Source organism: Oryzias latipes, chromosome 11, assembly GCF_053564925.1.
Source record: "Oryzias latipes strain Hd-rR chromosome 11, Olatipes_Hd-rR_3.1".
NCBI classification, from domain to species: Eukaryota; Metazoa; Chordata; class Actinopteri; order Beloniformes; family Adrianichthyidae; genus Oryzias; species Oryzias latipes.
Window position 1 is genome coordinate 6506170 of NC_136247.1, and position 72089 is coordinate 6578258.

Below are 72089 nucleotides of genomic sequence, written 5' to 3' on the forward strand. Positions count from 1 at the left end.
CAGCAAAGTTATCTTCTGCTGTTCCAGGCTGCATTATGCTGTTGTGGTTCGCACTGTTGTCTTGCAGGAAAAGGTTGGACCCCCAGGTGGGTCTTTTCTGTGTGAAGTTTGCCTGCTCCCCCTGTGCATGGCTTGGTTGTCTCTGACTTCCTCCCTCAGTCTAAATACATGTTCATAGGTTGATTGGTGACTCTAATGCTATGTTCACCTCGGCAATGTGGGTTCAAGTGTCCACTTCCAATGAAAAGTCTCAGTGAATGAACCAATCAGGGACTCCGATTTGGTAGTGATGCATAGATGGTGTCCCTTTTAATTACAGAAGTGATGTAGATTGTTTCAGTTGGTAAATTGTATTTTTGAACCAAGAAATGAATGACTTTAGCAGAAAGAATTGGTAGAATTTAAACATCCTTGTATTTTGTTTTTTCTTACTATTTAAGCATCTAATTTGAGTTTCATATTGAATAAAAATACATTGTTATTGCTTTTCTACTGCATCAAATCAATGATCATTTCAGGGATTCTTACAGCAGGAGAACCGCTCTCCTGTCTCAGAGGTCAATGTGCTGTCAGACTCAGCAGGAAGCAGATTATGAACAGATCACTGCAGGAAAAAAAGTCACTATGAAGGGATTAAATTTCTAGTAATATATATATATATATATATATATATATATATATATATATATATATATATATATATATATATATGTGTATTCCCTCACCTTCCAAGGAAATATAATGAACTAGATGAGATTCGACTTGATATGGTTTTTGTCCACACTACCCATCATCCTCTCTTTTCAGCAGAAGGCGTGTGTGTCAGCGGTGAGCAGATTCCTTCTGAGGTCAAAGTCAAGTGTCAAATCGACCCAACACTTGGCTGCCTTCACCCGGATAATTGGTAGCTTTGCTTCCTTCTCGTTGTAGCCTCAGAAGATTTGACATGTGTTCGGGAAGGGGTTGACTTTCATCCTATAGCGGTGCGAAGAAGCAAACACAAGAGGTGAGTGTGACTGTTTGAAAAAGCACACAGCCGTGATCCTGCGTTGCTACGTTTAAAGGCAGACGACCCCTTTTAACCTCAGAGGAAAATGAAATGGTGCTGCAACAGAGGACGTGTTGTTTCAGTGACAGATCCGACGTTGCATCAGCTCACAACGATTTCTTCAATTTCCACTTCAAATGTTGGGACTTCTGCCGTGTACAGTAAAAAGCGTTTGGATGAATTGTTTTAAGATTTACTTTTCAGATTGAGTTCCTACACAGGTTTTTCTGTTATATTCAAATATTACCAGCATGAAAGATCTATGTTTTTCTATTTGTTGAAACAAGAATTATAGAAATTAATGAATTCCATATAATATTCATTTAAAAATATTTTGAACGATATGAAAAATCATTTTCTGCTGTTGAATCTTAGATTCAAGAGGTTTGACAGTAATTGACCGTGTGATAGGGAGGCTAAATAGATCCGTTTTGGGCATCAGTCACATAATGTCTTTCTGTCGAATGTCGGGAAAAGTGGGAAAAAAAATGTTTTTAAAAAACTGAAATTCACCCCAAAACTGGAATCTCTTATCTTATATAAAAGGTAAAGTTTATTTAATATATTGTTTGTTTTTTATATTTATATGTTCATTAGATTTCTGTGAAGTTGATGATTATGGTATAGGGAATGTTTAAAAACCCAGAAATGTATGTAAACTAAATATAGGAAAAAATTAACCCATTTACTTGACTTCAAATCACTAATTTTGACTGCTTTTTAAAATTCAGAAAAAATTCCAATCAAAACCACAAGGCAAATATAAGAACCCATTTTTCTTTAAAATAAAATAGTTTATTATGTGTATTGTATTTTTCTGTTACACTGATGTCACCATGGGTTCTTATGTGTGTTAAATAAATTTTTGCAATTTAGCAATATTTTTACTTTTTTTGTATTTTAGGAGGGAGGCCATTGCTTTGCATTGATTTGCAGTCTTTAATTGACTGCTGCATAATCTGCATTTCAGTGCTGTGATTTCTTTAGTGGATTTTTTCTTTTAGTTTCTTTTAATTTTTCAAAAGCCATTTCAAAAGCCATTATTAATAGTTGAAATATGTTTGCATTCAACCATCAAGACATCTAATCTGAAAGTTGATAAAAGACGATTGCATAAGTGAATAAAGCTCTACTAATTAAATGTTTGACTGTTATGATAAGATTATAAAACTTGGTTTGATAAGAAATTGTGTTTATTTCTTTAGTGGATAAATTTCCTACTTTGTTAAACATATTCACAAATTCCTAGGATACAGAGCCATTATAAGAATTTTAAATTGATTTTCTTTGTTGCTGCTACAAATCTTCAATATATTTCAACATTTTTATCATTTCTTTTCTTCTTTGCAACATAATTCACATTTCACTAGACTTTTTTGTTCAAAACATTAACGAGTGATGGGGGCATTTTGATGAAGATGAGGCAACAATTGTTTTATTTCTTTGAGCCCTGGAAACATTTGACAGCTTAATATCATTGCTTAGAAAAAGATAAAAAAAGATCAGAAGTCAGACATGCCAATGCCCTTTGTTTTCAGACAAAAACAACCCCTTCATGAAGACATTCAAAATGCTTATAGGGGTGAAATTTAGCTCAGAAGGATTTGTCAAAATTTTTTTTTTTTAAAATGGGAGAAAAATTGATGGAGAAACCTGGAGGGAGAAACGTGAGCTCGGATTTCTCTGATAAAGCTTTGAGCTGAGTAGTTTTGAAAGCAGAGCTGCAGAATGAAATCAAAGATGCAAGTGAGGTAAGAACACATTCACAACATAGAAGTTAGTGTTTAAATGTGCTGAGTTGAGAGACTCCATGGACAATAAAGTATAGTTTTGGTTGCAGTTTATTCTGACTCTTGGTCAGGTTTTGTTTTGTGGTTTCCTTGTTTCCCGCATCTTTCAGATGAACACCAGGTTTGAGTTTCCAACCATGGCAGCTGCTTTCACAGAATTATTATGTGTTTAAAAGCTTGTTTTTTTTCATTTTCAAGAGCGGATTATCTCATTTTCACTGTTTTTCTTGTTTTATCTAAGACAATAAAAAAAGAGTATATGATGTTTTCCAAAACCCAAAGTAACAAACAAAATCTTTACCTCCGGCTCACTCGAGCATGTTATCAGATTGTGGCATAAAAACTCAAACACGCAGATATTTTCATTCTGACGCAAGTGGATTGTGTAAAGCAGGTTTTCTTTAAAGAGGAACTAAATAAAGATTTTTTCACTGATGTTTTATCTCTTTATGGCTCTGGGTTGTTTGTTCTTTACATCATAAATCTTGCAGGGAGTTCTTGTTTTTGCCTGGTCCTCAGCAGATCAGACGTGAGAGCTTAGTTTCTTTATCCGGACTATTTTAGATTGAGGCAGGTAAGAACAGTAAAAAAACCACATTCACTATTTCAATGCTTCACAAATGCAAGGATTCAGTGGTTTGGTTTGGTTCTTAGTCATGTTTTTGGTTTCCTATTTGTCAGTCACTCCACCTTCAGGTTCATGATCCACAGCTGTCTTCAGTTCAGTTAATTCCCCTCAGCCTATTTAAGTGTCTTAGTTTCTGTTCATCCTTGTCAGGTTATCTGCTCTGTGTCACCAGTTTGGTTCTCCCCATAGTTTTGTCATGTTTCAGTTTGTTTATTAAATGTATTTTATTTCCTGTCACCAAGCCTGGTCTCTTGCATTTTGGATCCTCCACCATCAGTTCCTGACAACAAAAAGGCAGTTTGAGTGAGTAAACATGGAGAATTGAAGCTTTCTTCCATGCAGAGATGCTTTGCAGCATCAACATAATTAGTTTGACAGCAGGTACAGGCCCTCACAAAGGCTTGATAATCAAAGACTGCTGATCCCAGCATGTAGATTGTAACTAAAAGAAACAGTTTCTCTGAAAATTCAAGTGTGGTCACAAAAAGTACGCTTCCAGTGTACACTTAGGAGTTCTTGCTGTTCTGCTTTTGCTGTTTTTGCTTTATTCTCTCATTTCCCCCTGTGTAAATGGATTTTTCTGTGTTAGCCTTCACCCAGATTTTTTGTTTTAATTTTCTGGCTTTTCTGGAAATTATTGCCCTGTGAATAACCCTTTTGATTCCCTAAAGCAGCAGGTACAAAACATATAAGTGTAAAAGTACAAAAGTTCACTAAACGTCTGACACATAGATTCATGTTTTAAGTCGTGACCTACCTTATTGTTTCTTTTTGACATTCTTTTGACACTTTTTTGAAGTTTTCCTTCTCATGGTAGATTTGTTTACTACACATGCTGTGATATGAGCTTTTAAGCCTGTGTGGAGATTAATGGTACAAGTGTATTCCAGATTGACCAAAACAGAAGCCAAACCTAGTAGGGATTTCGCTCTGACTTAATAGGATCAAGAATGCTTTGATGTAAACTACAAGCATAACTGTATGCTATGCAGATATGTTTATATATGTTTAGATATAGTTACGGTAATTATTTTTCCCTCTTTTTTTTCTTCTTTTTCTTTCTTGTAAGTTGTATGTCTTATATGTAAAAGGGTCAGAAAAACAAGTTTTCTTGTTTCTGTTTGCCTTCATTTCCCAGGTATAAGAACTTATGTAAGATCTTTTTCTTTTTCTTTAATGGAAATAAAAAGAAATAAAAAAAAAAAGAAAAAGAAAAAAGTGGAAATCTGTAGTTTGGAAAGATGGAGCAAGTTGGTCATTTTTAGAGAATAAAAAGAGTCTTTTATGAGGAGAAAGGCTTACATCAAGGCTTAGTGGCGTGAGACCATTTCCCCTGTATACTTACTTGGTCAACAAAGGACTTTGTCAATCCGCCTCACACTGTGCTCTTTGTTTGAGCTAAAGAGCACAAACTCGGCCTGCACAAAACCAGTTTTATTATTCATGTTTCAGAGTAGCTTTTTGTTCAATGCAATTAACCCCATGCCACAATCTTGATTTAAATTCATGATATTTAAAATGAAATTGCAGTTATTGTAGCAGAAAGGCGGAGTTTGATTAGACTCAGGCTTTCAAGTCTGCAGAAAAAGGGCAGGATTTGAGGTGGGCTGACACTGTGCCTTTTGAGCGAGACAGCCCTGAAAACACAAGATACCATGAGCCCGCTGGAGCATGAGTGACATGCATGAGAGTGCATGTGTGAGTGAGAATGCGGTGCAGGATGACAGCAGTGAACTGCTCCATTTCTCTCTCTACATGAAGAAGAATCGTGGACACCTGAGAGCGAACATTTTAATTTATTGTCCGCTGCATCTTTTCTGACTGACTTTAAAATTTGGCCCCCACAGTTCTAACACAACCAAGCTGAACATTTTCACAAATGGGAGCACAGAACGCATCCTTTGGTGTAGATTTTCAAGTTTGGCTGTTTTTTTATTGCATTATTACATTTGTGTCAAAGTGATCTGTTCTTGACTAAATGCTGTGGTGATCAGAAAAAAATAATTGATATTATCAGTGCAACACACCTAAACAGAATAAAATGCTTTTTGGGGAATTGTTCCTTTTGCATAGACAGTGTTACCTACCTAGTTTTCTTAGAACGCGCCATGAGTCAGTGATGTGTGAAACCTCTGCAGCATGAGTCTTTTTCGGAGCTGCTGGTGCGAGAATCCGCAATAAAGCAAACCAGAGAAAACATGAATGACGTATAGAAGCTCTTTCTGCAACTGCTTTTAGAGATAAATGGATCTAATGGGGAAAATGTGTTTGATGTGGAACATGTTGTTTATGTTCCCTTTTATTTCTATCCACAGAAGGGACATTTATTTGAGGAGGGAATTGCAAAATGTCACAAAAAACATGCACACACATTTTATTAGTTGCAAAAATCACAGGCTTAATTATAAAGAAAAACGCAATATTCCAAAAATAAAAACATATTAAAAGTCATGCATGTGATGCATGAAAGTGATGAAATAAATGTATACCCGATTTCACTAACATTTGGTTGAAAAACATGAAACTAAAAATATTTTTCTGACTTTTCCTGCAGAATGTCCTTCTTATAAAACCTTTCCAATAAAATGCCTTCAAACTGGACCACAAACAAAACGTTATATCAGAATAACCGCAGAAAATGGATAACAGGTTAAGAACAATCAAGAAATAATGTTTGGGAAGTGAAGCTTTGAGAATGACCAATGGTAGGACATTAATAGTTATATTATCGGGTTTGCTTTCTGTTTATTTAAAAGAAGTTAGCAATCTTTGTATGTTCTGAACTGACCGATAAGTTTGCCAATCATCACATTGTCTGGTGTTTCCATTGGAGTAGGAATGACATGAATCTCCAATTGGTATAGTTTTCATTCAAGATTTAACATGAAGCTCTCAAAAACTGTTTAGTTTGGAAATGTTTGGTTTAAAATAAATATTAAAAGAGTTATGACACATAATTGTGACAATCCTTAGAATAAATCCTTTGAACTTTTTAAAAGGCTTAGTGGAGCTTTATCTGTTTTTCATTCTTCTCTTTGTTGTATACATTTCTTTGCTTTGTTTGTGGATAAATAGAATTTTACTCTGTTTACTCAGAATTTTGTATTTTGGACAGTTTCAGGTTCATTGTGGATTTATTGTGTGACAAAATGAAAAATGTATTTTAAAAGAAACCTGGATTTGTAAAAGAGATGAATATCAAGCGTCGCCACAAACAATGTTTTAAAGAAATATAATAATACAGCAACTTGCAAAGTAGAAAAGAAGCTCCAAAAGGCCCCAGACGTCTGAGGGTTAAATTACCTGTTGTGTTTTAGAACACAGTGATTTTTTTGCTCCTCACAAACGTGGACATCATCTGATGTGTTGAAACAGCGCCCTCTACAGTACAGTAAGTGGATGGTTCATCCACTTTCTGTGTGCCAATCATAAAACTAATGTTGTACAAAACTTTTATTGTTGACAAAAATAAGGCTTGTTTGTTTTTTAAATTAAATCTAGCAACATATGAAACCAGCAGTCTGCAGGAAGATATGTCACAGGTTAGATACCCAGGTGTAAGGCCCTTGCAATACACTGACCCAGCTGCAGCCTCAGATGCAAAATTGTGTCTGCCTCATGGACAATGGACACTTCAATGTGTTATTTATTGTATTTTAGTATATTTACTATCTGTTTTTTTCATTAATATCTTTCATAGTTTTTTTGACCCACAATGTCCCCATCATGAGATCAATTAAAATCTAATTAGAGAAAAAAAGTACAAAGCTGAAAAGGTAAAACATAGATAATATTAGACATCTTCAAACATAAAATGATTTCTCCTCATCAGACATATCGACCAAATAACCTGACAGAAGCATCTGCATATGTGCCAACGTGCAACTGTTTGACACATATTTAATGACTTAAAAACAAGAGGGGGTTGTGTTCATTTTAAGACCAAAGGTTCCTTTTTAAAATAAAATAAAAATATACATTTCTGTCTTTGAATACAAGTTCAGTTATTAAAGATTGTGCAGAAATATAAAATTTAACTCCATAGGTTTGTTTTCAACCTCATTATTATCCACAAGAACAGCATCTCAAACTCCTTTTCACCTCCCTATACAGCATTTCTGAAAACCCTGATGGCCAATGTCTGGATTATAAAAGTAAGAATTGTGCCAAAGTTAACAGTTTTGGTCAGAAGCAGGAGTTTTCTGTTAAAAGCTTCACTTGCATTTTCTTTCATTTCTTTTCTACAAACAAGCAAAAAAGTCATCAAACACAAACTGTGTAAAATGGGCCACCCACAGAATGTCATCACCATTTTATCGCGTTGCTCTCTTTTCTGTGCTATCTGTCTAAAAAGGCAGCAATCATTATAGCCGCAGGGGCCACTTAACATGAAATAACATAATCAACACTCATCATGTGATCCCCCTCCTCTGATGCTTCAGAGGCCGCCAACCCAGACAAGACTCTCATTTACCTCAAGTGGAGAGAAAAAGATCATTACGCCTCTCAGTGTTTCTTTTTTGAAAAGACTGCCTTCTACCAGAACAGGAACTAAAATGGCTGCAATCATTACTGATTAATTTAGTTACTAACGAAAAGTAAAAAAAGTGTTAATAAATATGTAGGGAATTTAAAGAAGGGGGTTAATATAATACACTCAAGAAAAAAAAGTAAAACAGAAACATCAATTCGGCAGATATTGTTGACTTTTTTTACATTTTTATTTATTTTATCAGATATTGCACAGTTGTTAAATAGTCTGTTAAGCTGCAACAATTTTAATTTGCAAGTTCTATTTGAAAAAAGTGTCTGTCTGTCTGTCTGTCTGTCTGTCTGTCTGTCTGTCTGTCTGTCTGTCTGTCTGTCTGTCTAAAGTTGCAGTTCAGATGAATCTCCACTGGATGGCAGCAGAGGTATTCAATTGCTTTAAATTCTTTAGATTCCAGGTACAGTTTATGCTCTTCAGTGTAAAAGGTGAACATGCCAGACCTGTTCCACGCATCTGCTTCTCCCTGTGACTCGGGCTCAGCGCGACATTCCTGGATTTGCATGATGAAATCTGTCAGGTCGGAGAGATGTGCAAACAGAGGGGTATGTTTCCATTGCATCAGGGCAGTGGTCACCTGAGCCAACAAGTTCCAGGAAGGGGCACAAAGCTTTTACTCTCAACACGGAGCAGAGAGCCTGGCAGGTGCTCTCCATTCACATCTGTTTCTTCCCATCACTTTTAGCTCCAAACTCAAAGAAAAGTCAGACATTTTAAAAAGTCTTCCACTCAACATGGAAAACTTGCAACTAAATGCTATAAAACTATAAAAGCTTTGGTTTAATTTGCCTTGAAAAAAACACCAGTAAACACAGAGTTACGCAATTAAGTTAAATTAGATCAAGGAGGTCTGGGGAAGTGACGTATGTGACATTAAACCAAGTGCCTCAGTCACAAGGAAGTTTGAGAAGGGCTTTCTTTAAAAGATTAAATGGTTGGGAAACTTTAATGATTCCCCTGCCTGAAGGTAGAAGATAAAGTTTACGCTTGTGGCCAAGGGGAGTAAATGACCTCACACGGTGTACCTTTGTAAATTTCACAACACCTATAACCTCAGTTAACCACAAAACACTTGTGTTTGGGACTGATTTAAGGAAATACTCCCTCTGAGGAGAAGATTAGACGTTTGTTGAGTGTCTGTACGTTTTTAAGTGCTGATCAGAAAACCTGAAGGGATTCATCTCAACTCCTTCATCTTTAGAAGCACAAAGACTCAACTTCCTGTCTTTTCCACAGGCGTCTCTCCGGGTATTCATTACCTGACCTGGCCCTGTAACCCTGTTTTTAGGGGCTCAGTGTCCTCCCTCGAGAAGAGCCCTAGCTCTGATGTGTTGGGCAATAGTTGGCTTGGCAGCTTCCCAGGAGCTGAGACACTCCATCTACACTGCTGATACCTAATCTGACTCTTACACACATACACGCAAACACTGAGAGACAGGTACGCACAGGAACACATACACGCAACATAACGCTTACGCAAGCCCCGGCCAGCCTTGCCTTGGGTAGTCATAACACGCAGAGGGTGGAGACGTGCCAAGCTCTTATAGGTCAAACAAATAATTCAAAAGGAAAAGTGGATGAGATTTGGAAAAACAGACGTATACGGGGGAAATGGTTCTGTTGTTTGGGGCTTAAATTCGTAACCTCAGGCTTTCCTGGTCCTTGTTGAAGCTACAGACAGGAGGAGGGTGAGAGAACCCTGCTTGAGTTCCCTCCAGGAAAAGCTGTCCAATCACCAATGACCTCTCAGGGTCTGGAGAGTTAAATACTGAAGAATGCAAAGGTCAGAGCAAAAAGGCTAAAAGAGGGGCAGGTTCCTCCTTTGTCTTGGAAAAATGAAACTGAAAGTATTTAGATAGTAATTGAGTGTGCGGACTGGGTTGTTTCAGGTAATGTTCCGGGTGCACCCAGTGCAGCAACTCCGGTGTGTTTCAGGCAAATGAAGCAGTCTTAATATCAAAACCTGGGATCTTTATTCAGCATCTCCACATGGATTTCAAGTATACATATTTACACGTTTTGTGCACTAAGTGTAACCTGTGCGGCCTCATTTGAGCCTCGAGGCTGTGTCACAAAAACACAATTCACAGTGCAATGTGAAAATCGTGCACCCATGTCAGTTTGGTTTACAGATCACATGACTTGTGTGACTCTTTCTTCTGGCATGAATCCTCCAATAACTTTCTATTATTGAAATTGGCCACAAGGTCTCTACAAAATAGGAGGAATTAATTACATAAAAGAGGATCCAAGCTGGATTTCATACACACAGATTCTTAGACATACTAGATTTAGTACCACAATCATGATAATTTATGAGATAAAAACCTACAGTTGCTCTGTAACTCATTGTCCTCTTGTCACAAACAGAACAGGATTTGTTATAAAGCTTAGAACTTCCTGTCACCAACTGTTCCTAGTCTCAATGGACCCAAATATTTTAAGACGAAAGAAAAGAGAAAGGGAAAAACAAGCATCATTTAAGAAGTGAAAAAGTTAGACAGGACTGATGACAATCTCTACAGACACGCTCAGGCGCTGAGTCATAAACAGACAGCTAACATCAAAAAAGGAAAAAAAAAATAAACGCCTGACTACGCCCCACTCATTCTTTATGAAACGGAGAGATGCAGGCCCGATGGCCAGCAGACGTCCTGATGCTCCAGAAGAAATGAACACAACAGGATGAACTTTTCCATTTCATTTTTTTAACAGTAATTATAAATTTGCACCCGTTTCAGTGACGCCGATGTAAGGGCTGGCAAAGACTAGGTTAGAGAGGTTGACTGGTGATGCTTTTGGATTTACATCTAATGCTAAGTTCACACCGGACTTGACGCATGTTCTGGAACAGGCCTATTCCGATATATGAAAGACTTGGTGTCACATGATTCTGGCTGGACACTAATTCCTCCTCCACGATCAATTTTCAAACGGTTCCTTTCCTTCCATGAATTTAAAGGGACGCCATCCATCCGTACTGAGTCCCTGATTGGTCAAAGTTCCACCTGGTTTAACTTTTACCGTGTTTAATGGACCCTTGTTTTGTACATAGAGCCTGAAAAAGGTCGTAAAAACTTGTGCAGCGAGGCTTGAAGGCGAGAGCTTTGGACGTAGAAGCACAAAACGCACGTAGACTTTTCATTGAGAGGGGTCGCTTGAGAGGGTATTGCAGAGAGTTGCAGAGGGCGGAGTGAGCGTAGCTTAACACCTGAAGCCAAAGAATTAGCGGTCAGTTTATGTGTTGCTAACAGGTTTTTCTACTCAAATTCCTTGAGGGAAACATTTCCCAAGTGAGAAATGTAGCTTGCAGCGTGGTTTATGGATTAGCTTTGTCAAATTAAAAATACTAATTTCCCTTTTAAAAGGGCCCCTAATGTCACTATTCTTTTGGCTTATGACTTTTTTCCTTTTTTTTTTCTTTGCAAGTCTTACACCAGCGACAGCCTGCCTCTCTCAACCTTCTGCACTCGGTGCAAGATTTGTGAATGCTCTCCGTTTCCTGAGATGGTTCCAGATTGGCGGTGAGTAGCATCCATAGTGGCACACTGAGTGTGACACATCAGTCTTCTGCTAACAGTCGTTCTCACGGTGTCACTGTCTGCTTCAAGACACCAAGCTCGTGCTTGGCCTGTCCTCAAGTCAAAGTGGTGAGTCAGCCGGCGGAGCTTGGTCACAAAGTGAGAGGAACAACAAACTGGTTTGCTAGCCTGCATCCTGCTGGAGATTCAGCAAACGGTTTGGAAGTTTTTTAGTTATAGGGCCTTCTGAGCATCTTCGAAAGACTGCCATGTTTTCAAATCATGGTCGCAGCAGCCTGCAGGCAATAATCTTTCAACATATTCTAATGATACTGAGTCACTGCAGTTCCTCTTAGCACCATTTTTTTTTTTTAAAGAAAACACAATGACTGATCATTGTGAGCAATGCCCAAGTAACATGTTTGCAGCCACAAAATACAGTACAGTCATTTTTTTTTTTTTTTAGAAAGCATGAGGATGTATGTACACACACAACAGTCCACGAGAAAAGTTTCTAAAAAGTGCCAATGTACAAAAACAACTAAGTCCTTCAAAGCAAGCTTTGTTTTGGTCCTCCAGTCAGACCCTCAATCGGGTTCCTCAGCAGAACAGACCGTCATCCTCTTCTGCATCGAAAGACGGCACAGTTTGTTCTGCCGAGCTCGCTTCGTGTTCCCCCAGCGGCATGTCTGGGGACTGCAGGTGGAACCACGGGTGAGCCTGCAGCTCGGTGGCGGTGAGTCTCTCTGTGGGGTCTTTCCTCAGCAGGTTTTGGAGCAGACACTTGGCCTTGGGCGACAGGCCTTCTGGAAAACAGCACTGGCCTCTGCGGATTTTGGAAAACAGCATGGCGGGGTCCGGGTCGTGGAAGGGGTAGCGGCCCACCAGCATGGTGTACAGCATGACCCCAAGACTCCACATGTCGGCCATTTTGCCAGAATAGGGCGTGGAGCCGCTGAGGATCTCCGGGCTGACGTAGGCGGGGCAGCCGTGGGTGTCCGACATGGAGTCATTATCGGGGTCCTCCAGGACGCGACAATCCTCCAGGCTTTCTAGCTTCACATGAGTCCTACCAGGAGAAAAAATACATTTATGTAAATAACGGGAGTCTAAAACGACTTTAAAGAGAGCAAAACATTTTGATCCCAACAATGTGGCCACAACAAACAACTTTATTTCTAATGTAAACCATAACAAGGACACGAAATATATTTATACACAGCAGTAAACCTGCAGGTTATCAGCAGCAGAAACACATTTACTAACTTTCTGGCAATGTCATTTCAACAGCCCCTTCTCTCCTCCCTCCTTTCTCACACACTCGGCTATATTTACCCTTGTTTATGACGGGACTATCATTTAATACTCTATCGGAGCAACATGCTGTGAGAGCATGTTTCTAGTATGAGATAAATAGCCTCACAAAAAGGGGAACCATTGATCTGATAGAATTTCTAATTTGATTTGAAGAACGTAAGCAGACACAAGAGGTGTGACTTTGTGACATGCTTCAGGCAACAAGAAAAACCAGATGCAGACAAACTGAAAAGCCAAAAAGACGGCAGAACATTTGAACACGGAGACAGATAAGTCAGCAGAGCAGAAAAAGAAAGGAAGGCATAGAAGGAAAGAAAGCACGGAGAGTTTGAGGGCTGGAGAGAGTGACTCATCCTTCTGTGGAAAGAGAACATATCTTCTCTCCTCTCTCTGACTCCCTGTCACGAGCCGAAGCTATCTGCACCTGGGTCCTACACCAGTGGCGCCAGCCATCCCATAATTACCCTCAAAGGGCTGTTGCCACATCAGTGACGCACGGGAAGGCTGGCCCCGCAGTGAAGCTCTGCATGCTTCACAGTGCTCTTCATCTTTCCCCTAAACGGGCTTCTCCATCTGCACCGTGTTTGTGAGGGGGACGCCGTTTGTCGAGCTGCTGCGGCTTCCTGTCTCTCTTGGCTCCAGCACACCATTGCGGTCCAAGAGATTGCATCACAAACCAGGGTTTGAGAGATGTCTGATTTGCAATTTGAAGGACGGCAATGCAGAAAGGAGTGAGGTCATTATAGCAGACTCCTGTTTATTCCTGCATGAAAGCTTGAATGTTTGAGACTCGCACAATGAAAGCCTATTCAGTCATTCAGAGTTCTCAGCCAAACCTGCGGGCCCTGTTTTCAAAGTCACAGCGAGATCTGAACTATGTCAGCCGCTGAATTCTAAAGGACCGGACTGTCCTCAAACTTAGTGGGTCACTTTGCAGATATTACAAAGTGCAGACTCAAAGCCATTTGAGCGTGAAGGGATCAGAGGTTTATCGCTCTAAAAGTGTAATCAGCATGAATACAAACAGGCTTGTAAGGACAAACACACACAAAAGAATGAAAATGAGCTTGGCAGCCCCCCCCCTCCTCCTTTTTGCACGTATACACTGTGACTCATCGCTCTGCAGCCATATAGCTAACAGGGGGACACAAGCAACCTCAACTTCCATCACAGTCAGTTTGCTCGCTTTCATCCACCCTGACCCAGCAAACCCGTGGGTCACGGCCCGAGAATGCTAACGTTGAAAAATCTCCATGAAAAGAGCCCTTTGGAAATCTGAACAAGAGGAGGGGTTGTGCTGGATCAGCTGGTGCTTACAGGAAACAGGGTGACGCAAGGGCAAAAAGGCGACAAAAAGTTTAGTAAACAGGATTTTTGTCTGTCTTCCTGCACGGAATGCAACACTGGCGATAAAAGCATTTTGATTGTGGGTGAGGGAGCGTGGGAGTCAGTTCAGAGGATTACAAGCGTGCACAGCTTCTTCAATGAACGTGTCCATGAATGAAACATCGACAAACACATCAGCCATTCTGCAGCTCAGTTGGCATGGAATTTATTCATAAAAAAAGAGCCGAGAAAGAGATGTTGACTGGAAGGAGAGTGTGACTGTCTCCATCAGCAACCTTGTCTCGCAGCTCTGCCAAACTACCACCCACCACACTCATTTACACACTCACACAACAAACAGAAATATGCATCAAAAGGGACACATTGAGAAGGAAAAAGGGAGACAGAGACAATCTGGGAAGCCAAACAGTCCACAAGTACAGAACCTCCTACTCTATCTGTGCCCACACTCTTTTCTTGCACACATGGACTGTGTATCAGCTGCTTGCTCTGTGTCCTCACGGACACGTGCAACTAAGCATTACATTTGAAACAGCTTTACAGGTTGGCCCAATGACCTGGATAAGTCCCAGATTAGGGGCAAAAAACAGAAAGATGGGGGGTAAATTACAGCAGGATTAAACAAAGCTTTCAAACTGCAGATCACTTTTCCTAAAAATGCAAACATTAGTGACATCTAGAGGTGAAGCTGCAGGCTGCACCCAAATCAGTGGGATTTTGTTTTTTGCAACATGACTTCCTTTGTCTGTTTTTTTTTCACCATTTGGGCACAATTTGAATTTTAATAACAAAGACTATTGCCTCACCTTTTCTCATTTGCGAAGACAAACTTGCGCAGCTTTAGGTCACCCAGCACAACGCCTGCCTGGTGGCAATGTGCCACCGCCTGGGCCACCTGGCGAAAAACCCTGCACGCCTGCTCCTCGTCCAACCGGCGACTGCTCTTCACCAGAGTATGCATGTCCCCAAAGTCTTTTTCTAGGAAGACGTATGCCTTCCTTTCCCCGAGGATGATGTCCTTGATGCCAGCCACGTTCCTGTGAGCAGGCAAAATGCCATAAGCCCTGATCTTCTCCTGGTACAATCCCATGTCATACACCTGGAAGGAGGATAAGAGAACCAGATGAAGGAACATGACAGAATATGCAAACTTTCTTGACACAAAAAAAAGTTATCTTGCAAATGAAGCAATAAAAAAATGATTTTTGCTCTTTTTTTTTTTGGAAGATCATGACAAAAGATTCTCTTAAGTAGGGAGGTATCACGTAAATCCTGAGCTCCATTTTATCTAAGTAGATTCCTATCATGACAACCCTTTTGCCAAGCATTGCATTTTTGTGTGTCAGCGTGGCGTATGCTGTGATGCGTACATGCAGTCCAGATGACAGACTGTGGAGTCACAGCACATTTTTCTGGGCTTATTGTGTTTCCACAACAGCAGCCAGGTGACCAGACAGGTCTTTTGGTGTTTATATTTTACCAAATCGTCACAAAAGAAACAAGACGCGACGCCACTATTGCGCAAATGTGACACTTTTCGTTGAAAAAGGCAGCTATAAGTATGACAGGTCAGACGTGCTGTTGAGCAATGCAATGTCTTGAAACATCATTCATTCAGAGAAATTGCACAATGACTGGATTGCGCATACCTTACACAGCAGCTCATCACCAGTATCGGTGTTCATCGCGCTGTACATGCTGTCCCGGTCCGCCAGAGGTAGAAGCAGAAAATGTCCTATTCTTGAGGGCCCTTGGTGGGTCGACGGGACAGTTTTTGTCACAGGGCTGACCGGAGACCCGGGTGACGAGCTGAGGAGTCCCTGCGCGTCCCCCGCCTCGACGCACAGCCGTGCGCATTTGGCTGGCGGTTGATCGTCTGAGTCCAGCCGCTTGTGCGCGACTCTCCGGATGCAGGGTGCCGGGCTGCTCCACTGCAAGTTCATCTTCTGCAAGTTCATCTTGATAGCACGATTTACCATAAAAGTACAAATAAAATTTGAGGAAAAAAAGATAGAAGCAAAGTCTTGTACAGTACGCGTCCTTCTGTGGTCAACCTGTGCGCTCCATTTGTTAGAGTTAGCTCCACTTGGCACACAAATAAAACTTCAGCGGTTTTTATTTTCTTGGCAAGCTAATAATATAATCCAGCCCACGTCCTCCTCGAAAGAGTGGGTCGCGTTTGTCTGAGTCCTTCTGGTGAGAAATCCCCCCCGATCCCTCTGCGCTCAGAGAGAAACAGACAGACAGAAAGAGGGAGAGGGACTGCCTCACTCTCTCAGGGAGGTTGAGGGTGAGTGAGCTCCTGTGATGTGGAGCGCTGAGCTCAAACACTCCGCCCGACCAGTCCTGCCTCCTGGTGACACACTCGTTGAGCAATCCAGTAACGGCACCGGCTCAGATGGCGCAGCCTACCGGGCTGCCTCACAGGACTGCGTGCGCAAACTGCGTCTCCGGCGCGCTATAGACAGGATCTCGAGACTCTCCACTTGCTCCGAGTTCAGAGATCCTGCTGATAGAGCAAGAAACTTGTGCAACTGACGGGAATGAAGAAATCATGTGTTACTTATCACGCCTGCATCATCAGGCTTGCACATATTTTAGAAAATAATTAACAAAAACTCACTGTCTGACTCAGATGTTCATATTCAGCCCACGCTGCTGTTCTTATAAATGCAGCCATTATCTATAGAAAATTGCAACATAATAAAAATGTGTTTTGGACAGCAAAGTTTTTATTATTAGGCTTTTGGGAGGGGGGGGGGGGGGGGGGGGCAACCCAATATTTATTTACAGCTGATGCACAAGCAGCACAAAATGCTTTACAGATTAATGACCATTTTTGAAAAATATGTAACAAAAACCAAAAAAGTAAAATAAAATAAAAAAGTTCAAACGCATGAAAACAAACACAAGTTCTTCATCATTAGCGTTTGTCTGCTCCTCATTCTGTCACTTCAAGCTGACTCTGTCTGTCATAAAATCTGAACAGAGTGTTTCTTTCAGGGGGGCGAACAGTCTGTGAACAGTCAGAGCTTTCAGACATACTGTTCCACAAAATTGCAACACTCACTGGACAGTATTCGTAAAACCAGTTCACAGTATTTTGCATTTTTGTCGTTGGAAATTGACTAAACTTCCCTTATTTGGCTTTAAAACATTTGTGTTTTATGATATATAAAGACTTTTAATAATATGAAAAAACCAAGCAATTATCATTGACACCCTTGATGACAGAATTTATAACTAGGTATGAAAAAAATGTTTTTGCTTTCAAATAGAATCTAAATTGAGGTAATTTTGGAGCCAAAGATACATATTTGGATCATTGGATTTAGAGGGTTTAATATTATCTTTCCTGCATAAAACAGCAGGACAAATCGCAGCAGGATGAAAAGGGCTACACATTTTTATAATGTAATGCAAAATCATAAATATCTACATGGCATGAAATAAAAAAATCCAAAACTAATTCTAATGCATCAAAAAAAAAAGACTGCTGCATATTCAAGAGTCTGCAAAACTTTAACATTTACAGCAAAAAAAAGAAAAAAAAGAAACTTGGATTCAATCAAAACCTACAGACTTTTTGTCATGTTTTAGAAAACAAAAAAGATAAAAACAAAAGGACGATTTGATAAGGTATATTTGACAACTGAAAACCACCGAAGATATAAGATCTAAGTTTCCGTATTAAAATGTCATTGCTCACAATCATGCATATGCTGGATGAAATGCTTGTTTGTTAGAAGCAGATAAAGAGTGTTTAAGAAAATTAATGATAAAATAAGAATTAAGAGTTTTACCTTAAACCAAACATGATTTACCAAAATGCAGTTGTAAGTTACTCATCTTTTTTGTACTTGGTTAAGCATCAGAAAAAAATCGTTTTGCTCTCCAAAATGTTCCGTTTCAAGTGAGAGTTAAAGCCAAACACAGATGCAGAGTGCTTCCACTCGGGATTAAAAAAAAAATCACCACAAAAGTGTGTTATCCCATGCTGGGCTTGTTTGTTATTTGCACATGACTCATACCCATAAAACCTTGGTGTTGCCGGGCTAAAAGCATTAACATAACACATGTGAGTGTGACTCTGTAAACAGCATTCAACAGAGACTGACCCAGAGGTAAAAACCTTAAAAATAAGCTTTTGACTAGCAAGTAAGCTCTGTGCCATCTGCTTAAGGGTTATGCAATATTCTTAAACAAAAAAACCAGTTGACCTATGGACTGTCACTTCAGAGGTTAGCTAAAAGCTAAACGTGAAGGGCAAAAAAAATGAAGTCAATCTGAAGTAAATCCTTTATGAGGACAGATGAGCAGCCAGTTTGAAGTAATTAGAAACGAGTGCATGATTGTATGTGTTTATCAGGGTGTGAACACAAGTGTGAGTGTGTGCGTGTTGTGCAAGAGTTCTCTTTTTTCCACAGCTTTATGTTGAACCAGCCCAGTGGCTGCAGCAGAGGCCCCTTGAGTGCTCACTGAAACACAGCAGCAGCTGGCTTCTGCTCCACCGGCCCCTACTCTGTACTGCTGCTCCTCGACGGACACATGCCGCTCCGTGCCATTTCTTTCCACAACTTCTTCCACTTAAAGGTCGCACACTTAGCAAGGTCAAAGCAGCTGCACCATGCTGGACACAAAAAGGTCACGCAAGCCCGTTTCTGTGGGCCGTCCAAGCATGGATAAGCAGCAGATTCCATAGGAATGATGGCTGTTATTTTTAGGCTTTGCATTCTTTCTTTGTGCAGTGGTCGTCCTACGAAAAAAAAGGTGACTCACCACCTGATTGATGCGTGTGTGTTTGTGTGTGTGTGAGTAAGTACGTTTGTCATGCTGCAGAGCAGGCGCAGGAACAGGTTTCCGACAAAACTCAGCTCCTCTTCTTTTTATGAAGACTCAAAATAAATCAAACAGGATGAGCGGTCATTGTGGTAATGGGTGGCAGATGTACAAACAACCTAAATAATCATTGTTAGTTGGCATCAAAGTCATGATATTAGTTTGTGCTACAAGTGCAAGCTGGAAATGTTGACGTCTTTCTTTTGGCAGTGTTGATTAGGAAAAGCTTTTGAAGATAAATCTGTAGATTGCTGGTTCAAGGATGATCTTCTTGCACGCCTTCTGTGTCCGTGGAATGCAAGAGAAAGAAAGACTTTGGCTGAGCTCTCACTTCAGTGAGCTGAAAGACAAAACAACATCAGGCCATACTCGCTCCGTTATAATTAGCTGAGTAATTCGCCACCGGCAGGGGTGAAGAGGCGCTGAAAATTGATCTACTCTGAGAATAGTCGAAGGCTGACAGCTTTGACTTAATATAACCACAACTGAACCCTTGCAGTCATGCCGGCTTGTAATTGGCTTATTGTTCTAAGGGTGTGAACCAACATGTTCTCCCCATATATATATATATATATATATATATATATATATATATATATATATATATATATATATATATATATATATATATATATATATATATATATATATATATATATATATATATATATATATATATATATATATATATAAAAAGGGTCAGGCAGGAAAAGGTTTGTGATCAGAATGCAGGACAGGGACTATGAAACTTACAAAAAAGACATTATCACACTGCATAAAAGAACAACTCAAAAAATTGTGAAAGTGGCTGCTTGTTCCAGAGCTGCTAATTTGTGCTCTGAAAAAAGGTGCAATACGGAAAAACAGAGTAGTTTTGGCAAGTAAAACTTCAATTCAAGCTGTGTGATGCAAAAAAGAACAAATAAGACTTTCACTTGTGTTTTTGTCTGGAAAAAATAAACTGCATCCACTGCTGCCTAAAATTATTAAGCTTTAGGAATCCAAAATAAAACACGCTGTCTTCTTTCACAACAAAAAACAATTTTTTGAGCAACACATACATTTAAGGAACAATGAAACCCAAATTGTGGGCATTTGTGAGACATTCAGTACCTTTGTCCCATAGCTTGTTTGGCTCATCACATTTATAATTTTTCTGACATTAGAGGTTTAGAAAATTGACAGAAAAATGTGATACATTAAAATATTAGTTATAACGCATTTATTAGAAAAACAAAAAACCATGAAAATTGTGAGATTTCAACCCCAAAATGTCAGAAGATGCAGTCAACTGCTTATAGGTGTCCAATGTACTAACAAATATGACAAAAATGAAACTGAAAATGGTTAAACATGGATCATTAGGGATTTTTTGGCAAATATGTGCTAAGGTTTTCGCTCTTTCATAAGTAAGGGTTAATGGCCAGCAAAGTATCACTTTTTAACGCACACCATGGAGGCCTGAACCGTCCAACATGAAGCAAAGTGTGTTGAAAAGCGATAATGCACACTTTGAAGGCCATTAACCCGCTTATACCATGGTCACTTACAAAATAAATAAATAGTAACCAGTTTTAAGTCCTTAATTCTTTTTTTTTCCCAATTTGGATCGCTTTTCTCACAAAAAGATATTCATGCCTGCGACGCGCCGCACCACGTAACAAATAGTCCCTGTGGCGCTGCACCACCACTGCAGTCAAGACTCAGCTATATAAAGCGATATAAATATGCTGATCTTTTCGATGGGTTAAATAAAGCATCAGTTCAGAGAGAAAGTTCACCTCTTACCGCTTGTTTTTGTACAAATGAGGAAGCAAAAGTTTGTTTCAAAGAACCTGGCGCAGTGATACAAACCATTTAGGCTAGGTGATAGGAACTTCTTTTTTCACCGTGCGGTTATCCTGTGGTATATCACTTTTTAATGCACACCCAGCAGCCAGTCAGAATCGAGTATTCCCCCGGACCATGGAATAACTGAAATTAACACATTTTCAACATTTTACAAGTTATTACATTAGGATATCAGTGAGAAAAGTGTTATTGTCACGGGTTTAGTTTCTTTACTTTTGTGCTCTAGTTGTCTTTTGTTTCTGTCATGTTTTGAGTTCAGTTTTCTGTTTTTATTTTGAAGGTTTTCCTGTTGTGTTGTTATTTCTAGTTTTACTTTGGTCTCCATCTGCCCTCATTGTTTCCACCTGTGTCTCGTCAGTCCTGTATGTATTTAAGTCCTGTCTTCCCTTCCTCCTGTGCTGACCCATAGTCCAATGTTAGGTTGATGGTTCCGAGTTCCTGTGTGTTAAGTGTTTTTTCAAGTCTTGAGTTTGCCTGCATGCTGCAGTGGAGTTCTGTTTGGTTTTGGACTTTTTAATTAATAAACACTTGTGATCCGGGAACCTCCTGCCTCCTCCTCCTCTCTGCGCCTGGGTGCTCCCCCAACTCCCCCGCCGTAACATTAGACTATGGGTCAGCACAGGAGGAAGGGAAGAAAGGACTTAAATACATACAGGACTGACGAGACACAGGTGGAAACAATGAGGGCAGATGGAGACCAAAGTAAAACTAGAAACAACAAAAAAGGAAAACCTACAAAATATAACAGGAAACTGAACTCAAAACATGACAGAAACAAAAGACAACTAGAACACAAAAGTAAAGAAACTAAAACCATGACAGTTATACTGGAATTATGATAACTAGAATTTTTAGTTTTAGCTTTTCCATTTTCTCTAAAAGGTGGCTTACCGTAAACATAACTCTGGCATATGTTTGGTAAAGTATAAGTAGTATATTAATCATTACACTTCTTGAAGAACATGTTTAAGGTCATTAAAGTTTAGACCGAGCCATGAGCCCACAAAAACCAGCTCCACGGAAAACGATCTGTATTTTTTATAAACCAGACTCACCTCAAGGACAATCAATCAAACCCAGAGCTGTGATAGAGGTTATTTCATGTGGAAGAACTCCAGATTGTACTCTGGCCAAAAGATGCTGCCTTCCTTTGCTAGTAATTCCAACCTGTCCATCAAAGTTGCTTTGATCTGTAAGACTTAGTAGGCACTCAGTTTATGAGACAGGCAACCCTTTGGGAAGAACTGATATTTTTGCAACCCCATGCTTTAGCTACATACATTCTTTCGTTTTTTTTCTTCATTATGCTTTGGCAAGATTTTACCACAGTGAAATACAAACTGTAAAAGCTTGGGGCGTACATGCATCATTTGATCTTGATTAACAGCAATTGTTCTCACACAGGGTAGTTTTCATGTTGACACACTCAGCACAATGACTTCCCTAAAAGGACTTCTTAGAAACTGTTGTTAAATATATAACTTGACGTGGTTTGCTGAATGCTTGTTCAGGTGAAGTTATGTCATAAACCTGCAGCAATTTCACAAAAACAAAAAACAGTTCATTACAAAAGCACAAGTTTCTTAAGCAAGGATTTGTCAAACTGAATTTTGACACGGTATTAACATGCATATTGACAAATAATTCAGAAAACTGCAGTTTTAGGAATTTAAACATTAGAAGTAGTATATAAGGATTGATATTGATAAGTAAAATTAAACTACCTTTGTCACATTTGTGCATTGGACTATTAATCTCTAACTGCATCTACAGAGTTACAAATCCTGAAAATGAAGCCTAAATTTGGCCGGCTAAATATTTCGCACAACGCACTTCTGCCCAATTCAGCAATGTTCCAAAAGTTTTTCAGTCACGCGGGACACAATAAAATTAGAGATCTGTTGAGTCCAACCTCCTTCTAGTAATGCACAAATATGAGGTCTCATACAATCAAAACATCTGATTTAAAAAAGTGCCTTTTTTAGTTTTCATCAAAAGAAAATCAATTTATAACCATTCCATAAACATTGGAAATGTTTATGTAACCAGACTGTACATTAGTGTATGTTTTGTGTAAAACTTGGCCTTATAACATGGTGGTCAATCGATGGTTCTTCCTCAGCATGGGCTGCATTTTGGCTGGCACTGTCCCTGTCTGTGAGAAGGCCTTGGTTCAAAACCAAGCTGGGCCCCCTTCTGTGTGGAGTTTTCATGTTCTCCGGGCACTCTGACTTCTTTCATTGTCGGGAAACTTGCTTCAAAGGTTAAATGGTGACTATAAATGTTTGTGTCAATGTGTGTGTCAGTGTTTGGCTCTGAGTTGGACTGGTGACCTGTCCAGGCTGCACCCCGCTTTTGCTCCAAGGTAGCTGGGACCGAGTCCTGTGTCCCTGAAAAATAAGATTAGTGGATGAAACCAGCTTCCACTGGTCCTTTGGGAAACTGCAACATGTATTATGTCCAGATTCCCTCCCTGCTCCTTAACTATAAAATCTATAAAGTGTGGGACTAGCCCTGGATTTTAAAAGCAGTTTGGACACCATGGTCACTGCTTTTACTTAAACGGCAAACATGACGTCACCAATTACCTGAAGTAAAAACCTAATAAAAAGATGAACATTTCCCAAATATTTAATAAAAAATTAATGAATACGTTTTTCACATGAACATTTTTTCAAACGCAATACAATGTGGTCTATATTCACCAATCTAGTGAGCACTGATGCACACTGTTTTTTCGCAGAGACTTCAGGGACATTTCTAGGGCACCAGAGTTTGGAATTGTAGAGTCAGGTAGCTCCACAAAATGGCAAATGCACTATGTAGGAAACTAGGGGTGTATTCCGATTGGAAAAGTCTGTTTGACTGGACAGAGTTTGCCTAGATTGGATCGGATCAAGTCTTGCGTTTGCTTTGTATTCAGATTGCTGTCAAGCTGACTTTCCTGTTTCGAATCTAAGCTTGTAAACAAACCCACGATTAAAGTTCTCTTCACTCCTTGGCCAAGAATTAGAGGGTGGGATAAAGGAATAAGAGACAGAATAATGGACATCCTACGCTTTGCAATCCTTGTCAAGATTGTTTACTTATATCATATATAGATAGTTAACTTTCTATTTTATTGACCAATTCTGATCGCTGTATCAACATCAGGTACAACACTTTTTACTTTCTACTTTGGTATGACAGAGGTATGCTACAGGGCAGTTACTGAGGAGACATCGGTTATGAAGGTACGCCGATAAGTGTTTATGACAAAAAGATTATCGGGAAAATAGTGTGAGAAGCAATGTATATCATGTTAAAATGTTATACGGACTGAAGAAACTCGGAGCAAACCGAAGCTCAGTCCGATTGGAAACGAATCGAGGGGTTTGCTTGGGTGCATTCAGACTGAAAATTACTTCTGAATTATAAGGGGAAACGAACTCAGGATCACTTTAAGCGAACCAAATGTGTCCAGTCTGAGTACACCCTAAGTAGTGAGTAGTGAAGGAATTTGGACCCAGCCTCTGAATTACAACAAAGACTTCTTTTCTGAAAAAGATCAAACTGTTTACAAGCTAGCCAAGGCAATATCAAGTGGTTGGCGTTAAATAATGCAATGTCATGTCTTTCTTAACATGCTTTACATTCCACCATATAATTTGTAAATGTTAAAAGTCTGATGTTGACAGTTATTTTTTATTCGTGCGCCTTTTTAAGCGATGTTTGCAGGTTTACTCAGTCTGGTTGACTACAGTACAGTTGGGTTAAAGATGGTTCTGCTTTTTTGTATAAAGATCCTTTTTGCTCCCATTACTAAGAAAAGGAAGGTGTTTTCCCACAGCAACGTGGCTTAGAACTCCTGTCGTCTTATGCAAGAAAGATTGTAAGACTGCTGCAGAAAAACTTCTGGAATCATTACAAACAAAAATAAAAAGAAAGCAGTTCCCCAGAGCTCACTGGCCAAAGGAAAGTCTTGTGACTGGGAGAGGGTGGGATCGAATTCATTGACTGTGACTGCTGCTCCCTCATGGTTTAGGGTCAAATGCAGGGAAAAAATTTCACACACTTCAGTGTTTGATAAAACTTGCATGACTTTAACTTTGACGCCATAACCTTTTTTTTTTCTAATGACACAGGGCGAAAACTGTGAAGACTTGTAAGGAACCCTTGTAAAAGGATGAAGTGTAAACAATAAACTTATCAAAGCTCAGTGCATTCAAACATCTTATTCAAAAATTAATTGTAAGTGGATATGAGATCAGCTTCTCTTATTTCTCAACAGTCTGATGTGTGGCTTGTGAGATTCTGATTTGCACTTTCTTTAAACTTTAAAAAATGACAGAGTTCCGCCTAAGACAGAATTATTATGAATATGTCATGCTCTTAAAGGACAGCCCTTTTTTTAAACCAAAACAGTGAAAAATGGTTTTAATGGAAAACTGAATGAAATTCATAGATTTATTTGAGCAAAATTCTAAAAGTAAATAATAGAAACATTATTCAAAAATTTGCACATTTATAAAAGCGAAGAAACAGGAAACATTGTTATTTTTTAACACTGTTCAAGTTAAATTAGAGCTACGTTTTTCCAGGCCTAATTACTTGGAAAGCTATCTTTTCCCCTATCAAACCAAGTTAACCAGAATGTCATTTGAAGAAATGTACTTGGTTCCTTTCAATTCTCTGGGAAATTATTTTGCAACATTCTTTTTTGTCTCTTTGTCAGTACTTGTCATCACATGATTTCATTGAAAATGTTTGCCTTTCTCTCAGCGACCAGCTCCATGATGACTCAGGGGGTTTCCTGTTGCTAATGGGAAGTTGGTTCATGTGTGTGAACGGCGTGGCCACAACACACACGTCACAGTCCCACTGTCACTAACCCATAGCTGAGGTTACACAAGCCGATCTTGCTTCAACTAGAAGAATCCATGATGTCACAGTCAGTGGACTGAGAAAAGAAAGACAAAAAAAGAAAGGAAGAATAGATTCTGTTGTGGAAAAAGTGGAAATTCTTTTTTTGTTTTTGCAACAGGCAAGTCATAAAGAAAGATATTGGATTAAAGTCTAAATTATGACTCAGGTTGTTTTAATGGATGAATACAGGGTGCAGCAAATTTTGGCTTGAGGTGCAGAAACCAGTTTTCACAAGGTTCCAACTGGAAACCGACTGAAACTCAAATCAGTTCAATTTATGGTGAAACTTTTGCATCTTTTCAGTATGATGATAAATTAAATTGTCAAAGCTAAAGCAGCTCTTGTCAGTAAAAGTTTCCACACAACAGAAAGTTTTCTACAGGGTACACTCACTGTCCAACTGATTTTTAACGCAAATCTCTAATCAACCAATGCACTTATACATGTAGACACGGTCAAGTCAATCTGCTGCAGTTCAAACCGAGCATCAGAATGAGAAAGAAAGGTGATTGAACTGACTTTGAACGTGGCGTGGTTGTTGGTGCCAGACAGGCTGGACTGAAGATTTCTGAAACTGCTGATCTACTGGGATTTTCACCCACAACCATCTCTAGGGTTTATAAAGAAATGGTGAGAAATAGAGGAAGTATCAATTGACAGAAGAATATCAAAATCTGTTATAAAAATATGTTTATTAGTAGAATTAGCAGTAAATAAAAACATGGTGGTTCATGAGGCTGAACCACCATGAGGATTTGATTATTTGTTCTACACAATCTTGTAATTTGTGTAAATGTCTCAGATAAGGACTTAAAAGACTTTCAGTCTTTTGAGGAGTCTTTTATGAAAAACTCTCGTGTTCATACATCGCTGCTTTAGTTTGTCTTTCCGTTTTGGGGTTTGTATCCGACTTATATGACACCAAGTCTTTACATCTCGGAGCAGGTCTGAAAGAAAAGCCTGAAACAAGATTTTAGACATTTGCACTTCTTTGACGTTTCACACCAAGCCCCTTCCATCTGTGTAAACATGCGCTAGTATCAGGTAGCGACAGTCCAGCATGAACACCGTATGCTGAAAGCGCATGTTCTTGAACGCCCACCACACATGCCCGGTGTGTCAGCAGCTTTTGAGTTTTTCTTTTAGTCGTAATTTACCAAGTCTGATTGTGTGCCAAGGAGCCATGCTGCTGCCTTTTTTTTAAATGTATTTCTGGCTGCAACCATGTGTCCTTCCTTTTAACAACACTCACTTTGAACTCTTCTGGGCCTTATTTTTTCATGGATGTTGGCTACAGACCACCTTTGCAAGGACAGAACATGAAAGCGTTGTTTTATTTCCTCTGCTTCACGAAGGTTAGTGCTACCATGTTTGTGCGAAATTATATCAATGAGTGAGAGGATCTCGTCTTTTGAGAACACAAAATAGTCAAAGGACAGAGCCCAGCTAAGCTGTGCGCGTGGATCGGTGTTATTTCGACCCTTGTGTGAAATAAAGACACATTAAAACAAAACAAAAATATTATTATTAATCCCAGTCAGAGGTCTCAAAGCTCCTGAACTCTTTGCTAGACTGAAAGAGTCAGCGGTGAATTTAAGGAAGTATGCGAACACAAGAGGGAGAAAGGAGCTTAGCGTGTGGAAAAAGCAATTAATTGCAGGATAATGCACCATGTAACAGGATTTCAATGAATGTTGGCACTGCTTCGTTCCAAAAGTAGATTTACTCTCATAATCCTGTGATGAAAGGGATGGCCAATTATTTCCCATACACTGGAAAGCGCTGCCTGAACCAGAGGTAGGCCAACAGGCAAAAGGAGAAGCAATGACGCAAACAAGGTTTGTATACAGCACTTGCTGTTCAGACAGCAGAGATATGTCACTCCATAAATTACCTGATGCGAAGCCTTTAATGATATGATTGCACTGCCACACACGGGAGGAAGATGAAAGCCGAGCGTTGCTCCATTAGCGGCAGACTGTGTGGTTGCTGAGAATTAGGCCCAGCATTTCTTGGCGTTTCATCAGTTTTGAAGGATGTTGGATGTGTGGGTTAACGGTCTTGAAGTTTGTGTTTGGGTTTCAGTGCCAGAGTGTCATCATAGAGGAGTACACATGATATTACTGAAACAGGCACAAAGATAAATCAAAGGAACACAAGCGTTTGTCCCCAGTGAGTTGGGATGGTGATCAGCGGCAGACTGCTGTGAGTTAAATCTCATTAAGCCTGCTGAACTGTTGAAAAAAACATCAAACATTTGATTTACAGCTTATTCAAGCATTGAATATATTTATGTGTATTGCACCTTAAAAAAACAGAATGATGTATTTCATTGACTTTATTTCAACTACGGTCTCTCGATTAAATTAATTATTCAGGGATTTGGAAAGAAGAGAGAATTCGAGTCCACAAATATTTTAATCATCATACAAATCAGTGTTTCATATTTTTCCATTTTGAAATCTTTTTAATTTATTCAGTCCATTTAGCTTATTTCTATCAGTCATGCCGTGAATGAGCTTCCGGATGCCTTCCATCAACTTTCTCTTCGTCAGTTCCAGTTGACCCTAAATGATAAAAAGACCAAATTTAGGATAATTTTCAGATCTCGTTCACATGACGCTCTGAAAGCTGATATTCATTCATTGGAAGTGGTGGAGATTGCAAAAGTATCTACTGGTACCTATAAATATCTGGGTATGAATTGATGTCAAGCTGCCCTTTACTTCTCACTTGCTAAAAAAGTTAAATGCGCTCCTGGGTTTCTATTCCAGAAACAAATCTTGTCTGAACCCAGATGAGAGGAAAAGACTTGTTCAGTGCACCTTCCTCCCAGTTTTGGACTATGGGGACATTCTTGAAATGGATGCTGCCTCTTCAACTCTCCGTAGTCTGGACACAGTTTATAGCATGCCCTGCATTTTATCACAGACTGCTTATATAATCCATCACTGCGAATTGTATTCTCTCCTCTCTTGGTATTCACTCAGTCAGACGACAGAACCATTGGCTAATCTTCACCTATAAGGCCATTCTTGGTAAAATACCAGTGCCGTCCTCTATCTCCTGCTAACAACATACATCATTTTTGCTCTTCACTCCAATTGCTCTTCTTTTTTCCCAGATTCCACACAGAATTGGGAAAAACTGCTTTTTCTATTGCTGCTCCGCTTTCCTGGAATAATATTCAGAACTTTCTGTGTCTATGTGACCTAATTTCCTCGAATTGCTTTAAAGCAAAGCTTTGGAACATTTAAAAGAAAGATGTGAATGAAAGCCTCACACTGCAGAACCTCTGTCGACCAGCTGTTGTGTTTTTGTGAGCGGGTTGGAACCAAGCGAGAAGCTCGTCCCATGGACCAACAGTTAACAGGAAAGGTTCATACAAATAATTTAAAAAACAACCAAAACAAAAAACTAACAGGCTGAGTATTGGCTTTAAAAGAAAAATCTAAATGTAGACACTTTCTAAGTAAAGTACTTTGTGACGATCGACCTGCGTCACCGCCACCATTCCTGCCAGCATGGAACAACCACATTCCGACCCGGGTACATGAATGGAGAATTTTGAGAAAATCAAAGTTCTTGAAGAAAACAGCACGTTTAATGACACCGGGGCAGATTTGTTTGCTTTCATCAACTTTACCAGTATGATTAATATGTAATGAGGAATTAACAAACAACAAAGTCTCAAATGTTGCTACAAGACATCCCAGAATAAACACGCAGCTTTTGCCCAAAAGCATCCTGATCTACATGAGAAAAAAAGTTTTTGTAGACAAAAATCTATTGGAGAATTGGATTAACTGCTAGTTAATTGTGACATATTTGTCTCTAGGGAAATAGTTCTCATCGGAACCCATTAAATGAAAGAGAATAGAAAAAAAAATGAACATCTCTTCAGGAACTTTAAAAACGAGTGAAATGATGCCGTTCACTGGAAACACCGGGTTTTCCAAAGGGTGTTGCGGCTCCTTGTGTTTTAATTTGTGTTGGAAACTGATCCGAATGGATGGCTCTCTGATTGGTAAAGGTTGCCGACTCCAGTGCAAGACACCAGAGTAAAATGTTGGTAATCTATAACTTTTCTTTCCTTAAAAATCATGAGTAAATGTGTTCACACCAAAAACAATTTATGAACATGTTTTGGTCAAACATCAAGCAGGGAATTTGACGCGAGTCAAAAGAGAGGCGTCTGACGCCAATTTGATGAACGAAAGGCTTTCAGTGTGCATGCAGCATTAGAATTGTGGACATTGGTTGGTAGTAGAACAAAACTAGAAGTTAAAAGGTAAGTAATCACAGTATTGATTGCTTGTTCTCTCCCTGTTTCTCCTGTCTGTCCGGAACATCTCAGTGGAGGGAGAACAAATCCAGAGAAAATTAATTTTAAGTCAAAGGGAAGAGAGCATGAGGAAGTTTGCCCGAGTGGTAGTTTCTGAGGAAGGTCTGGGGGAAACCCACTACAGAGAAAATTGAGAAACTGAATCCAAAACCTGCTTGTGTGTATGTACAGGGTCAGAGTTAGACAAAGACTTACGCAAAGGCACACGTGTTAAAATCAATGCCCCCATGTCATTTTATGTGGCCTGCGAGAGCATAAACGTTTTTAATTTCTTAAAATAAAAATTAAAAATTGGTGTTTATTTATTCATATCTAGGGGGAATCTGACCTATAAATATCAGATTGGGTTTAAACACTGTCCATATAACCTAACCTGACAGAATCAAATGTAAAAGGATTTATGCTAGAGTAACAAGCAAACATATGTTTTCTATGCAACTTGTCACTTTAAAAAGTTACAATAAATAAATAATGAGTTATTTAAAATTAAGGAGTAGTTACATTTATTTTTCATTACATTAAGTTACATGTATACGTTATGTCTGGCCCTTTGAGGACAGCCACTATGCTGATGTGGCCCTTTGTGAAAAAGAGTTTGACACCCCTGATCTAAAGGGACACGTTTAGTTGGAAATGTGGGTTCTGACTTGCGGATGACGGCTGGAACTCGATTTGTAACATGGACTTAACTTGGACAGAGAATGATGCAGGAACGAGAGCGTCCTCACTGACCAGGTGGGGACAATGAGCTTCGTTGTACAGGAGGAGGAAAAGTAAATACCGGTAATCCTTTCAGAGGAGGATGAGGCTTTTACCTGCTGTCAGCTCTTTAAGTCACAATAGTTGACCTACCTGCTTACTACATTTTAAAATTATTAATAGGAAGACATGATTTTGACAAAGATAATCCGGATTATTATAATAGGCGGCTGGATGGCTCAGTTGAGTAAGCGTGTGACTGGCTCATGGGAAATCAAGGTTTGATTCCAAGGGGATGCATTCAGCTTCATCCATTGTGGGTCTTCGGGTAAGACCCTTTGCACTAACTATGTAGCCACAAGGGGGCAAAAGTCTGGGTTCCCCTGCGCTTGTCCCCAGCCCGGATAAAATACAGGGTTGTGTCAGGAGGAGCATCAGGCTTAAAGGTTTCTGCCAAACCACCTGTACAAATCAGTAAAAGCTGATTTGCTGTGGAGACCACTGAAGGGAAATGCCAAAAAGTGAACAACAACAATCTAGGTTATCCTAATGGATTATTACTTCCCAAAGGACCACCACTAAAATCCTGGATTAAGACTGACATTTACTAAACCCCAATTCATTTCTTTAGTTTCTATTGGGCGCCTTCATTCACTCCATTATGACTGTGTGATCTCTTGATTGACAGGTCACCAAAAGCTTCCCTTTTTGTTCCATTTAGTAAAAGTTTCCCAAAAGTTTTGTTCGGTTTTTGCCACACTTTCCTAATTTTATCTCAACATTCATTATAAGAAAAGGTGTTAAATGTGTTATTAAAATAAAAAGGTTCAAATACTAACTATAAAAGTAAAAATAAAAGTTAAGAATAAATACTAAACGAAAATTTGAACTCTAATGGAAACTAGCAAAGGTAAATATTTAACTTTTACCAATTTAATTTTAAAATGTATCATTAGGTTTAGAATTTAGAGTTAAAGATAAGGTTTAACATTTACATCTACATTCTATTTTATATTTCTATATTATATTTATTTAATCAACATTGAGATATATAAATAAACTTTTACATTTACCTTTAATATTTAAAAATTACACTGAACATTTAAATTTATGTTTAACAGTTAGATTCAACATTTATCTTCCACATTTTCACTTTTTATTTTCTATTTAAAGTTAGTATTCATTTTCAACAACATTATTTGCTTTTGTATTTAGAGTTTAAATCACTGCTTTTAAATGATGCGTACAACACTTTATTTGTGATAAATTATATTGCTTGTATTTTTATGTGACAAAAAAAGAATTTGAATGTAATAAATTCTGACATAGAATACAAAATGGGACAAATGTGCGACAAATTGGATAAATAAATGTTCTTTTACTTTTTTAGACCAAAGGGTCATGTGACCTCGGCTGTTGTTCTATTGGTGGATGGTAATAAACTACACACAAACCAGTAATGGATAAGGTAGAGAACCTGCATATGAATAAATATTTTTAAATGTGAATCAAAAAATGCTTCAAATAGACTGATAAACTCATTTTTTATTATCTAATGTTTGAAACACGTTCAAAGCATTGTCTCCACAATGCTGAGAAGTAAAGTGACAAGACTATTGAGACAGATGTCAGAAGAAAGGAAGAGGAAGAAGACAGCCAACAGGCATGACAATCACTGAACAGAGAACTAACACTAAAAAACGGCACAATGAAAGACAACTGTCAAAATAAAATACCAACGTTTGCAGAAGATGATAATTTTCTCTTTTTTGTCTTTTTTTAAAGAAAAAACAAAAAAGTACACATCTGAACCTCTAATCTCTTGCAGAAGTATAGTAAAAGTATAAAACTAAAAAACAAGTCTTGAATTTTTAAACTAATTACATCATTTTAAATTCCTATTAATAAAACAAAAAAGTTAATCTGAGCTCTGTCTGTTTTTGTAGTTGACAAAGTATTTGTTTTTGTTCCACCAGACATCTATTGTACCGGTAGCTCATTATCAAAACGCAGCAAAAGTTGCGTCCACCATTTACTGTCTTTCATGTCAACACATTTTAATAAAATAATGCAGCTAAAAGTTATATACCATGGATGGGTTTGCAGATATGAAGAGAGATGAGTTCAAAATTAAATGAATGATCTGCGTGTTTGTTTTTTGATTTGCAGTTTTAGAGTACATAGAAAAAAAAACTGCTGATGTCTTTCATGACATCGCTGTTGCCACCAACATTTGATGCTGTTTACATCAGATTTTACTCCATGTCTCTTACAGAGCAAACGTTGGAGCATTGATGACAAAAAATAATTGAATCGGTTAGTTCAAAAGGGGCCCAAGTCCAAGAGGTTTGTTTTTCCAGGAAATGATTTTAATTGCATAGCTTAAAGGGAGGCTACACCAAACGATTAATACTTTATCCAGATTTAGCACCAGTTCATAGCTTACAAATGCTATAATATGAAGCACCTCACTTTTATAATTTCAGAGGACTAGCAAACTAAAGTCTCTGGACTTGGGCCCTTCTTGAATTAAACAGGGTCGCTGCCATGTTGGATAACTAGTGCTGCCATCTATGGGATAAAGCAAAGCCCATGCAAGAAAGCCCAAGTCCAGGAATTTTGCACTTAATGCATTTTAAATGTCAAGGACAGTCAATACATTACAACGGGCTTGGGACTTTTTTGCACATAATCAGATAGCTTTTCCCTTGAAGACCATAGAACATATAATATCTCTATTTTGAAAAATTGTGGACTTGGGTCCCTTTTGAATTCACAGACTCAATTCTTTCCTTGAGGGAACAGATGGACGGAAATGAGTTTGCAGACCTTTAGCCTAGTTATTGATCAAAGAGGATATTCTATGAAATTTTGCTTTTATTCCTGTTTCCCATTAACTAAAATGCGGAAGGCTAATGTTTTGGGGAAGATGAGCAACACAGCAGAACAATGACACCAAGTGAGACTTTGGAATATTAAAAAAACACACTTGTCCAGATTTAAGAACCAGTGAAGTTAGAAAAAAAACTTTTAAATTGTGCAACTTCATATAAAAAACATTTGTTTTGCTAAATTATTCCGTCAGCATAAAGAATTTTTTTAATAACAGCATCAAATTGTTGAAAGCTAACAACATGCTTTACTCCAAAATCTTATGACTGATAAAAAAAAAATTAAATAAAAATAAACACATCATATTTTGAGGGACTAATCTATAAGGAGCTTCCAAGAGCTGCCCTGCTAGAATTTCTGGGTTCAAGGTCCCAAAGTCAAAAAGCATTATCCTCAAGGGGAGCCAGTCAGATTTTCAAAAAAGTCTTAATTTCTGTGAACTTCATTGAGCTCTGACTCATGCTGACAGGATCAGGATGGATGCGTGACAGCATGGTGAACAGGACATCCTGCATTGTGTGTTCAAGGAGAGACAGCTGCAGTTCCTTTAAGTGTCTCAGGCAGTGTTGTATGTGTGCTGATGATGTGTACTTCATTGGGAGAGGGTATATGACAGAGCGGGTGCTGATGGAAGGTTTGTATGCATGTTTTTGTCTGCACAGGGTGTGGGCGGAGGTAATTAAAGTGTCAGAAAACATGCATTATTAATCGAAACACAGCGTAATAATGGAGGCAGCGTGATCTGTCATGCCCGGCTGCTTCAGCAGCCATGGAGTGTGTCTGTTTCCTAGTTGGCTTAATGCAAGGTGGTTTCTCTGACGTGAATAAACACACTGCAGGAATTCATCAATTATTGGAAATGTGTTCCTTTCCATGCGGTTGGCCACATCCTGCATAGCTGATTGCTTTGTGTTGTTGGGTTTGTGTGCTTCCATCTGTGTTTCACTGTATGAAATATTGAATAAACTGCTTTCTATTTTGGATACAAATGGTGCCATTTTTGCCACTCAAACCTAAACAAAACTGCTGCAGAGCAGGACGGCCTGTGAGTATAGTCGTGACAATGCCATCATGCAAATTAGGACCAAATGGTTCTATTTGTGGCTTGCTGAGCTGAAGAGGAGTGCTTTGCATGTTCGTGCTGCAGCCCCGAGACAAGGCCTGGGTGTTAGGCAAGTTACCATGCTGTGACTCAACGTTTGGTGCTGCTTTCCCCACAGCGCTCAGTGTTGTCATTTTCCCTTAGGATAAATTCCAAAGTGGTAAAGCTGATCCCGGGCCTTTTAAATACAGGTTAAACAAATTGAACAAGTGTTTTGTGGAGGCTTATTGAAAGTGGATTTCATTTTAAACCGAAGAAGCCAAAATCCACAAACACGTGCAAGAGTCAAAACTATAAATGTATGCCATGGGAGTATTTTAGGAGTGCTGCAGTGATAAACACTGGATATGAGTTTGTAGAAACAGTGGGCAGAGGTTTTTTTGGAAACAAAAATCAATAACAAGTTATGTGTGTGTGTGATTTGTTCCATGCAGGAAACCTTTTGTAGAAATATTTTGGACATTTTGACAACTTTTTTGAAACATATCAATATTTCTAGTTCTACACGTTTGCCTGGATGAATTTCTGTCTTCAAAAAAGCACACAATTGCATGTTGTAACAAAAATACATTGTGTTGTGCATCCATAATCCTGGTTCTGTCTAGCTATGGATAAAAAACTTAGAGGAACCAACAATCTATCCACGTCACGCCATTGCAATTGTTCCAGATATGATAAAGCTGGTTTTACGAGTCTGCATTTGTTTCATTGGGCAATTTCTGTAAAAGATTAGCAAATGCTGGACTCCAAACTATGGCTTATTCACCATGAAACAAAAAAAAACTTTACTGAACACCTCACACCATCACTCTTCTTTGCAAGCCAAATCAAGCAGGGCAGCATTTCAGGATCATAAAGAGAGGACACAGGGAGCAACCATGCTCACTTTTAGCAAATCTTGTTTAGGAATGTTTTGTTTTGAAAGTAGGTAATCTGTTGCATCTTTCTTGCTTTGTCCTTTAGGCACTTTAGCTGCAAATAAGGCAGGTGAGGTTGGCTCTTGGTGGGATAAACAAAATTCAGGTCATAAGGTGTCTAAGTGGTTTTTAGCCTCAATCACGTAACCTCTTGAAAACCTTTTATTTTCAACTTGAGGAAAAAGTAAGTCTTTTTAACCATTGCAAATCTTCTTTCACTTTCGGCTTGTCCCATCAGGGACTCAACCTCCACAGTGCCTACAACCAGGTTAGAATCTGAAAAGGAGAGGAGTGGAAAATGGCCTACAACACTCATTGTGGATATTTTAAGTACCTAGTAATGCCCTTTGGACTCACAAATGCACCAGCAGTTCTCAAGCTTTGGTCAATGATATTCTCCATGACTACCTGTACATGTTTGTTTTCATCTACCTATACCCATTTACATTAAGACAGACCACAAAAACCTGGCTTACTTGAAAAACGTCAAGCGGTTGAACCCACGTCAGTCTAGGGCAGGGGTGTCCAAATCCAGGCCTTAAGGGCAAGCAACCTGCTGGTTTTCCAGAAACCCTGCCTCATCTGCTGCTGATTACCTGGATCAGGTGTGTTTAGCCATTAAGGAGCTTCAACGGCAGGTACATTGGAAAACATATAGGACACCGGCCCTTGAGGCCTGGAATTGGACACCCCTATTAAACAATTCATTTGATGTTTTCCAGTCAGGTTTTAGACCCCATCATAGCACAGAAACTGCTCTTATCAAGGTAACCAACAACATCCGCCTGAACACTGATGATGGCAAAGTCTCTGTCTTAATCCTGCTAGACCTGAGTGCTGCCTTTGATACTGTTGATCATGGGATCCTTTTGCACAGACTCCAAGACTGGGTTGGCATCTCTGGATCTGCCCTAAGTTGGCTCAAGTCTTATCTAGAAGACAGGAAATATTTTGTTGAAATTGGGAGTTGTGTCTCAGACTACATGGCCTTGACTTGTGGTGTGCCCCAGGGATCGATCCTGGGACCCCTTCTGTTCAACCTCTACATGCTGCCACTAGGGCAGTTAATACGCAGTAATAATATATCTTATCACAACTATGCAGATGATACTCAGATCTATGTGTCACTGACAACAGGTGAATATGGGCCAGTGGATTAACTCAGCCACTGCCTCCTACAGATCAGTGCGTGGATGCAGAACAACTTTCTCCAGCTAAATTCAAACAAGACCAAAGTTATTATTTTTGGCCCACAGAAACAAAGAGAAAGTATCAGCAGCTACCTTCATTCTCTGTCTCTTAAACCCTCAAATCAAGTCAGAAACCTAGGGGTAATCATGGACTCTGACCTAAACTTTAACAGCCATGTCAAGTCAGTAACATCAGCGGCATTTTACCATCTGAAAAACATTGCCAAAATCAAAAACATAATGTCAAAGCCAGACCTGGAGATACTTATTCATGCATTTGTCTCCAGTAGGTTAGACTACTGTAACGGCCTGCTCACCGGCCTCTCCAAACGAGCTGTAAAACAGCTTCAGTACATCCAGAATGCTGCTGCTCGAGTCCTGACCAAAACCAGGAAGTATGATCACATTAGTCCTGTGCTCAGGTCTCTGCACTGGCTCCCTGTACCTCAAAGAATAGACTTCAAAGCAGCTCTGCTTGTGTACAAGTCTCTCCATGGCCGAGCACCAAAGTACATCTCTGACATGTTAGTGCCATATGAACCATCTCGTACTCTGAGGACCTCAGGGGCCGGCCTCCTGTTGATGCCCAGAGTCAGAACTAAACAAGGGGAATCAGCGTTTCAATATTCTGCAGCTAAAATCTGGAACAGCCTCCCTGAAGTCGTAAGACAGGCCTCTTCTGTGTTCATGTTCAAATCTAGACTTAAAACATTTCTGTTTAGCCGTGTATATGACTGAAAGGTCCTATCTGCACTTTTCTTTCCTTCCCTTCCTTTATTTTTAAATCAATTTTCAATTTTTTTCTTTTCTTTTAAAGTAAATTTTATGTTGATTATTTCAATGATGTATTGTGATTTTAATGCATTTTTCTGTTTTGTGAAGCACCTTGAATTACTTTGTGTACGAATTGTGCTATACAAATAAACTTGCCTTGCCTTGCCTTGCCTTGCCTGGTCAAGGGAGTCTCTGTTTTTTTAACTGGTTTCGTTTCAACATTTCTTATAGACCAGGGTCCAGGTACCAAACACCTGATGCACTCCATCAGCAGTTCTCTGAAGATCTTGAACCCTCTGAACCAGTTCAAGTCTTGCCTGCCTCCTGCCAAATTGCTTCTCTCACCTGGGACATTGAGTCTGTGGTGAAGGAGGCTCAAACCCAAGACTCTGACCCTGGCACGAGCCCTGGCAACCGTCTCTACATTCCTGCTGCAGCCCGCACTCCGGTACTAGATTGGACGCATGTTTCCCATCTTTCCTGCCACCCAGGGGCCGCCCGACCTATCCATCTGCTGAAGCAACACTTCTGGTGGCCTGGGATGGGAAAGGATACACAAGACTTTATCCTGGCTTGTTCAGTCTGTGCACGTGGGACGCCTTCCTTCCGACCTCCAGCAGGCCTTCATCATCTGTTTCCCGTTCCCAGTCGTCCTTGATCAAACACTTTATCTTTATCACTGGCCTACCACCATCAGCTGGTAAAACAGTCATACTCTCCATTGTTGATAGATTTTCCAAGGCTGCGCATTTTGTTGCTCTTCCTAAATTGTCCACAACTACCGAAAACCGCAGACCTACCCGTCATACACATCTTCTGACTCCATAGAATACCATCTGACATTGTTTCCGACAGAGGTTCACAGTTCACCCCCCAGTTTTGGAGAGCCTTTTGTTTCTCTCTTTGTGCTTCTGTAAGTCTCTCCTGGTTTTCCTTGCCAGTCCAATGACCAGGCAGAACGGATAAACTAGAAGTTGGGGGCATCTTAGCGATGTGCTGCAGCACAAAACCCTTCCACTTTGGTATGCCCACAACTCCCAACTGTCTTATGCAATAGGCTTTACACCCTTTGAAGTGTCCCTTGGGTACCCAGAAACTTTACCTTTCTAAACATAATTTTAATTTTAATTGTAGTAATACAATTTAAAAATATGCTTTTGGACTGTTTCATGTATTTGTGTCTCTGCTTTCGTTGTTGTGTTTCTGGATTTTGGTCATTTGTTTTGTGATTAGTTGTGGTGTTTCAGTTTTCCTTGTGCTATCCTCGGCACTTTAACATTGGGAGTGGGGTCATCTAGACCCCACAAGACAGTGCTCTGAACGATTTGTGATCTTCGCTGGTGTCCATGGATTACATGAAATCCTCTTCACCTTTATCCACCTTTGTCATTGTAGGGATAACACATCAATGTAAGGGGGGGGGGGGTGTCATAGGATAGCACAAGGGGTATTTGTTCATTTGTACTGGGATTTGTTGTTGTTGTATCTTAAATGTAAACGTGTCTTCCACCTCTCGCCCACCATACTTCTGCCATAGAGCTCATTCTACCGCCCTCCATGAAGATTCACCCAGTCTTTCATGTTTCCCAACTCAAACCTGTCTTCTGCTGTCCTCTGAACCATCCTGCTGATCCACCTCCCTGGCTTTTTGATAACTTCCCTGCGTTCACTGTGCGGCACATTCTGGATGTATGCTGCAGGGGTATCCAGTATCTCATTGACTGGGAGGGTTACGGCACTGAAGAGCAGTCTTGGGTGCCTTGTGCCAATGTTTTGGATCAAGCAATGCAGCAGGAGTTCCACTGAGACCACTCCAACAAGCCAGGTGGGTCGCCAGGGCGTGACCTTGGAGGGGGAGGTACTGTCAGCCCTTGACAGTTCCTGTCCCTTCACTGCCCTCTACTGTTCCTGTTTGGTGTTTTTTTTCCCCTTTTTGGTTCTTTGCTCGCCCTCTCCCTATCTCTCCTCCACAGGTGTCCAGAATGAGGCAGGGCATCCTGACAAACCTGCAACTCATCACCCCAGCAGCATTTACGATTAGTTTCTCCAGCTTTTCCCTGCCAGCCGCCTGCTTACCTCAAGTGGTATTGAGCTTAAATCTTAGTTTGCTTCCATGGCTTTTACTCGTATCCTAATCAGATCATTTTGTTTGTGATTTCAGTCTGCTCTGACCCTGAACCATTCAGCCCGTTCTGACCCCGCTACTCTTGGGCTTCCTATGGCCTCTGACCCCCTCCACACACACACACCTCTGGATTACTGGATTAAAAAAGAACATCTCTAGAAATATGTCTATTTATCCATTCAGCTGGTTCAGAATTGCCAAAGCCTTTTGGATAAGAGGTGAAACGTTTTCAACTTTAAAAATCAAGTCCAGGTGACAACCTTTAAAAGCTACTACTGTGATTCTCTACAAATGTTTATCGTCTTAGAAAGATCCTACAGATTCTTGTAAACATCAATTCACCCAGGCACATAGACATAAATAGTCATACCTTTTGTTGGATTGGTCTGTGAATGGATGTGTGCATGTTTGTCTGACATCAGTTTCAATTTATAGAAGTTTTTTTTTCAAACAAAGGAAAAGATTTTTCTTTTGTGAGTGTCGCTCCATTTTCCTTTCCTTGTTCTCCTACTTTTCTTCTTTACCTTTTTTCCCCCATAGCTTTTCTATGTCTGAAGTAGTAGTTAAGCCTCAACCACAAAAAGTTCTTGAAAGACAGTCTTCTGGATAATTCGAGGAGTCGACACCCATTGTGAAAGTGACTTGTGTGGAACAGAAGCAAAGTCCTAAAAAGAGCTTTAATTCACCTTCCGCTATTAAGGATTATTTGGCTTAAGCCCAACTAAGCATTTGTATTATATTTGTTACACACATTTCTGAGACCCCTATCACATTAGCATGATCAAAACATTACTTAAAACCCATTGTATATAATTTCATCCATGTTCTTTTGTCCTTTTTTTGCAGTAAAATAACTTTTCCTGTTTATTTGAAAATGGCTGCCTCTGTGAAACCCCAAAAACACTTTTTCTTTTTTTTAACTTTGTGCCAAAGCACTTTTGGAGGGAAAAGTTTGGCTAATTTTCAAAACTTTATGGTGAAAATAACTCATCAATTATGTTTTTTGTTTAATAAACATTTGCTGTAGTGAAAGAATTTTGACATGTGATACAGTTATAACTTTATGATACCGTAACAAATGTGTGGATCAAATTTGAGACAGTCTGTAAATAAGACGTTTTTCCCTGAATCCTCTTTCATTTTAAAATAGCATTGTTGTTAGCAAAAACTTACCGAATCATCCAACGTGTCATCACTGAAACTATCTATATCTCATTAAGAAAATTAGTATTGCAATTTCTTTGTGGATTTCATCAAAGGGTTCTACAGAACATCTTAATTTCAAGGGAAAAAAAAATAATTTTAGGTCAATTCTTCATTGTAGTGGGCTTTACAGGGTTAAACAAACCATTATTAACTAACAATGATCTGGCTGAGTAGTTAATAAAATAGTTGAACCTTGATAAAAGGTGTGAAGGCCAAACATGGAGCAATCAGTTAAGCACCAAGCTAAACTTGATGGTTAATTTTAGGCTCCAAGAACAAATACTTTGGTTTTTGTTAGTGGATGCTTTCTGTTTGTGAATCTGAAAGTCTCTTTTGACCGACGATTGCTTCTGTGGTATCACCTGTGAGTTGTGTGGAACTGTGATTCATTGCAGTTTACTTTCCTTACGGGAAAACACAGAGGGAAGCAAAAGACGCACACTTCCCTTCACACATGCACACACAGTCTGGTTTTCAGTTCCACAGGGGACCTCACTTTGCCCTCCTGCCTCCCAAGATTGATCTTAAACGACCTCCTCTATAGCGTGCTTTATGCCGAAAACGTTTTTCTAAACAATTAAACTTAACTACAGACTATAATTCACATGATGACTTGTCTTCACCTGAAAAAGACAAAACTGCTCCCAAAGATGTGACTGCAAAACCAGATTTATGTCCCCAAAACCAAAGTAATGAAAGTATACAGACAGACGTGGACCTAAGCTCCTGTAACACAAGCCAGATGCCTCTGGATTGTTGTTGCAAATGGAAAGTTATCCTCTTCATTGTCAGGAGTAAATATTTTTCAGGAGCAGAAATTATACTGGAAGCAGACAGGATACAAAAGGGAATCGGCACCCAAATGGAAAAATAAACTGTGTCGTCAATTTTCAGGTGTTCGAAAGGACAGAAGGTCAACAAAGGAAAGGTAGCAGAGAAAACTCATGAGAAAAGAATAAAACAACATTTGCATTTTCTATTTTCTCTTCTGAAGTGTTGTTTTTCAGAGTCCTTGCCACAAATACAATGGTGTGTGATCATTGTAAATTTTTGAAATCCACTACTTCTTGCATTTGTTGTTTAAACTTAAACCATTTATTGTGCAAGCACTATATATACTGACATACCAATCCCAGTTCTCATTGTATTTCAATCAAAAAACAGAAATTTTCACTGTTAGAATTTCAATAAATTTCTCATTGCAGATTGCCTAGTCAAACTCATAATTTAAAAAAATCTTAATTAAATCAGGTTCTTTTAACTCAAAATTACTGCATTTTGCTTACATAAAATAATTTAAAGTTTGTTTACTTAAAGGAAATGAATAAATATTTTAAGCACAGTCAGCATAATGCTCCATTAAAAAAAAAACAATTGAAATATGCATGAATTTTATTCTTTGAACTGCAGTCAAAAAAGGTTGAATCTGTCAAAGAAAATATAAATAATGCCACTATTTATGAAATGAAATGCTTTCATTAAAAAATGTATGATTTTATAGCACATTAACAGTCAAATCAAAATATAGGAATTTTAGGCTTTTCGATTATTGCACATCAAGGGAGTGTAAAATACTCATAATAGCCATCTTGCTTAGTTAAAAACCCCACAAATAAATACAAATGAATATAAAAAGTTCATTGAACAACTCAAAAATGCAAAACAACAGTTTAACTGTAGGATTTGTCACGGCTGCTACCTCCTCCTCCCTCCTCCTCCCCTTCATCACCTCATCACCTGGCAGACCATTCATAAGGAGATCCATCCCAGCATACTACGCCAGTCCGTTGGACCAACTCCGGTCATCTCCCCTCTCTTCAAGCTGGTCTCGCCGTCCTCGGCTCAGACTACGCTGGATTGCTTACGGACCCTAACTCTGGCCTTTCGATCCTGGACCGTCTCTAACATTAAATATCTTGATCCTACCTCGCCTCCTGAGTTTCTTCCGGGTTACAGCATCTGGGTCTACCTAGCAGTCAGATCATGACAGGATTAAAGTAGGATAAGACAGTTAGTATGATTAAAATATGAATGGGGACTGTCCTGCCAACACAATGGCCAGAGAAAATATTTAATGTTGCATAAGAATAATAGGAAAACTGATTTATTACTTATGTGTTACATGATGATGAATGTGATTCTTTATCATGTTCAATCTACCTTCAACTTTTTATCTACAAAAATAATTCTTGCTTTTTTTTCCTAACAAATGTTATTCTTAGTTATTAGGCTGGTATTTAAACAAAAGATTTCGAGAAGGAGTATTTTGAGGAGCTGATGAACGTGGAAAATGACAGGGAAAGAAGGGAGGAAGATGTGGTTGTTGTGGAGCAGGAAGTAGCAGAGATTGGAAAGGATGAGGTTAGGAAGGCTCTGAAAAGGATGAAGAGCGGAAAGGCCGTTGGTCCTGATGACGTTCCTGTGGAGGTATGGAAGTGCTTAGGAGAGGCAGCAGTGGAATTTCTAACAAGGTTGTTCAATAGGATTTTAGAGAGTGAGAAGATGCCTGAGGAATGGAGGAGAAGCGTTTTGGTTCCGATCTTTAAGAACAAGGGTGACACGCAGAACTGCAGCAACTATAGAGGAATAAAGTTGATGAGCCACACAATGAAGCTGTGGGAAAGAGTAGTGGAAGCCAGGCTTAGGAAGAAGGTGGAGATCTGTGAGCAGCAGTATGGTTTCATGCCCCGTAAGAGCACCACTGATGCCATTTTTGCTTTGAGAATGTTGATGGAAAAGTACAGAGAAGGTCAGAAGGAGCTGCATTGTGTGTTCGTAGATTTAGAGAAGGCGTATGACAGGGTGCCGAGGGAGGAGCTGTGGTACTGTATGAGGTCGTCTGGAGTGGCAGAGAAGTATGTCAGAGTAGTTCAGGACATGTATGAGAGAAGTATGACGGTGGTGAGATGTGCTGTAGGTCAGACAGAGGAGTTCAAGGTGGAGGTGGGACTACACCAAGGATCAGCTTTGAGTCCTTTTTTGTTTGCTATGCTGATGGACAGGCTGACAGATGAGGTAAGACAGGAATCTCCCTGGACAATGATGTTTGCGGATGACATTGTAATTTGCAGTGAGAGTAGAGAGCAGGTGGAGGAACAGCTAGAGAGGTGGAGGTTTGCTCTGGAAAGAAGAGGCATGAAGGTCAGTCGTAGTAAGACAGAATACATGTGTCTGAACGAGAGGGATCAAGGTAGAAGCGTTAGGTTACAGGGGGCTGAGGTGAAGAAGGTGCAGGAGTTTAAGTACTTGGGGTCAACAGTTCAGTGTGATGGGGAGTGTGGAAAAGAGGTGAAGAGGCGAGTGCAGGCAGGTTGGAGCGGTTGGAGGAAAGTGTCAGGAGTGTTGTGTGACAGAAGAGTGCCAGCAAGACTCAAAGGAAAGGTGTACAAGACAGTGGTGAGACCAGCTCTGCTCTATGGGTTAGAGACGGTAGCAGTGAGACAGAGACAAGAGGCTGAGATGGATGTAGCGGAGATGAAGATGTTGAGGTTCTCCTTAGGAGTGACCAGGTTAGACAGGATAAGGAACGAGTACATCAGAGGGACGGCTCATGTTGCCTGTGTTAGCGACAAAGTCAGAGAAGCCAGACTGAGATGGTTTGGACATGTTCAGAGGAGGGATAGTGGATATATTGGTAGAAGGATGTTGGAGATGGAGCTGCCTGGCAGGAGGGCAAGAGGACGGCCAAAGAGGAGATACATGGATGTCTTAACAGAGGACATGAAGTTGGCTAATGTTAGGGTAGAAGATGTCCATGATAGAGTGAGGTGGAAAAGGATGATTCGCTGTGGCGACCCCTGATGGGAAAAGCCGAAAGAGAAAGAAGATTTAAACAAAAGATTTCCAAAAACTATATTGTCATTTCTTTTGATGATATGGAAAGAATTTGAAAAAAGTCATGAAAAACCAGTACGCTTGAAATACAATTGTGATAAAGTATAGTTACAGAGTATTATAATGTATAGTAAATTTGAGGAGAACATCAGTGTTAGCTGAGGAATTTATGAGGGGTTTGACCAAATCACATGTGGATATTATATCAAAAAGGTTGAATAAAAAAAGGTGACCCTCTTTTAAGTATCACTAAATGTAAGCCAGCCCTCTGAATAGTTTTTGAGGAATTTCATTTTACCTATTTGTCAAAAAGATTTTTTTTCATCAAAAATGCTTGTGATCTGCTTGTTTTTTACTCATGCACACATCTTTCTACTACTGGTCATTTTGCACCCAATCTATTCAGAACTGCCGGTTTCAACAGTTTGCTGTGTAATTTTAAACTCCAAAGCTACAAATATGGCAGAATCCGCTGGATCAACACTAATAACGTCCATAACTGTTACAAAAAAACACTAATCCACTGCATCTAAGGATCAGGTATGATCAACCAACCGACAAACCAACCAACCAACCAACCTATCTGTAACTATAAAAAAGATCTTCTCATACTGAAGCAACTCAAAATGCTTTAAAAATTAAAAATAGAATATGACAATAACAAAAAAAGAAACTCAGTCCACCCTTTACCCACCCCCTCCCGTCATTAACACACGCAAGCAATGACCCCACAATCGATTAATATTTATAAATGTAAATTCTAAAGGAAACCTAATGCTTAGCTCTGCTGTGACAAAAAAAATCTGAAAAACTCAGTGAAATTCTGGACTTTCAAGTTGAAAGCAAACCAGAATCAGACAGCTCAAAGCTTTGTCAGTGTCATGGTTTGGGTTTCTTTCTATTGGTTTTTGCTACGTTCTTGTTTGTTGTGTTTGAGTTCTATTTCCTGTTTTATTTTGAAAGGTTTCCTGTTTTGTCATGCTTTTGAGTTTTACTTCCTTAGTCCCAATCTCTCCTGATCATGTTCACCTGTGTCTTGTCAGTGATGTTTGTATTTAATTCTTGTCTCTGCCTTCCTCTTGTGCTGGTCCATTATCGTCTCTTCCCTTCTGCCATGTTCATGTTTATCCCACGGTGAGTTTAGTTTTGTTTTCCTGCTCTGCAGCGCTTTTTGTTGAGTTAATAAACCCCTTGCCCTGGAACCGTTTGCCCCCGTCTCTGCATTCTGGGTCCTTCATGCTCCCCAGCCCCTCCAACCTGACAGTCAGCCTTTGCCACTAACATTAAATTGATCCATTTTGCCATGTTAAAATGCGATCAGATTAATGATCTTTGGTTATGTCTCAGCATTAAATATTTATAGTTCATCCTTTTTATGTTTAAGTATTTAGATGCTCAGTTAAGTATTGTGGAGCAGTTTAATGCTAAATTCACTGTTTTATTCCTGCCAGAAGAACTCTACATGAAGGATAGCTGTCCAGATATCATATCCTGAATCATACCCGGTCAAGAAAAATCATCTTGTTATTCCCTGTCAGGATATTTTATTTTTCCTCTGTCTCTGTCTTCCTTGTGCCGTCTGTCTTTCTGTTTCCCTCTGGTTATTATCTAACTTCTCTCTTTTATGTATACATAGTCTTTTAGATGTCCTTCATTTGGTTTCCTCAGCGGCAGGCATGTGGAAAAACTTGTGTTGCCACAGGATGTTTACACTGATAAATGACTGAATGAAACCAAACCTTGAGCAGACAAGTCATACATCTAAAACACATCTACAGTATAACTTTTTAAATTTTATATATATATTCATAAAGCCAAACTTTGTAATGAATCACAGTGAAGCACTGAAGGCTGGATTTTCACTTATTACCCTAAAGGTCACGGCTGTGCTCAAATGGATATTTGCTTCAAACCTTAAGAAATGTGAATGAGTTGAAATCTTGCAATTTTTTTCAATTAAAATATAAATATTTATTTATTTATAATTGAAATTGGGGTTGTTTTGTGAAAAATTAACATCATATTACACTTAATAGCTCAAAAAGTTGATTTTGCTGGATCTAGGCCCTTTAACACTCAAATTGATCACTTCCATGAAGTAGCTTTAACAATGAAGAAAAATTAAGTGCAATCAACTAGATAGAAATGTTAACTATTAGCTAGTAAAGAATATGTTAATTATTCACATGATAATGTTTGGTGAATGTAGCTGTAGGATCTTCAGAATTATTGAACATTTTTGATCATGTGTTCATATTGGCATTAAATTCTAAAAGCAAGAACTTTGTTGTAGCACACGTTTTCAGGACTAGATCAATGTAACAATTCAGTAGTTTTGGTTGTTTTTGAGAGATTTTTTTATTTAATTTTTTTTAAACTTTTTTTCTTACCTTTTCCCGGAACTTGCACAACTTTGCAGCCATCTCACTTTTGTCTCTCTGTAGGCAGCATGGAGAAAGTTCTCATTTAATTGAAACAAAAACCTGATCTTTTTTGTGTTGGAATGTCTTTGTAGGTCGTTGTTCACTTAGAAAAATAGCAAGAGACACTTGCTGTCAGTTAAAAACGTTTGTTAAAAGAGCTTCTGAGCCCCGAAGTCCGAATCTGTAAATATCTTGCTAAATTTACCCAGCTGTTTGTGTGTCTCCTGCTTAAACTATATTCTAACTGTATTCTGCTGCAGTTTACAGCAATAGAATGTCTGATCCGTTTAAGACTTAAACTATTAAAAATATACTGTATATCTTTCTATTCAATGATCAGGAAACAACATCTGATACCGACTGAGTTTGAAACAACTTGATCGGATTTGATTTCTTATCAGATTGGGACATCTCTAGTCCCAACAAGTGTAAACTGTTAATCAGAGACTTAAAGAGGAAGCAGCAGTGATTCCTCAGAGGAAGTTGAGCATGGAAGATATTTGCTGCAGCCTCCGAGGACAGATGTCCCGCTTGTTTTAAAACAGACCTGCGTTTGGAGCTTTTTCTTGGCACAACACATGTGATTCAGGAAACCAGCAGGAAGTAGGGCAGGGATTTCTGGAAAACTAGTAGAACTTTTGAAGCCTGGAGTTTGACAGCTCAGTTCTTGGCGTTTAGGATCTGTAAGAGCAAGGTCCAATAAGGTAAGAAGCAGGTAGAGCAGAGGTGTGGCACCAAGAATTTTTAGTGGAAATGTGTGGGAGTCAACATGTTTTTCTGTCCACTTTCATCAACAAGGTCTTCTGCCAATCGGCAGCAGGTCTCCCGCTAGTGTGCAAACATGCTGGAAATGAAAAGCTGTGGATCCCATATGAACTCAATCTGTATAAATAAGATTTTTTGCATCCACGCCAAACCAAGACAGTGTTTTTGTCGTGGATGCAAAAAATGTAGCAGAAGTAGCAACATGTTTATTGAATTTGTCTTGCTCCTAATTTTTGTCATCGTGCTCTTTTTGTTGTGCAAAAAGCCATGACGTAACGCTCTGTGGAACAGATGAGGTAATCTGCATGTGAAGTGAGTTACCTGCTGGGATTTTAGCAACATAATGAGCACAGAATGTACTTGAAATGGCAGTTTAATTAGCCATGAGAAAGTTTGTTGTAAATCAAGAGGCACATGTTGCTCGGTTAACCCCGGCATGTGAATTTCTGATGTTTGTGGCTTAAAATAAGCAGAAAAATCTTTTTGTACTTAAGGGTACAACAATCAGAACCTCTTAACCTTCATGAACATGAGTCCAAAGCCCTTTTTGTGTAAGGCCCAAATGCTTTCCAGATGTTAGATTTAAGGGTTCACTGTAACCATTGTCAGCGCTGGTCATCCCTGAGATAACTGCAGGCCACAGGCCCCTTCTGTGAAGATGATTTGGTGGTGCAGATTGGAGGCCGCCCCAGCTGTCATCTGGTTAGAGGCAGGGCACACACTGGGGACAGATCACCAACCCTTACAAGGCCACACAAAGACAAGACAAGGAAAGAACAGAGCATGCTCACTCTCACCACTTGGGACAGTTCAGAATCACAAATATTTTTAGACTGTGGGAAGAAGCTGAAGACGCAGAGAGAAACCGTCATAATAGAATATATAAATGCAGCGGGAGAAAGTCCTAACCCCAGTTTCACAACCCTCTGCGGTGAGGCAACATCGCAAAACATTACAGCCTGAATTGGTGTGTGACACTCTTGCTATGCTGGCCTTATAATAAGGGCAATACTTCTTAATTATAAGTTTACTGCTATTAAACTGAATTTCATTTTCCCTCCTTGAACGAAGGGTTTGAAAACTCAAAATCTGAAACTTTTTAAAATTAAGCTGACTTGAAACTTCGCAAAATGAAGAAGCCTAAAATCTTAAAAGTTTAGTTTCATTTTAAAACTTAAAAATGTAAATGCAGAATGCTGACTTTGCGTCTCCCCCCCCCCCCAATGTTTTAAAAAAAACAAACTTTTTATTTATTTATTTTTTTTATTTTATTTTTTGTTTTTACTGCGTATGGTTTCAGGAGTGTCAGAATCCAGGGCTCGAGGGCCGGTGTTCTACATGTTTCCCAACCAACCTGCCATCGAAGCTCCTTATTAGCTAAACACACCTAAACCAGGTAATCAGCAGCAGATAAGTCAGGATTTCTGGGGGACTAGCAGGAGCCCGGCCCAATACCAAATACCAAGCTCTTTGACGTACCGTAACTTTTTGACCTTTTACGAGTGAGTCAGCCGAATCTGATCTGTAGAAAGGTGGCTTTTCATATTGGCTCATTACAAAAAAGTTTGCACAACGGCACAAAGCTGCTTTTGTCTGCAACTGAATCAGCTGATTTACGTTGGTTCTGCAAGCACTTCATTACTCTGCAGTGTTGCATATCAGTGGAAAGCTACTTTTCTATTCTTCAGAATCGACTGGAATTACGTTAATTGCATTAATTTCGTAAATTGCGGTTAAAGTTATATGGCAGACAAAAGAATGTAAGCACTGGAGATAAAGCTCTGGTGTTAAAAGTCATTAAAGTCACAACCACATTGGTCTTTTCTGAAGTAACGGCACGCGCGTAATTGTGGTTGTTGGGGCTTTTTACCCAATCTCAGGGTGGGAGTGTGGTATAACCTCCTCTCTGACCTGTTGTTCTGGCTCTCCCGTGGCATTGTATTGTATTGCTTCAATCTCAAGTTGTGATAGGAGTTGCCGTTTGTGGATGTTAGAGCACTGGGCTACCAGTTGTTTGGCAGTTAGCCTTGATTGTGGATTTCGAAGCATCCATTCATTCCACATTCTCTGCATATAACCCCTCTGGGTGGGATTACTTGAGTAGTAGCATTCTAACAGAACCTTGTTCTCACATCTAGTCCATTTCCGTCTTGTTCCATTAGCCCACTTTCCATCAGGGTGCTCTGATTGTTGTGAGGTAGGCATTAGCGTTAAGGGTCTTGCCCAAGGACCCTCACTGGGTGATGTTAATTGGCTGTCATATATATATATATATATATATATATATATATATATATATATATATATATATAATTACAGTTGTTTCACACTTTTTTGTTATATATATAATTCCACATGTGTTAATTGATAGTTTTGATGCCTTCAGGTTGAAAACTCTTAGAATAAAAATGTGTAACCAAACCTTTGGCCTGTACTATATCTATAGAGATAGACTTAGACTTAGACTTAAACTTAAACTAAAAACAAAATTGTTCATGGAAGCAGTTTTCACCCAAATTGAATTGAATTTGTGCGACACAACGTCCCTTTTTTTTTAAACACTTTTGAGCCCTGTTTTAATTTTGGTTTCACCTATTTTAGATTTTTTTGGTTTACCGTTAATCTTCCAAAGCCAACATATGAAAAAGGAGTATAAGTCATTTTGTTGTTCGTTTTCTTCCTCTTTTTTTTTTTTATTAAAATGATAGCTTTTCGTTTTTGTCATTAATTTGTGGCAATAAAAGCAAGTGAAGCCGAGAGGTTTTGTTCGATTTCTATTGAGGTCATTCTAGAGTTTGAATAAAATTATGTTTCTTTGCGTTTCATCCAGCAAAACCAGTAAAACCCATATTAAACAAAAATAACCACGATAGAAATACATCTCTCATCCTTAATATTACCCTGATTTCACTAAGAAACAGACAAACAAAATCATATATTGAGTTATAAGATTGTTTGTTAAAAACAAATAATTTTGTCATTAATATAAACATTGTAACTTGGAGCATTTAAAGTCCAGCTCCCGCTCTTACAACTTACTGCTTAATTAATTAAAATGCTATAGTTTTAGTTGGTTTATAGTGTCAGTTTTTAGAATACTTGGGTAAGTTATATACGGTGTAAACCTAAAAACTGCATTTTGCTTTTTTAAATTTACTTTTATTTTTTATCTCTTTTATATTGTCTAAAATAAAGATGATTTATGGTAGTTTAAATCCAAATTCTTTGATTCCTACAGAAACATGGGGCTGTTATTATCAGGCATATAAAAGAAGGAAAAAAAATTATGACTCAGACAAGTTTGTTATTAATATTGTGACATATCACATGAGTTCTTCTTTGCAAACTCAGCTGTGGTTTAGCTGAAAATACCCCCAATATTATTAATGCAACATACCAGGCCTTAAAGTAGAGCTTTGCTTCTGCTCATCTCTTCTCTTGTATACAGAAGCACGTTCCATGCCCGAATATAGACTTAAGTAGCCTAAAAGATCTTTGTAAAGGCACATTTGTCAAGATAAGATAAGTAAAAGTAGAACATGTAACTCCAGAGGTTTAATCTTTTCGAGAGTTCATATCTGTTCAGAGTGCACAATTCTTGACTGAAGTTTTACAGGATTCTGATTTCACAGAAGATCTTTGGGGAAAAGCCAAGTTTCTTTTCATTTAATGGGTGAAGAGAAAGGACATTTACTGTAAGGACATTTACTGTAAGCTATCTTCCATAACTGGTGTCATAATGATTCAGACATGCCTGTTCCCATAGATATTAATATGTATGAATGGCAAACAGTCTGTTATGACCCAGTGAGACTTTTTATTGCAAAAAATGTCATCGCTCCCCCACACAGTGTTTGGTCTGGCGCATTGCTTGTACACAAAAAATAGGGACATTTTTACATTTCAGATTCACTGCTTTCAGAAGCACCACTGCGTGCATCTTGTTTGTGTACAAAGAGGTGCACATTGTGTGATGAGTCAAGTAATGAATGTGTGGTTGGAATTTTGAAAAGCCTTCATCAATGGGAATATGAGACTGAGAGTTTACTGCTGCCAATTTAAATGCGATCAGGATTTGGAGTTTCAGTGGGCCATTTCCAAGATGTGTTACATCACGTAATAAATAATTTTTAAAATGACATCAACTCTTAAGTTTTGATAAGCTACTTCCATTCATATGTGTGCTGCTTATAAAAGCCTAATCTGGGATGGAAGCACTATGCAGACCTCTTCTTGGGAAAACCATTGAAGGCTTCTTTTGGGAGACGCAGGGGCATGTCAAAGCCAGCCAAGATTTGTGATCTCACCTGCAAGATCTGAGTCTATGTCTCAGCCTTCTATGAAACATTTTCCCTGAGGCTTATGATAGACTTTCTGACTAAATGTCCTTATCACCTTCACTGCTCGGAGCAGCTCCTTTTATGGTGCATTTGGACCAGAAGTGAAATCAATATTTTTCTTATATTGTTAGCATGACTTGCAGTTGACTAAACATATGTTTTTTGACTTAAGTGAGCATTATTAACACTACAGTTATTAGGTCTGCTTCTGTTTGTGTCTCATATGCTTTATTTGTTCATTTAAAATGGTTTTAAATTTAGAACAAAGCACTTCTGCCCATACCCTGATGTGTTCTGTTTGTATGACATGAAGCACAATACTGCTGGAAGTCCATCAGTGAGGTGTGCTGTGGCATTCAACCCATGTCTAATGTTTCGTTCACACCAGGTATGTGATGCTAGCGCGTTCTTGAACCCGCGTGGTGTTCAAACCGGACTGTTGCTACCTGATACTTGTGCGTGTCCCACCAACAGTTGGAAGAGGGTTTGTGTGAAATGTCAAAGGGGAACAACTCTCGTGGATCTTACTGCAATCTTGTTCTTTTTCTTTCACAGCTTTATTCCGATATATAAAAGACTTGGTGTCATAGAATTCCGGACGGGCACAAAGCGCAATTATTAATTTCTCCGTTATAGTCAATTTTCAAATGGTTGGCATTTTCGTGAATGAAAAAACCGCCATCCATACGTAACTACCAAATCCGAGATCCTGATTGGTCCAATTAATTAATATTCATTTCCTTTTCTTTGTTACATTTTCATACCCACAGTTTCCCCCTTTAGCGAAACACTTTCCAGAGAAAGAAAAAAAAAAAACTGCTCCATGGTAACAACCGGCTCTCCGATTGGACAGATGGGGCATATGCCCGTGTTGTAAAATCTATGGTTCTGTGCTTGAATATCCAGGCAGGTGGGCAGATTTTGGAAGCATCGGCACAGCTTGCAGAAAACTCCAAACAATCAGAGTGCACAAGCTTTTTCTCCCCTGTGTGCTTTAAGGTCCCAAACTTTCACACTTAAGCCAAGTGGAGATGGTAAATCAAAACAAATTTGCTAAAACGGTACAGAAAAAAAAATTGGTAGCACAAAGGTAATTACATTTTACTAAAGAAAATGTTTGATTTTTTTTTTTTATTCATCTCATCAAAAAATGCATTTGCAAATGTTTTCCAGTTTACAAAGTTTATCAATAAAGAATAACTCAATTCATCGTTTAGAATGCAATCTAGAATAAAACAACACTTTGCAATATCGTTTATTTATATATAAATTAGCCTAATTGTTGAATTAAATGAGAAATGAGATCGATAACTTTATAAATCCCCAAGGGCAATTTGGTTAAAACTGCTTTCCAGCAAGAACAGATAAAATACATCACAGTACTAACAAAAAAGACAAGACAGTTAAAAAACGTGTGCAAACAATAAATGAAATATAATAAAATAATAAATTATTAAAGGATGATTATGGGACAGGTACATACTATTGTCAAGAGCAGCCAGTTAGATTTAAAAACTTTCCAGCACTATAAAAGATGTTGTGTATCTTGTTTGGTTTTCTTGCTGGGACGATAAAACGATGGTAACATTGAAAAACTGGAAGACAAGATGCGTTCGTGTGTTAAAATGTTTTTTGCTTTCTGAACCACCTGCCTCTCCCACAATTGAGTTCAAGATATTCTGTTGAATGATTTTAGAACAGACTTTAACAATGTCATTGAGCCTGTTTTTGTCTTTAACAGACAGGCCACCAATCCAGCAGGCAAAGGAAAACATTGAAAGGCTCTCGATAAAAGCCGAATGAAACATACAGAAGATTTTGTTTCAAACTTTTAAAAAGACCATCCGTCTAAGCAGGTGTGTTCTTTGTTGGCAACGTTTCACTATGTATTCTGTGTTTGTGGCACATTTTAGGGCAGAGTCAAACACAGTGTCTGAGTACTTAAAGCTTTCAACAGCTTCAACCTCCTGTCTGTGAATGGAGCTTGCTTGGTGTTTCACTTTAGTTCTGCTAAAATCAATTATAAGTTCTTTGTTTTCCCAACATTCAGCTCCAAAAGGTTTTCATAACACCAGTTTATAAAATCTGACAAAGTTCTGCCATGGTTCCCCTCTGGTTCTTGGAGGAGGGTCAGCAGTGCTGTCTTCAGAGAATGTAACCAAGTATCTGCCCTCTTTCTGTGACCTGCAACAGTTGGTGTAGAGAATAAAAAGGAGGGGAGATAAAACACAACCTTGTGGAGAACCTGTGTTTGAGACCATGACCTGATAGAAATCCATTCACTAAAACCTGCTGCTTTCGATTCGTTAAGTTTAAAGTTTCAAATCTTTGTATTTAATTCACAGTTGATTACTGACGATCAAAAAGGTGTGTAACTAATTCAAAGACTCTTAACATCATTTGCTTCAAGTTTCTAAAAGAGGTTACTCGGATTATTTAATTTTAAAATGCTACAACCACTTTGTCAGGGTGAAACAACAACGCTACATTCAAAGTGACAAAAATTCTCTTTTTTTTTTTCATTCTGATGCTTAGTTTGAATTTTAGCATTTAATCTTCATTATGTCTGACTGCTTAAAGTCTCCTGGCAAAGGATGTTGTTAGTTCTTTGTATCTTCTTTCTAAAGCACCACCATTACTTCTTAAAGAAAAATATTGACTGGTAATTATTATTGCTAAGCGTCGCGCCATGACAAAGATGTTGGTTTTGTTTTCACTCAAATAGCAAGATGTAAGTCTCAGATGTCTTTGTCCCATTTGCCTCTCCTGATGTGAAAAAGCGTCACCCTTCGTTTCCCTTCAGCTTCGATAATTACACCAACTATTTTAGCTTTCTTCATGTTTGTTTATTTAAGTGTCATGACTTGGAGTGGTATGAATGACTGCATGCAAAGATAAAAGACAACACTTTGAAGACCCACTTCAATAAGAAGTCAACTAGATTCATGCATGCCTTTGTTTTCCTCATCTGAGCTGGAATCTGGCTCAAAACTGGACGGCTGGATAGCTCCAATATTGCTTGCCGTTCTTGCTGCACCGTTAACGTTTGGTTGGGGTTGTGAAAGCCAGAAAGAATGTAAACCGAAGGATGTCGGGAAGTAGAAGCAGGCTTAGTCCTCGCCAACAGTCCCACAACTCAAAGGTGAATTTCTGATGAACTCCTGCCGCTCTGCAGAAACTATGTCCTAAAAAACGACACTGTTTTAAAAAAGAAATTATGGCTGAAAACAACATAACCATAATTAAAGGACCACAGGAAACGTTTTTTTCAACAAATCAAAATATGACCAGCAAAGGACTTTAAATTAAAAGAATGAGATCTTCCAGCACTAACCCCAAAACCACTAAGAGATGAATAAGTAACCCACTAGTTTTAGTGGAAGCAGACAGGTGCCTGTCCCAGCATGGGAAAGTGCTCTGACTACCAGGCTAGAGGGTGTACTCTTAGTACCTGTAAGGAAATCTCCTACCCTGCAATAAATGGTGTTTGTGTGGTCAGTAAACACAGAATTCCCAATGACGAGGGGAATCAGTTAGTCACTCAGGTCATAAAACTCGCCCTGAACTGCAATATGAAGCCATCTTGGCCTCTGTAACAGGAGTATAAATAGACAGCGATCCTCAGAGTGATCTGAAATCAGAAACCAGTTGGTGATCCCCTAAGCTTCCACACGCTCCCCGCTCTGCCTGGATCAGCTGGTCAAATCTCGTCAGTTGTAGTTCTGTCTGTATACACAACAAGGGCAGAAAGGCACAGAGGATATTAACCTTTTCCTGTGTGTGCGATTACAAACATGCAAACACGTATGCAGTCTCACGCACTTTTACACAGTTTATTGTTATCAAGGTTACCTTGTTACTTAAGCATTCGTTTCACCATCCCCATATTTGTCTTTCAACACAGGTGTTCTGTTTCCGTGTTTGCTGGGCTTTGAGCAATTTTAACCAAGAATCCCTTTATTTAAATGTTTCTGTAAATCCATGAAATGTTGTGATTTTACATGACATAAACAAGTTTATGGAATTTTTGCATTTGCAAATTTTATTGAAAAAATGTTAAATTAATATTTACCGGTATTCTCTTTTTCATGGAGCTCACATATCTTTTTTTATGATGATTTCTGTAATGTTTTGTGACTTTAAGAACTTTGAGAATAGTCACAGAAGTGTGTGGCTTCCAGAGGTTATGGTTATGCAGGAATGTAAGCAGGGGCTTACATGTTGAGTCAACTCCTAATTAGCAATGTTTTTTGTGAACCAGTTGACCTTAAAAAGTATGAAGAAGCAGCGGTAGCTCATCACATAGAACTATGATGCAAAGATTTACACGAAATGGCACGATTCTCCTTTAAACCTGTGTTTCACTTTTTCTTTTTCTTTTTTCACTTTTTGAACACTGCCTGAACTGCTTGTTGTGCCTCTCAATGAGTTGCTCAATTTCAAATGAAACTGGGGAGAAAATAAATTGTGCAAACCCTGCATGTTAAAAGCCAATGACTTGGTGGAAAACAGAGAGGGAAAAACATGCAAGAAAAGCAGCTCCCACCACCACCCCTTTCCTCTTTCTCAGAATGTTGCTATTTGCTTTAGCAAATGGTTCACAGTTGCACAACTGTGCGGCAACCAGCACTTCAAAAGTTCACAAGCTCACTTCTGAGCACACATTCACAAGCAAAAATGCAGTAAACATTGAAAAGCTTCCCAGAGAGATCAGTTGCATCAGAAAAAATGTTTTTCTGTTTAGTTTAATTTCAAAGAACTTAAATTTGTATTTCTTTTTTACTAATTTATTCCAAATTCAGTTGAAAGGTCATTTCAAAGGGTAATTTGTGAAGCCAACCATGTATTGTACTCAATTTTTAAAATCTAAATTTGTTTAAAATTTTCATGATTTACTTTTTTAAGATATGAGAAGCATAACAGAAAAAAATAAGACTTGTGACTCCTTTTTTTTTTTTTTTATGTTGTGGCTTGAACAACTTCTTTTACTTCTTTGTGCTTCAGGACCTTTACTCTCAACAAGTGGGGTACGGATAAATGTGCAAGGAAGTCCAAAAAAGAGTGAGAAACTTTTAAGACCTTGTAGAGAACTACACTGCTCTGTAATCTACATGTAAATATTCACAAGCGCTGCGGTGTAAATCCATCTGTCGGCTGTTGCGCCATTCTGTCAGCAGGTTCAAAGAGCAGGTCCAGAAACGGTAAACTAGAAAAGCCTAAGAGGTGATTATCTGATTATGTTCAAAGTGTAAAGCTCCGAGAAGAGAAAAAAATGTTCTGTTGTTGAATATAAAAAAACAAAATAGAAAGTTTAGAGCTGTTATTTGTTCCCATTACAAATTTAATTCTGTTTCTTTTCAAAGATCTGACCACAAAAGTAACTAATTTAAATCATTAAAGTTTTTCAGCCAAATTTGGATTACAGCTTTATTTACACTCGTTGTTTTTTTTACCAGTCTCCACATGAGCTACAGATTATATTAAAGACATTTACTGTGTTCCCCTTTAGGGGAGAGGCAGTGATTGAATGAAAGGGCAAACTGGAGATGAACTTCCTTATTGTGTAATAAATAATAACAGTTCACTTTCGAGGACAAAAAAAATAAAAATAAAAATATTCATGCATCAGAAAATCCCTTTTCTTATGTAATTCTGTTTACAACAGAAGGGAATATTTAGCACAAATCTCTTGCAAAGATTCTGAAGATCAATAGATCTAAATCCGGGGTCTGCCACCTGAGGCCCCGGAGACACCTACCCCTCCATTGTGGCTCTTTGGCTTAGAGGAAAAATGCTAACAATCGAAACAACTAACAGGTTTGTTGGTAAAATAAAACGTGTGTTTTTATTTAGATTTTTTAAAATGACATGATCTTACATAATTAAAAATCGACTTTAAAAAAAATATATATATTTACCACTGCTGACATTACACAAAATCAAGAGACATTGACTCCTTTACTGTTCCTCCAAAACGCATACATGTCAGCTTACCAAAATTAAAGGTTTAATCTATTGTCAGGGTGGTCTATTAATAGAATTAGTTTGCAGGTAAATCTACAACAGCAGGATATTTTTTTGACACAGGATGCATTTTATTTTGAAAGGAACTTGTTTTTGATGCTGCCAGAGGTATTAAAATAGAATTGTAACACTGTTATAATTATATATAAAAAAAAATCATAGTGTGGTGATGTTGTGAGGGGTGGTAAGCAGTTTTTTATTTATTTAAAAAAGGTAAAGTATGATTTTTAATTTAAAAATTAACAGTATTTGATAACACATTCTGCGACAGACTGGCGACCTGTCCAGGGTGCTCCCTGCCTTCGCCCACAAGTGGCCAGGATAGGCTCCAGCAGCCCCGTGGCCCGAAAGGGAATAAATGGAAGATGAATGAATGAATGATAACACATTTTTGTTCATTTGCAAAATGTTAAAGCACATCTAGTTGATTTAGTCTCATGTGGTTATTTTCTGTAATCTGTAACTGCTTCAGTCATACTGTCATCAGCAGTAATCAGTAAGACTTTCCAGCTTTCTCAAGCTTTCACTCAGAATCCAGTTCAAGCACTGAACTTCAGCTTGATTAAATCATTATGAGACCCTTGGAGTCAGCCTCCTCCCCACTGGTTAGGCCATGTAAGGACAAATTATTGTGGTTAGGTGACTGCATAAATGTTGGTTAATGTGCCATTTGATGAGATGTCCAGAGCTGCAGGCTGACAGAGATGAGCCAGGAAGAAGCACGTTGTGCAATCAGTGAGCTTGGTTAATTACACAAGATCAAACACATGCTCCATGGCAACCCCTGCCACATTTTCCAAAACAAAGACATGGAGGCCGTTCAGCATGCACCGCGGCTCTGACACTGTGTTATACATGGCTGACACAGGGACAATTATCAGCAGCCTTGTGTTTATTTCTAAGAAAGAGTGTACATCTGTTACATCCTGTCATTTTCAGTGCAAGTACAGGATACAGACCAAGTGATTTGAAACCTGCAACAAGTGACAAAAACCAGACCACTGTACTGAACGGAGAAAGTCAGGATGATTTCTGTTGGGTCACAACACTGAAACTCAGCTTTGTGGTATGAGGGGCCGTATAAGACATTATTTATTCTGAACCATTCACATTCATACATTCTTGCTGGTTCAGAATAAATAATGTCTTATACGGCCCCTCATATTGTGGGGCTGTCCAATCACTGGTTATAACAGGTGCTAGACAAACAAAGTACCCCGAATCAAATGTACTTAAAGGCATTTCTCAGGCAGCACATGCTACAATCAGGCCCTCACATTTTGTTACGGACCCGGAGGTGCCAAACGCTATAGTTCCTTAGGTGACCACTAGGGGATGGTTTAAAAAGGGAGGGATTGGCCAATAAGTCTTATTTTAACTCTAACAGATTAATTGCATTGTTTTCTATTTAAGGGGTGTGTTTTTATTTAGATTGGAGTGTGTGTGTGTGTGGGGGGGGGGTTTGACTGAACAAAACTCACTTTACGCTGAAAAGATTTTTCAGTAAATTTCTCACTTGGGCAGAATACAATCTAAATCCCACATCAGGCTTCAAATTTGCCAATTAGAATGTTATGGGTGATAGACAAAGATTATTATTCCAGCTTTTAAAGGTTGGGGCAGGATCCACACTACTATTGAAACTTGTATTCAATAAAGACATTTCTTGCACAATATGAGCACAGAGTGAAGCAAATAATAGAAGTAAAAGAGAGATTACGTTTTTTTGTCATATGAAAGATTAGCAACATGTGTAGTACCAGTTGACTACCAGCATAAACCAGTTTTTTTTAGGCAATATTCCATACTTTTTCATCTTTGGAGGTTGTCTTGTTTCATGTCCAATCAGACTGAGCTTCGGTTCGCTCTGAGATTCCTCAGTCTGAAGACAATCTGTCCCCGGAGTGGAGCAACTGAACCGAAACGGCCACCTAAGACGATATGAACAGAGTAGGAATGAATCAACAGATGAGCTGCGGACAAATGTAAAGCAAAGATTATCGTGTTTTCAAACAGAAAAAAGGGTCGTTTGAAGGTTTATTTTAACAAAGCTGAAAACGCTTCTTACAGGCTTTACAGTGTCTAAACCTGCGACACGCGCACAGTGCTGCTGTGATGTCGCCCTAAAAGCTGCCTTGTAGTTTCTTTAACAGAATTCTCTTAGAACAATGCCATGACACCACAACAGTGAGACACAGCAACTCATTGAAATGTGGTCAGATGAATGCATGCTCATTGAAACAACTTTGAGCGAGATACGCATTGCTTTTTACTGCTTTCCCAACAATCTATGTCATAAACACTTTCGGCCTACCTTCATACCTGACGTCCCCTCATCACTGCAGTTGTTGCATCCTTTGAGTTAAAGCACACACGGTACGCCTCCTTGCCAGTTACCACCTTGCAGCATGCCTCCACCGTACCAAAGTAACAAGTCAAAAGTGTTGTTCCTGACATTCAAATCTTGTAATTTGAAATTCAAAGTTTTAATAAGTTAACAGATAAGACTTGCTTAGTGTCTGTCTTTCTCTTGTTGTTTGGACCCCACCCTCTTGGTTCTTTCCAAATGAATGACGAGCTCTTTAGTCACATAGTTTTGTTCACAAGCTTTGGCCAGTAACAGGATGGTCTGCTTGATACCAGTCTGAATACAGACCAAACGCAAGGTTCGGGACTCAATCCGGAACAAATTAAGCGGACTCTATCCAGAACGAAGGATCTTCCCAGTCTGAATAAACCCTATGAGCTGAGTTCTTTGGAAAACCAGAAGTTCTGTTTTTTCAGACGACTGCATAGCATAGATTATTGGCTACTTTTGATTCAAACGGGAGTTTTACATAGACGTACTTGTATTTGTGTTCCTTCTTGCTGTGTGAATGTTCTGTGACATTGTCCTGGCAGATTCGACAGTCACATTGCTGTCTGTCAACCAACAGGAGGCTTCGGCGGCAGCAGCAGCCTGTCTGTGGTGCCACTGTTTTTTGACACCAGATTTGTTCTGTTAAAATCCCTAAAGTTGGTCTAAAACTGGGAGTCCGTTCTCGTTTCTTTCATTCACTTTTCTCAACTGCAGTAGTCTGGCTCTCATCTCAAATTAGTGTCACATTCCACAGCGAGCTAGCTGTATTTGTTTCTAATCCAGTGGCCTACTAAAGCACGAATGGCCTGTTCTTGGATGCCTTGTGTTGCTTCACATTTATGTGTGAGAGGTTGCTAGTATAGCAGCTCTGTGTGTATGTGTGACTGACCAGGTCAACCATGAGAGCAGAAAAGCTGCATTCCTCTGAACAGCCCTAAATCCTGGGACAGACATTATTGGATCGGCTGCTCATAACTAATCTCACAGCATGTGGTGTGTAGGTGGAGGCATTTGTTTGATTTTTGTCATTAAGTTTCTTTTAATTTCCTCTCTGGGAGTTTAGGATTCTGCTTTTATGTCGTTTGTTTGGAGCACAATGTTTTTGGCGTTACTCATGCAGCGTAATTCTGGTCAGTGTTTTGAGATGTGTGATAATCATTTAGGATGAATGTGGAGGCCATAATAAATTAGAGGAGCTGCTTATTACAATATTCATGCATTCTGTGGTACAAGCACCAACTTTGGTATGGATGTACCTTTGGAACCCCCTGAACATTTGCCACAAGAGAATTCAATATTTTAAAAAATACATACTGTATATTAGCAATCTGTACCCTCAAGTTAAAAGACTGTATTTGAGCATTAACAGCCCATGTTGTAAAGACTGGGGCAAATAGACAGAAAATTATTGGAAACAAATGATTACAAGGTCGCCATCTTTACAAATGGCCGCCATTTTGGATTTTTCTCGGGTCAAACATGTTTTTTTGAAAGAAGGGATCCAATCCATGCCAAATGTGATGCTTGCACCATAAAATGCACGATTTGTTGGAAATATCAACCTAATTGGCCCCGCTAAATGTAGCTACTTGTATTTTAGTGTCCTGTTTCTTCCTCACACATTTATCGCCCCATTGCTTAAGGTTAGGTTCAGGAATTTGGTTGCAGTTAGAATAGCTGATAAATTAGAAGGTAATGCTCAAGTAATCCCAGGGACTTTTTGGCCGCTTGACCTCTAGGGAGTGTGCAGATACCCCACTATCCAATTTTTTATGGCTGTCAATTTATAAAATTTTACTATTTGATAGCACCAGTTTATTTTTTATTTTTTTGGCTTACAAATGAATAAGGTGGAAACACAACTCAGAGATATGCAAACTAAAAATAAAGATTGCTGTCATTGTGCTATAAATGAGCAAAAACACATTTCTGCTTATGGGTAACTTGTGTGGATGTTAAAGTGCATGAAGTATTGTTGTGAAATAGGATTTACAGGAACGGGAGGATGCTGTTATACAGCCAGGGCGATGAATACATCAACATTAACGTAATTACATGTGTCAGGAAGGCAAAGGTTTGCTTTTGAATTCCACCTGCATTACTAAGATGCAACATTTAAACCGCTACCATAAAATGGCAGAACACGCATATTTATATCAGTTTACTACTTTTACAGGAGTGCAAAAGGTTGTAAGCTATTCTTCATCAACCTTCCTTAACATTGTGAGCTTGTAGAAACCTTACGAATATGACCCCTTGTTGGGGGTTATAAGTTGAGCTATCTAAAAATGGCATTGTGTTTATTTATTATTTCTATTAGTTGTGGAACCCAGGTCCTTTTCAGCTATATCAAGGGCAAGCCAGTAGGTAAGCCAAGGCAGTCACAGTTATTTGAACGAGGTAAAGGAGAGCTGGGTTCAAAGTCACAATGTCTGGGTTGTGACCCCAACCATGGAGAGAATAAAATCAGCCAGTATCTTCATTTTCTTTTGGGGTCATTCATTTTTAGGGATGACTATGGCATTTATTTCAGAAGGGTTTGGAGAACAGCTGCAGATCCCTTTCGTTCGAATGCCTTCTGGATGCTTTCTGGGCTTAAATGTAAAGACGTGTTCCATCTGGAAAAAGCCTTGGGGCAGGTGCAGGACTCAGAGGGGAGATTTAATCTCCTGCCGCATGGCTGGGAGGATTATTTACAATTCAACAGAATTTAGGCAAGACATGGAAATGCAAGGTAACCCACATTAAACTTTAACAATCAAGGTGAGAAAATGGTAGATCTTTGCATAAAGAATGATAAGTGACTAAAAATAAGATCAAATCAAGCTTCCATAATCACCACTGAAATGAGACGACTGATTAAACAAAAGTTAATAACTCTACACAGTTTAGGTTTTGGTTTTACAGTAAAAATAAAATTTGCTTGGCTCAAAAAGTAACTTTCTGTTTTTACAAATTCTAACTTATTTGTATTTTAAATAATTCCTAATAATCTCACATTGTTATGACAAATGCAGTAATGGTGAAAAACTCCAACCATGTCAACTCGTGAAATTCTTCAATTCTTTTTCAAATGTTGTTTTTACAGAAATGATTGTAATGCTTCTGTAATTGCACAATTTTTTATTATCTTAAGATAATTCAGTAAAATGTAGCTTTTCAGTTTCATTTCAGTTTCACTGATTTGATTTAATTCCTTTTTGTTTATAAAAAATAATCAGCTCTTGGAATGTTCTTCTTAGTATGTTTGATACACCAAGCTAACTGCACATATGCAAACAAACAAAAAGTAAAGGCTCTGCAAAAAGAAGACTGTGATGCTGGGCGTGACAGAAAAACTATAGAGACAAAACTGCCTCTGTTCTGCCTCCGTTCTGCTGCTTCTCTGCCAGTGAGATGAATGAAAGTACATGTGAGTAACAAACAGCAGTTCCTGACAACTGGGAAAATCTCTTTGCTTTATGGAATTCAACGCAGCAAAGGCAAATTAAATTCAGTGCTTTCTAGGAGACCATAAGGACCTCTTCCTGTCACTCTGATCTTCTCCCACTTTTTCAAAGTTTAATGTCTGCAAGGAAATGGAATAAATTAAACTGTTTAAACCATCATATAAGGACTTTTGAAATCTCGGTTCCATCAAAAAACATAACATTTGACTCAGTTGATTTCTAAAAGAGCAACTCTAGGTCATTTAAGGATGCTGTCAGAAGGTAAAATTATCCAGAACAAAAGGGCTTCTCTGTTGTCATTTGAAATGCCAAGCGGTGAAAACAAAAAACAAAAAATGGATCCTTTTGTCTTGGGAAATTTTTGGGTTGATGATCTGTATTTTATCATAATCAAACCTTGTTTTGTTTAGTGTTAATAAAAAGGAAAAATAAGATAAAGGGGAGGATTTTGGAAACTAGACTAGATCATTAAATGATTTAGGTGTAGACGCAGAAATGAGAGATAAAAATAAAATGTTTTTGCAAATGCTCATTAAAACACTTTTAATGATTCAAAAGCTGCCAAACAGTTTTGATGTGAGAATTTGTCTGTGTTTTTTTTTTTTTTTTTTGCGAATTAAAAGGCTAAATACAAATTTACTAAAGTAGAAAGTTATATCAGTTTTTGTTCTTCTGGCTGTTTAGGTCCAGGTTTGTGCTCAGGTTCCCTTTGATTTTTCTGCTGTTGTTCTGACCATTTTTTACACCAGGTTTCAGTTTCTAATCATCACAGCTGCTTTCTGTTAGTTCATCATCACCCAGTCTATTTAAGAATTCTTTCTTTGTGAGGTTTGCCTTTGACATATTCTCTTATTTTGAGAATTGTTGTTCCAAACCTGCAAAATGGCCATGAATGTGAACATCACAGGGTCTAGTGAGACTAAATGTGTTGCAACCTTTTAAAAAATATATAATAAAAAATGATAGCTTTTAAGCCAAAATATTACAAAAAATACAACTTTTTCCATAAAATGCAAAGCATTGAAGCTACTTTTAATAATAAATATTGGTTTAAATTAAGTCTCATTTGCAGTTTTGCAGCCTACAACAGAAAATACCTAAATTTCAGTTTTATTGTTTTAACTTGGTGTATAAAATCTAAATGTAATGATGACCTAATGAAATTTCAGCAATGTCCATCATGCTATTGTAAACAATAACTCAAATTGTTTTGTGACTCATATCCTCATAGACCTCATTCACACGTCAGGTTTTTCACTTCCCCTTTCATCTGTGAACAACTCACTTCATGAATAAAGAAAAATTAAACGAGAGTGCAGGCAAGGATGTGAAGGTAAACAGTCACTTTCTACCTTATCACCCTCATATGATTTATGGAGAGAGTGAAAAAAGAAGAAGCTACATGGCTGCAGATTTACAATACTGCTTTTGTTACAAGTCCAAACTTTCCTCGATTTATGTTTCTTTCTGTAATCCTGGAATGCACCATCAATAACTTACAAAACCTGTTATGACTTACTGCCCTTGACAACAGACAGCTTTTTAAAACTTTTTTTTATTATCTGTTTTTTGTTTCTCCAGAATTAGGAGAAAAGGAAAAATCGGCTCCTACTGCACGTTACCGAAGAGGAACACAAAGGCTTGTAAAATACTGAAAATAAGTGTTGGTACCTCTTATACCAAAACAGCATTTTTAGCTGCTTTGAGAAAAGTACACATCCAAAAATCATAGTTTCAAATTGCTAAATTGGTGCCAAATCAACCATAGTTCTCAGTCTTTGAATTTTCATTGCTGTGTCAGAGTACTTTGTCGACTTTGTTTTTAAAAACCTAAAAATTAACTTTCTTTTTTAAGAAAATGTCTTTTTCTGTGTATTTTTCTGCTGTTAATGTAAAGGTATCAGATGTTTTTTGTATTTTATTACAATTCTACTCAAAACTTCTGGATTCTTTAGCTGGGATTGTCTTTAAAGTTAGAGCTGCAGTCCTGTATAGACTGAGTGTTTTGTGTATGTTTTTGGATAGCTGCTTTGCTTCTTTGGGAATCAATAGTTCTTGTTTGAAGGTCCTGAGTTTGCATCCCTACTTTTCTAGATTATGGGATGTTGTGGGATGGGACTTTATTGAGCCAGACTGGGAAGCCTGATGTTCAGACTTTTACATAAGGAATATAGAATATGCAAACATCTCCGATCAGGATCAGGGTGCCAGTATGTTGTGCATTCTCCTTGTCTCTGTGCACATTTTCTGCATATTCTCCACCCTCCTCCTTAAACCATTAGTTTATTAAATAGTCATTTCATTTTGGCCCAAACCCTTTTATTTGTACCATGAAGGAAACTGAAATTCCAAATTCACTTTCACCCATCTTGCATCCCCATTCTGCAGCGCCTTTTCAGAAGCCCATCCTTTTTTAGCCATTAGTGGCGCAATTGCATGTTTTCTGTGTGTACCCGCTTCTTTAGGGCACACACTGACATTTACTCACATACCTGTAATTGTTTGCGGTCGTGAACTCCAGGGAATGTGGCGCGGTTAAGACTTCCTCGCACTCCAGCAGCACACTGCAGGTCTGCCAAAGTCGACATACTCAGACATACTTTCACACATCTACGCACAAAACACACACACAAACACCATCGCAGTGTTGTCAGTGAGTCAGTGCGTGAGTCACACTCCTGCTATGCTGCCTCTGGATTTTATAACAGCCGCCAGCATGGCACTTTTTTTTTTTTTTATATTCAAAACAACTATAGATTGTGCTTACATTCATATTGAGATGTACTAATGCAGGTCCAGAAAAATGGATTGATTGAACTGCCTGATCCTGAATGAGCAGTCATTTGACGTAAATGCATCCATCCATGCCTTTTTTCCCCATTCACGTTTGCACAAACAAAAAGAGCCTCTCACACCCATAATTGGGGATGACTGCAGATGAGTCAGAGGAAGAGGAGGGAATCCTTGCTTTCTGTGCTTTGTGTAGGACAGGTACTCGCAAGCTTTTGCACCATCTCTGACACTATATATAAAGCTGACCTTTGAATCTGTCTCTTATAGGACAGGAATATATATATATATATATATATATATATATATATATATATATATATATATATATATATATATATATATATATATATATATATATATATATATATATATATATATATATATATATATATATATATATATATATATATATATATATATATATATATATATATATATACACACACACACACACAGTAGTAGAGAGAGAGAGTTTAGAGTTCAGCTCACGTCAAACTTTACACTCAGAAACAATATAAATAGTTTTTTTCAAGTCTGGATCACTGTTCAGAGATGCAAATCTTTATGCTTAAAAACTCGATTTTTTGTAGCTTGCAAAGAAAAGTCAACAGATGCACAGCAGCTGCCTGCAGGATGAAAAGAACACAATGTCTTTTTTATGACATCCTCTCAGTTTTTGAGCAGGTAGGTGCAGGGAAAGTTTGAAACATCTCCCTCTGCTGGTGTTTAGAAGTAGTGGCACCTTTTTTCATTCTTACATATTAAAATATAATTTAAATGAATCTATATTGTTTGATATTTAGACATATATTTGATTGTAATGTGCTTAGAGAGACAAATGTGTTGGAGATGGTGTCAGAACTTACAGGCTGAGAACAACAAAAACTACTAGGGTTTGGTGAGTTCAACAGCTTTGAGCGGAAGGGAAAAGGAACTCTGATAGAAGTGAAACAGGAGCTGAAGTGTGCCCCAGGAACTCGATTTGACAGGACTGGCACGACGCTGAATGCCAGTGAGTCAGAGTCAATGAGAAGAACCTGAAGCTACGACCGACCTTTTCTCAGCTGTAACGTCCAAATTCCTCTTTTGCATATTCTTTTCCGTAGGCCTGACTTTCAGATAATGACATTGCCTCTTTGTGTACATCTCAAGAGGACAGCAGGGATTTTATCTCTGTCACTGTTTTTTTCCTCTTCTTCAAGTAAATATTTTGTTTTGCTATGGTTGGGGTGTGGATCCGTGAGGTTCGTCTCATTGGAAAAGCTTTCTGACTCACAACCTGACACAAACACACTTTACAGGGGATGACTAACCGTAACACAGTCCATTCAGTGGACCCGAGTCAAACTGGTTCATGAGTGTGTGTCTATCTACAGGACTGTTTGCATACACATTAACCTTTTATGTGCATTAAGGTCCTGTTGCGCAGCGGCTTCGTGACACACCGCCCACACAGCTTTTATCTCAGGGCCGCTGAAATGATGAGCATTGCTGTGAGAAAGGGTTCCGTGTTTGCCGTTTATTCTGAATTTTTGCTTTAACGCTCACAAACTTAGTTTTTGGAATCATGTACATATATCAAGAGCTGAAAGGAAATCAAAGTGACACAGGCAGATGAGGGCTAAAGAATGCGTGGAGCGGCTCCTGAGGACAGAGCTGCTGCAGCCTCCACTATGGCAGAAGATGTGGATGTGATTGATTTCAGCATCGATTGCATGCATTGATATCGCAACCTTGCATATTCTGCATCTCCGTAAGAACAGTCATATTAAATAGTCCTGAGCTTTTCTTTTCTAGCACGACTCACTTTGATCAGTAAACACTCAAACAGAAGTGCTCTTTAAAGACTTTTTATGCAGAGATGGGGAACACTATGTACTTCTTGTTATAGCTGTCATTAAAAAAAGCAAAGATGTACATTTTTTTTACTTCAGAAACATAAATTTAACACAGTTAAAAATAAAAATATTTTACAAAAGCTGGAATGAAATCTTAGAACATCACCAAAATGCCCCCATGTCAAAGTGGCGAGGACACTTTAGTTTCTATTTGACCAGTAGTTTTAATGCTCATTGTCTGTGTCCTCCTCTTCATCCTCCTCGCCCTCCTCCTCTTCAGACCCATCTTCATCCTCCTCATCGTCGTCTGCCTCCTCCTCTCTTCTCGTCAGACGGCCGCAAGCTCCTTGTTGCTGTGACAACAAATTAACAGTCACTATGCAACAGAAGTACTTTGCATGCTGGCGTTCAGCACGCTGAGTGAATTTGTGGAATCCAGATCGTTTGTCTGTCGCCTTTGTGTTTGTAGAGATACAGGAAAGCACACCCAAAAATGACAACACTTTCTTTCAAAGATTTCTTTCCTTTTTCAACTTTCAGGTTTGCCTTCCTTTCCAGTTTTACTTGAAAATGGGGTCTGAGTTCATCACTTTGAATGGCAGTTTCCTGGCGAGGCATTCTACGATAATCAGACTACAAGAGCAGCGCAGAGTTTTCCTGACATGAAGCTGGCTTCAATTGAGGCACAGTTTGGTGGCACGTGTACCTGTACCTGCAACCAACAATCTGTAAAACTAAAGTAAAGATTATAGACAACTATTGGAAAAATTCCTTATGTGGACTGAAACTGGAAAGTTGACTAGTGCAATTTTATTGCAGAAAAGGTCCAGTGTTTCCTGCGATGCAGTGACGGAGTGGTGGATGGAAAGCAACCGGAATGACTGATGAATGGGACGATTAGCTAATAAAACAAACTGTTATCAAGTGTTAGCCTCAGCTGGTATAAAGAAGAATTGTTGCTTGGCAAAGAAAAAGGGATTTTTTTAATGCATCATCACAATACAACTAATTTCAAAGCAAGCAAAGCTGCAACAACATTGAGAGGAATCTTTGGAGCTGTCTCACCTTTGAGGTTCCAGATGTACTCATGAAGGTTCGATCAAGGGACGTTCTGGAATTAGTTCGGCCCAAACGGGAGTTATAGTCAAGGGGGTGCAGCGAACTCCTAAAAACCTGTCAAAAAACAGCAGAAGGCTGTTTAGAGTCTAGCTCAAATGCAATGTGATGCCCATCAGTCCACACTGTCAGTTCAGATAAGTCAAGCATGAGAATGAAAGTTCAGATAAAACAAATTTCTGAAGAAAAAAAACACCAAAATATAAAAAAGATTCAGCATAAATGCAGGGAATCTAATTGTAATTGTTCTGCAGTTCGAGTCTGCTGGAAAATGTTTACTGAGCAGGAAAAGAAAAAAAACCCTTGATCAGGAATATCTGCATGCCAGTGTTTGTGCTGGTTACAGATGATTCAAACGCTCATGTTATATTTTATGAGTCACTGAAAAAACAGGCCGGCGTCGGTTAGGAGTTTCACATTGATATGAATGAGAGCAAGACAGTTGACTGACAGACACACACACACACACACACAGACACACACACACAATGAGAGGATTGCGAGGGTGGAAGGCAAACGCAACCACTGGAAGAACCTCCTCACTCACAGAATGTCACTGATCCTTTGTCTTTTGCTCTTGAAGCTTTGTTTAAAGAAAAAGAAAAGAAATGGTATGGGGAACCATTTAGTTGATGTTGAACAAACACATTTTTTTTAAATTGTACAGGTGTGTTGCGATAAAGGGTGGAGACAATAGGATGTGTATCAACAATGAGTCAGTGAGTAATGAGTCGATATCTCTGCGATAAATGTAGGAACATTAAACAGAGTCTTTAGGTCAGTCAAACAAAGAGCAGAGGCTGTACACAAACCGGCACAAAATTACACACCTGGCTTCTAACAGTGGAATGTGAGAGAACAGTTTTTTTTTTCTAATATGCAACATCTGTGTTTGAAGCACATTAGCACACTAAAGCGGGCTAATTAGCTGGACGGGATCAGAAAAACCAGTGTACCTCCAAGTCCGCCTCCTCGTCCACACTCTGAATGCTTTGGTAGGCCGAGGTGTACAGCTCCAAGGCCTTCCCAAGGAAGCACAGCTCCACAGTCACAAACTCACTGAAGATTTTCTAAAGAGGGACGCAAGGCTGGAGTTAGAACTGGAACAAAGGCAAATGTGGCCCATTATGGAACAATGACAGAGATGAGGGGAAAAACCTTGATGTCACGGATCTTCTGCCGCTCAAACTCATCGATGGTCTCCTCCAGCTGCTTGGTGGTCCGTGCTGCATCCATTGTGGCTTTTTGTAATTCACTTTCAGCCTGATGGCAGGAAAGTTCCAAATCATATGACAAAATTAAACTATAATTCCTTTTGGTCAACCTCAATTAAGCTTTTTTGGAATCAGCTATTTATCCATAGAGATGTGAAAAATGTTAAATAATGCTGGAAATAATTTAAAGTCACGATATGCCACATCATTACGAAAGGAGAAAAAGGGTTTACCCCAAACCCACATGAGACTGAGGATTTGGTCAAGGGAAAAACATGAATATTTAGATACACATTTAGTATGAATCACATTCATAGAAATAGGAATGAAAAGGATACAATGATCTGTCTGTCAGAGGGGTTTTTCAGTCTTGTTTTCTCGAGCTGAGCTTCCTGTTTGGCTTCTTTATCTATGGCACTTTGGGTCATTTTCACATCCTCCTGAAGGGTGGTAAAAGCAAGAGGAATCAATCAAATGGGACATAGAATGCAGTGATTTAATAATGCTTTAAGTGTAAAACAAACAAAAAAAACACTCAGATACAGAAATATAGTGTCATGTCAATATCCTGACGGAATCAAGCAAAAACATCCGCTTTTATAAAAAGAAATGTACAAAATCAAAAAGGAGACTGTATTTATACTATTTCTAATTCAAAATAAATGTAAATAAATTGTATATTTGAATAAAGATGTAATTTAATTTTACACAAGGCTTTTTATTTTTATTACAACCAAGGAAAAAAGTCTTATTTTTAGCCAATATTTTACAAAAATTGTGTAAATTAAATCCATGAATGAAAAAAAAATGTTTTGTAAAATGTAGTGCTACAGTTAATCAGAATCAGAAATACTTTATTGATCCCACACGTGGGAAATTTTTTTGTCAAGAA

General features: G+C 38.8%; 2 protein-coding genes across 2 annotated transcripts in view; both read right to left on the reverse strand.

Annotated features, from left to right (window-relative positions):
- Nucleotides 1-9968: 9968 nt before the first annotated feature.
- On the reverse strand, nucleotides 9969-16733 carry trib1 (tribbles pseudokinase 1). The gene is made up of 3 exons (XM_004074206.5): nucleotides 15847-16733; nucleotides 15004-15296; nucleotides 9969-12602 (listed from the first exon to the last, which is right to left on the reverse strand). Exons 1-3 carry the CDS (start codon nucleotides 16174-16176, stop codon nucleotides 12134-12136), a joined length of 1092 nt encoding a protein of 363 aa, XP_004074254.1. The 5' UTR covers nucleotides 16177-16733; the 3' UTR covers nucleotides 9969-12133.
- Nucleotides 16734-68863: 52130 nt separating this feature from the next.
- Nucleotides 68864-72089, reverse strand: part of cibar1 (CBY1 interacting BAR domain containing 1) — a 4466-nt gene continuing 1240 nt past the window's right edge. The window contains exons 4-9 of the mRNA XM_078955276.1: nucleotides 71536-71637; nucleotides 71431-71447; nucleotides 71142-71313; nucleotides 70940-71053; nucleotides 69933-70040; nucleotides 68864-69220 (exon numbers count right to left, since the gene is read on the reverse strand). Of these exons, the coding sequence (XP_078811402.1) occupies nucleotides 69092-69220; nucleotides 69933-70040; nucleotides 70940-71053; nucleotides 71142-71313; nucleotides 71431-71447; nucleotides 71536-71637 (642 nt within the window). The 3' untranslated portion in view covers nucleotides 68864-69091. The remainder of the gene's footprint in view (nucleotides 69221-69932; nucleotides 70041-70939; nucleotides 71054-71141; nucleotides 71314-71430; nucleotides 71448-71535; nucleotides 71638-72089) is intronic.

Coding starts and splice junctions, on each gene's coding strand:
- trib1 (XM_004074206.5), bottom strand. CDS start 16,176: ATGGTAAATCGTGCTATCAAGATGAACTTGCAGAAGATGAACTTGCAG. Junction 15,297..15,846: donor GTGATGAGCTGCTGTGTAAG/GTATGCGCAATC, acceptor TCCTCCTTCCAG/GTGTATGACATGGGATTGTA. Junction 12,603..15,003: donor GTCTTCGCAAATGAGAAAAG/GTGAGGCAATAG, acceptor TTCTCCTGGTAG/GACTCATGTGAAGCTAGAAA.